The following is a 51,505-nucleotide window of genomic DNA, read 5'->3' on the forward strand; positions in this document are numbered from 1 at the left end:
TTTATTATTCAAAAAATGTTTTTTTAACGTTTTTTCATTTTTTGAGAGAAAGAGAGAGAGTGCGAGTGGGGGAGGAGCAGAGAGAGAGAGGGAGACACAGAATCCAAAGCAGACTCTAGGCTCTGAGCTGTCAGCACAGAGCCTGATGCGGGGCTCGAACTCACGAGCTGCAAGATCATGACTTGGGCCGAAGTCAGACGCCCAACCGACCGAGCCACTCAGGCGCCCCTAAGCTCCCCTCTTTTTAAAGGATACCAGTCATGTCGGATCAGTGCCCACCTTGATGAACTATTTTAACTCATTACATCTTCAATGACTGTATTTCATAGGAAGGTCATGTATGGAGGTATTTGGGGTTAGGACTTCAACATATGAATCTGGGGGGATCACAGTATATCCCATAACAGATTGTCATTAGATGGTATTGTATCAATATGAAAACTCTTGAGACGGTAACAGTGGCTTCTGGTGGTTCCTTATTTTTAAGAGATGTCCCTGAAGTATTTAGGTTCAAGACGTCTGTAACTCACTTTCAAATGGTAGCAGAATACGTTATGTACGTGTATATATGTAGATATTGTTAGATATGGAGGTAAAGCAGAGGCAGCAAAATGCTAACAATTGGTGAGTATAGGCGAAGAGTACAAGGGGCTCATATTCTTTTTGTTTTGTAATGTTTTTATTTATTTTTGAGACAGAGAGAGACAGAGCACAAGCAGGGGAGGGGCAGAGAAAGGGGGAGACACAGAATCCGAAGCAGGCTCCAGGCTCCGAGCTGTCAGCACAGAGCCCGACTGGGGCTTGAACTCACAGACTGTGAGATCATGACCTGAGCCGAAGTCGGACACTCAACTGCCTGAGCCACCCAGGTGCCCCAAGGGGCTCATATTCTTTTGATCTTCTTGTAGGTTTGAAATTTGTCAACATAAAACATGGGAAGAAAATTAATTTTTATTATTTATTTTTTGTTCATGATTATTTTAATTTTATTTTAGAGAGAGGGAGAGAGAGAGCGTGAGCAGGGGAAAGGGACAGAGGGAGAGATATAGAGAATCTCAAGCAGGCTCCAATGCTCGGTACAGAGCCCGACGCGGGGCTCCATCCCACGACCCTGGGATCATGACCTGAGCCAAAATTGAGACGCTCAACTGACTGAGCCTATTTTTTTTTTTAAGATTTTCTTGGGGCACCTGGGTGGCTCAGTCGGTTAAGCGGCCGACTTCGGCTCAGGTCATGATCTCACACTCCGTGAGTTCGAGTCCCGCGTCGGGCTCTGTGCTGACCGCTCAGAGCCTGGAGCCTGTTTCAGATACTGTGTCTCCCTGCCTCTCTGCCCCTCCCCTGTTCATGCTCTGTCTCTCTCTGTCTCAAAAATAAATAAATGTTAAAAAAAAAAAATTAAAAAAAAAAAAAAAGATTTTCTTTTTAAGTAACCTCTATGCCCACGTGGGTCTCAAACTCCCAACCCCGAGATCAAGAGTCACATGCTCTACCTCCTGAGCCAGTCAGGCACCCTGGGAGAAAGCTAATTTTTCAAAAATGTGACAATCTTTTGGCTAAATCATTGCTGAGGGTCTGGGAGGCCGTCATTTCCCCAATTTGGAGAAGATGGCTGGGAGCCTTAGTTTGCAAGGGCCCTCAGCGTCCCTGCCCTGGGCCCTCTCTTTGGGGTTCTGCATCGCAACAGGCAGAAGCAAACATTTCCTGAGGGGGCTGAAGGCATTTTACACTCATTGCGCCAGAATCTTGCCAGGACCTCCCATGAAGTGGGCTTTATGAGCCCCATTTACAGATGGGAATATTGAAGCTGAGGGAGGTCAGGTAACTTGTCCATGAATGCACAGCTAGACTAGCACTCGGGCTGTCTGACTCTCAAGGTTGGAATTCCCTCCGACCCCTGTCTCCAACTAGATGTGAGGCTGGGTCCCCTTCTTGGGCCTTTCCCCAGTCTAGGGTTGGCCATGAGTCTCAGGGCATAGCCAACAGTTGCCCAGGCCTGCCCTGATCCCAGGGCCCAGGCCATACCTTCCTTCCTCATCCGGCTCAGCCTCAAGGCCTGGCTCCTGCTCAGCGAGGGACACTTGAGCTTAAGACCAAATGAGGCACCTCCCAGGCCCCCTCTTGCCTCCCAAGCCTCCCAGCCTGGGTGGGGCAACAGGGTGCTGGGGACCCTTAGTGTGCCCTCCAGATCTCCTTCCGCCCAGCTCTGTGCCCCCAAGGTTGCCCTCCACTGGCTGCAGTGACTGAGCTCTAGGGTCCTCTGGTTGCTGCTGGTGTTTGGATGAAGGGAGGCAGGAGACTGAGGGAGGGAGCAGAGCGAGGTCCGAGGAGTTTATTCCCTGGGCTTGCTGCCTTTCTGCTCAACCATAGCCGAGTTCTACTGAGGGCAACAGCTCTTCTCAGGTGACACCACTGCCCCTTCCTGCCAGGTGGCCCGCTGGTGGTAACAGCTTCCCACCGCTGCTAGGGCTCGGGGGCCCTGCCACTCCTCTGTGGTTTCCATTATCATGGCCACACTTTTGTAAGCTGCCCCTTTGCTACTAAACTCTGTTTGCATGTGTCATAGGATTCCTGAATATCTGGGGAAGACAACTCAGTCTTTGACTGCCCCCGACATCCCCATGGCTCCCTCCGTCTCTGATTCCCCCCCATTTTCTGCACCCCAGCAGAACAGATCCAGGCATGGAGGCCAGCAGCTTAAAAAGTTGTCTTTATTGGTTTCGTACTGACTCACAGAGCATTAGGGTCAATCCCTCCCGGGAATATGGCGTTTGAGGAGATAAATACTTATTTTGCCCCCCACTTGTCAGCAGAGGGACGTTTAATAAAAATAGTAATATAATAACAATAATAGTGACTGTGATCAATAATAAAATGCCCCCTGTGATCCCCTAATACACAGGTGGTGGAGGCTTTGGGGAAAAGGACCACCCCCCTTTCCGGGAAGGGCCAGAGTGTGCCTGGAGACCCTCCAGTGGCCCCCATCAGGTGCCATCACCCACCAAGTAGCCTTTATAAATACCCTCCCTGTCCTGTCCCTGTCTAGGAATGATCTCCCCGCCCACCCCCCCCCAACCCCAGGCGGATTAGATGCAACGACATTTGGCTCACAGGGCCCCTCTCTGTTCCCAACCCCACCGAGCTCCTCCCCAGAGAGAAAGGCCCCTCAGTCTATCAGCAGTGTTCTTCTCCCAGCTCCCATCCGCTCTCTGCTCCTCTTCACTGCTCCTCCCCTGCCCGCTCCTCCCCCTCCTCCTCCTCCTCCTCCTGCCAGCCACTAGCACTGTCTTTTCTACTTCCTTCTCTCACTTTCTTCACCTACAGCCTCCTTCACCTACATCTTCCCTGCTCCTTGTCTATCCTTCTTTCCTTTGAAAAAAAAAAAAAAGTTGTTTTTTTTTTTAAATTTTTAAGTAATCTCTACACCCAACATGGGGTTCGAACTCACACCCCCTAGATCAGATGTCGCAGGCTCTACTCGGCCAGGCACCCCACCCTCCTTTCCTTTGGATCAGAGTCCGTCTTTCCTACCACAACCTTGAGCAGAGGCTGTGATATGCCCCACCTCGGCCTCACCTGGGGGCTGGACAGTGCCTTGCCAAGACCCCAGATTGCCGCCAGAGACCCACCCCCACCCCGACTCTTGCTTAAGGCTTCCTGAGGCTTGACACTGGGAAGGAGAACTTTGGCACAATTACCCCTGGACTCCAGGGGCAGAGGGGCCCCCAGGGCAGAAAAGGGGGCCATTCTATTCCCAGTGGCTAGCAAAGGTAGGGGCCGGGAGCAGAGGGGAAAGGCAGGATGATGGCTCAGAGTCAGGTCTCCTGGGTCCTGGGAACCCAGGCCAGCCTCTGAGTCGCTGTCCAGCCCAGGCCCTTCCTGAGTCCGAATTTCCACACATCCCGGGCCAGCCGGAGCATGGCATTCCTCAAGCTCTTTGCTCACTCATGTGTCTCAGTCCTGGGATTGGGGTGGGCCCTGCCAGAGGGTGTCAGGGGGAACCCTCTGATTCAGGGGCTGGGGGCAGGCTCCGGGGCCGTTCTGAGACCTGGAGGGGAAACAGAAGGAAGGACCCTTTCCTCACCAGACCAGTGCCTCCCAGAGGTCTTCCCCCGACCCATCACCTGCTGCAGGGAGGCCCTTGGAGGAGGTATGAGATCGGGGTAGAGCTACATGAGAAGAACTCGGGGAGCTCCAACTTAATATCCCTTAAGCCCAAATCGAAGTCCCTTTGCTCATTTACTTTACTCCATTCTTCATCAACCAACAAACATGCTTTATGTTAGGCGAAGACAAACTTGACCTCAGTCTCAAGGAGCCCGTGGTTGGGGGAGGAGGGCTAGTGTGCAGAAGAAAGTCACAGCACAGAAGGACTGACACGGAGAGGTGGAGGGAGCAGGGCACAGGCCCTAGGGAGGCCCTAGGACAGTATTAGCACAGAGCGTTGAGGGTGGCCTGAATGTTAACAGAAGGACATTCAAAGCAGGGGGGACGGCAGGGGCAAGAGCCTGAGGGTGTGGAAGAATATGGCAAGTCCCTGGGGATCGGAGTGGTTTGGTGTGGCTAAAGCCAGGGTGACGGTGGAGATGTGGCTGGAGGGTGCATGGGAGCCTTCCCAGCTCCTCTTACGTCTTCCTTCCCCTGTCCCCTGTTCCCCTTCCCCCCTCCTCTGATCCCTCCACCTCAGGCTGGGCCTCTAAAGAGCTCCCCTTCGGTGGCACTCCCCCCATGTGCCAGGCACCCCGCTGAAGTAATCATCACCTCATACAGCCATCACTTACGTAATAATCTGAAATAATAACCTCATTTTATAGGTGAAATAAGCTCAGGGAGGCTGGACAGCTCGCCCAGGGCCACACGTGTGCCTGGGACATCAGAGCCAAAATTTCCACCTAGGCCAACCTGCCTCTAGGCCTCTGTTGGGGCCCCACTGTGGGGCGAGTCTGCTTCCCTTAGGATCCAGGGGGGGGATGGGCTCAGCCTGTTCTCTGGCTTCAGGTCCCAGAGGTGGGCCTAGCACAGAACAGGACTACCTGTCCTTTAACAGAGGAGGGAAAAGCCCCCACCGGCTCACCTGAATCAGGGAGTCTGCGGGGCTCAGAGATCCCTGGGAGCAGGACACGGACTCACTGGACAGAGAGGTCCAAGGCTTCCTCTTCACTGCTCCAGGAGCAGGATGAGGAAGGGGACAAAAATCCAAGGTCAGATTTGAGGAGTCCAAAGGGGGTGTAAACTTTGGGGAGGGAAATCGAGGCAATGGAAGCAGCGGGGCTGTCCTTACCGGCGTCCGCGTCTCCAGGGAGCCCGTCGCTGCCCACGGAGGCTGGCCGCCTCGAGGCCTCCGAGAAGCTGTGGGGACGCTGCGGGCCGGAGCCGCGGGTACCTCGGCCCTTCCCTCCTGGAGCCTGCTGGGGGACAGTACCGAAGGGCTGCGACCGCAGGGGACCCCCCAGGCTAGACGCGCGGAGGGCCCGGGTCCCAGGGAGGCAGGGGGCTGCGACTGGGGCAGGCGTGTCGGAAAGGTCGGTGATTGGCTGAGCCTCACCAGGGACGCTTGTGATTGGTCCCGGAGAACTCACCGGGGGCAGATCCCTGGCGCCGGGCTTCCCGTCCGTGGGGCCCACGTGCACCAAGTGGTTGAAGTTGGAGGGCGGCGAGATGAGCTTGGAGCGCACAAAGGGGTCCTTCAGCAACTCCCTGCGGGCGGAGGGAGAGTAGGGGCGGCGGCGAAGGGGACGCCTCCCCCGCCCTCTCCCGACACGGACACGCCCCCGTGCCTCGCCCCGTCCCCAGCTCGCGAGCCCCCGCGCCGCCGGCGCGCCGCGCACGCGCACCTGCGCCGCTGCTGCCGCTGCTCCTCCGACACGCGGAAGAAGAAGTGGCGCTTGCTCTTGGTGCGGAACAGCTGGCGCCGGCTGTTGTCAGTGAGGTCGGGGATGTCGAACTCGTCCTTCTCTGTGGGAGCAGCCGAGAGCCGGACGGTGCTCACAAGGCCCCAGGGTCCCCGTCAGCTGGAGCTCAGGGTCACACATGCACCCGCGAACGCGCGCACACTCCGTACTCTCGTGCCCACGCACTTCCTACCTGCCAGCCGGTTCCTGAGGTAGGTCAGGCGGACCTTCTCCGTGCCAAAGAGGAACAGGGAGCCCTCTGGGTTTAGGGGTCGCACCTGAGGCGGCAGGCACGGAGGTCAGCCGCGCTGCTCGACTGCACCCCCGGTCCAGGGCCGGGGGATCGGGGCAGGCCCTCACCTTCTTGAGTGGCACCGTCTGGACCCATTCTGCTTTCCTTACGTCAAACACGTCGATGGAATTCTCGCTGAACACTGTCAGGTAGGGGGCTGCATAACCTGCAGGGCAGGACACTGTGCTGTGCAGCCCCTGGCAAGTCAGGCACCTCCGCGGGCTTGTTTCCTCCTCCGTGTCACGGAAACACCCTGTGCCCGGCCACAGCACAGTAACTTCCACGCCCACCCAGAGGACCTTCTTCTGAAGACTCCAGGTTGCCCCACCCAACCTCCGCAACAAATCAGAGATCACAGTCCCGGAGCACTCGCATGCCGGGCATAGTTGTAGCCACTTGGCGTATTTTTTCCCCTTTATTTCTCAAACAACTCTGGGCGGGTAGGACCATCATCCCTAACTTACAGATGATGGAATGTAACCCCAGAGCTAAGTAATGGGCAAGGTCACCCAGTGATGAGCGAGAGCTGGGAACTGGCCCCGGGCAGTCTGATTCCCACTCCCACAGACTGCGTCTGCGCTACGCCCAATCCACAGGCCCAACGCCAGAAGAGCCGCCGGTCACGAAGGGAGCCCGGTCCCCGTCTGCCAGCACGCCACCACACCAGTTACCTGTGAATGTGTTGGTTGCCCTCACTGCCCTGTTCGTTCGTTCGTTCATTTACTCATTCATTCCCCCAAACATTCGTAGCCCCTAGGGTGTGCTTCCCCGGGCTGGGTGCAGGATGTGATGAAGAAACCAGGCCCAGCCCATTCTGCAGTCTCCCCCCGCCCCGGTACCAAGCCAGTCATTATAGGAAGGTGCTAAGAGCAGCAGGGCTGAGGTCTGAACACAGAGGTGGGGGAGCAAAGAGGAACAAAGGGCCAGGGATGGGGGGGAAGGCGGGGTAAGGAGCATGAAAGCAGTAATGACGATGACAGAAATCGTGGTGGTCATTTATGGAGAGCCTTCCAACTCCAGGCCTTGAGGCGGCATTGGGGCTGGACGTGATTAAGAGTTTGCCAGGTATAAAAAGGACAGTTTAGGCTGGGGGAGGAGCATGAGCAGGGACATGGGAGAGGAAGATCCGGCTCAATCCACTGAGGGCAGAGCAGGGTGTGGTCAGGCGGGAGGACCCTGTCTTCCTCTGACACGTGTGACACACCGTAGGTGCCAGGCCCCGCCCAAGCTGGCCCCCCACAGGCCTTACCCCAGCCCGTGGGCACCGCCGGCCACAGCAACTCAGGGACACGGGACTTGCGGCCGGCGCTGTCCACGTAGACCCCGGCCGTGGCGAACAGCAGCAGGAACTCGCTAAGGCTGAGCTCCACGGCGCCCAGCGCCTCGCCCAGGCCCCCGCGGGATGGTGGCAGCTCCTCGGGCACCAGACTGGCCCCTAGGGCCAAGGGAGCGGCCTCGTTGAGCAGCGGGTAGAGTGCGAAGGTCCCGGCTGCTCCCACGCACAGCCGGTCGCCCAGCAGCCCCAGGCTCTGCACGGGTGCCGGTGCCTGAAGCTCACGGATGCGGCGCTGCCAGGGCCCCGGGCCCGGGCCCAGCTGGTAGCAGAGCACCTGGCGCTTGACGGCTACGCAGAGCACGGGCGTGCGGGCCTGCAGGATGCACCCGGCTGCCAGCACCTGGCAGCCTCGAGACTCGGGGATCTTGGCACCCGCCACCTCCGCGCTCTCCAGCTTGGCCAGGGCGAAGAGGCGCACGCTGGGGCCACGGCCGCACAGCACAACCAGAAGGCCCGCGGTGGGGCTCACGGCCAGCCGCTGCACCCGCCGGCACTCGCCCACCTGGAAGATGTCTTCGGGGTCGGCGAGGGAGGGCGTCACCAGCAGGGTCAACAACAGCCCCGTGCCCATCCTCCTCTCTCCCCCCCCGGGGCTGACCCCCACCCGGGTCCACCCTGGCCCGTACCGTTGCTGTGCAGGTGGATCACAAACAGCCCCTCCTCGGTGCCCAGAGCAAGCCGTTCCTGGTCTAGTAGAGGGAGGGAGAGAATCAGGGGTCGGGGAGGTCATCTGGCAGCCAGAGACCAGGCAGTCCGCCTGTCCTTGCCGAGCCTCAGTTTCTCCTGAGGACACAGGGATGGCCATCCCGCTGTCCCTGCATCCCTGGCCGCTTCTCTCTCAAAGTCTGGGCTGGCTCTAATGGGGAAGGCCCACAGGTGAGAGGCCCCCACCCTGAGTTGTGGGCTTCGGGGTAAGTCGTGTCACCGCTCAGAGGCTTGGCTTCTCCTCGCGTAACGTGGGGACAGTAATGGTTCCTTTCTCCCAGAGCTGCTCTGAGGCTGAAGCAACGCAGGGTGAGTGTTCGGCTCACGGCGGTCCCTGCTCAATAAATGCCCTCGTCCCCCCCAGCTCCCGACTGACACAGAGGACCTGAGGAGCCACACGGTCTCTCCTGGGGCTCCCACTCTGAGTGCAGGGGGAGGCCCCAGCTCTCCAGGGCAGGCGCTGGCTCGGGGCTCCGGCCACTGCCAGGGGAAGCCAGGAGGCACTGCTCCCTCACTTCTCCGGCTGTCACCACGGAGGTCTCCCCAGAGGAGACCGCGTGAGGCTCGGCTGCTTCCAGGCTCCCTGTGGCCACCCCGCTGCCGGTAAGAGCACCAGGACTGGAACCCTCCTCTGTCTCTTGCTAGAGCCTTTGCTCTTTTCAACTCACTCAAGACTTATTTAGAAAAAGCAGGATCTGAGGCACAGAGAAATGGAGTGGCAGAAGCCAAGCCCCCCGCCCCCTAGCTAAGGCTGCCCACAGAACCACGCCCAGGGCGATGCCCCCCTCGGCATGTGGCTCACCGATGATGGCGGCGCAGAGCGTGTGGGGCAGCAGGGGCAGCCCGTTGTCATAGGCTTCCTTGAGCGTGTACACAGGCCGAGGCCTTGGCCGCGTGTCCAGAAGCAGCCGCTGCAGCTCGCCCAGCACCTGCAGCCAGCGCTCCCGCTCAGCCTCGCTCTCTGCCAGCAGCAACACGTTGCACATGGCAGGGGGCACCGTCAGCTGGGAGGCCGTCACCTGTGGGCAGGGACTCAGGCTGGAGGGCTGTGGGCCGAGAGCCAGACATCCCCCTCCTGCTCTCCACCGGATGATGCTTGTTCGCACCAACGTGAGCTGCTGGGCACAGCGCTAGGAGCCATCTTACAGCGGGTGATAAGCCAAACGGAGCAGGGTGGTCAGACAGGCCCCGAACCAGTGCCGTGGCGGGAGAAGGATGGGGCATCCCCAACCCGGGCCAAGAGTAAAAGATGGCCCCCCCAGGGGAAGAGACGTTTCTGCCAGTGCCCCAGGGATGAGGGGAGTCACCAGGAATGATCCAGGTCGGGGAGAAGCTTGGGGGCTGGCCTGGGCTGCACAGCAGAAACAGGATGTGAGGGGCCGTGGTTACAGGGCACTTTGGGAACTGGAGAAAGCAAGGTGTGTCCAGAGCAGAAAGAGGCTCAGGGTCAGAAATGTGAGGCCTCAAGGCCACAGTCAGGAGCACCCTGAGGGTGATGGGAAGCCACGAAAGGGCCCTAGGCCAGCGGGATCGGGCAGCTTCGCGTGCAGAAAGTGCACCGCGCTGTGGGATGGAGGCAACCACGGCCGCCCCTGCGGAGGTGACGGAGGTGGCATATGTGTGTGTGTGAAGAGGGCAGCCACAGAGAAGGAGACAGAAAGAAGGGGCTGCAGTAGGGCCACACAGAGGCGGACTCACCCTAAAGATGCGTGGCAGGTCCCGGGACTGGGCATGAATAACATCAGAGGCCAGGACGGGGGTGGCTGAGAACTGAGGGTCCCTGGGAGGTCCATGGAGCTGGTCAGAGGTCACATTTCCCCTGGCTGCCTCCCTCCCCCAGACCCGCATCCCTCGTCCCCGGCCACTGCCTGGCACCCACCTCAGATCCAGCGCCTGTAGGAGGGCCCCGCTGGCCGGGCTGAGCCGTGGATCAGGGGCGTCAAACAGCAGCAGGCGGGAGTCACTGAGGGCGGCGAACACCCGCTGCCAGCCCCGCCGGACCCCCGAGGGCCGTGGCACCTGTGGGAAAGGCAGGCATGGGGGGGGCCTGCCGGGCTCTCGGCCCGCCCACGCCAGCCTCCCCCTCCCCAGCCCCAGCTCACCGACAGGAAGCCCTCGTAGGCCGTGCCTGTGCCCGTTTCGGGGTGCACTCCCAGGGCCGTGCGGAGGAGGTCAGGGGGCACGGGGCAGGGCGGGGCCTGGGGGGCACAGGCCGAGTGACAGAAGTAACCACAGGCTGCGGAGAAAGCAGGAAAGGCAGATGGTGTGAGGCTGGGTGGGGACAGCCTGGAACCAGGACTCGGGTTCCCGCCTCCCTGAGGCTGTGGTGACTCCTGGACTGTCACCAATTCCCCGTCAAGTGAGAAAAAAACCACAAAAATTGAGCAACGGGAGATGAGGCCCAGACCAAGAGGAAGGCTTGCATGTGCCAGGATCCGGGCCATTCATTCCGTCCTCCAGGGGACTGGGCGCTGGCACATGGGAGGCAGGCGTGCGGGTGGGGTGGGGGTGGGGGGTCTCACCGTCACAGCCCAGGCCCTGGCGGCCCAGGCCCAGCATCAGCGAGGTGCAGCGGAGACACTTGGTGGGGGATGGGAAGCTCCGGGGCCGCAGCGAGTGTGAGCCGGGCTGGGGACAGGGGGACACGCTCGTTACCCACGCCTGACCACGGCCTCCCAGGGCCCTGCATCCAACCCCCGAGGCCACCCTGAAGTGTCAGGTGGGACCAGAGAATGAGCCAGTGGCAGTGTGAACCCAGCCCCAGTGAGTCTGTCACAGCACTCAGACTCATTGCCACTGCCGCTGTCCCCAGGGTGGTCTGCCAGCCATGACTAATGCACGTAGAGGGACTCAAGCAGGTCCTTGGAGACCCGGCAGAATGGCTGGGTACCCCCACCCCGCCCCACCCCTCTGGGTGCGGACCTTTGCGGGAGGAACTTCTGTAGGGGTGGTGACAGCAGCGGGCGCTCTGGGGAACACAGCCTGCGGGGGGGGAGGGGCAAGCAAGCGGGTGAGGGGGGCACAGGCAGAAGGCGGGGCCCGGCCCCCCAAATGCGGGACTCCCGCCCGTCCTCACCCCCAGACGCAGGCTGCGGCGGCCCTCTGGCTTCAGCTCGGGCTCCATACCGGGCCTCAGGGCCTCTCCTGAGATGCCAGGATCCTTGGTGGAATCCTTCTGGGGATTGAGGATAAGGGTGGAAATCGAGGCCCCTGGCTTCTGTCCGGGACTCCTCCCAACCAGCCCCTGCAGGCCCTCTTACCTCTGAGCTCCGGAGGGACAGGAAGGGAATCAGGGAATTTGAGGGCTTAGTGTCTGCAAACAGAGAGCACGGGTCACCGGGGTTGGGGGTCCCTGGCCCAGCCCTAACGCTTGTTCCTGGGGAACTGGGGGCCGGCAGGAGCGTCCGTTTCCACCTCAGTAAAATGGAGAAATGACAGCAGGCCCCGGTGGGTACGCATGCAGCGGGTGCTCAGTAAGCGCTGGGCGACAGAGAGCCAGGTGAGCGGCAGAGTCCAGAACTCTCATCTCCACGGTCCCGTGAGGCTGGCGGGGGACCCCCTGGGGAACCCTGAGGCTCGAGTGGGGGACTTGCGCCAGGACGGGCATGCAGATGGCCACTCACCCGCCGGCCCACGGGCCTGCAGCTCCTCCCGCAGCGCGGCCAGCTCCTGCCGCAGGCCCCGGCTCTGCTGCTCGGCCTCCTGCAGACGGCTGCGGGGCGGGGACGGGACCGGTCGAGGGCTTGGCACGGGCCGCCTCGCGGGTCCCACGCCCCTTCGTGCAGCGCCTGGCCCGGGCCTCACCTGTCGGCCTGCCGCTGGGCCTCCTGCACCTGCGTCAGCTGCTCCTGCAGGCTCTGCTTGGCCCGGATCTCGGCCTCCAGCGCCGACTGCAGCTCCAGCCTGGCCGAGGCCTCCATCTTCTGTAGCCGCCGTGCCTTCCACTGGTGGTCCTGGCGGCCAGGGGGCGCCCGCGTGAGATGCCCCCGGGTCCGGGGGGGGGGGGGGGGGGATGGGGCGCCGGGCAGCCTCAGAGGCCTCTCCCGCCAGACTGTCCACACCACCCGGCCAGACTCAAGATCCTAGACTGGCCCCTGACCCCGCTGTGAGCTCAGGCGAGTCACTGATCTTCCGTGGACTCAGCGTCCCCACCTGCCACGTGAGGCTGCTGCCAGCCCCTCCCCCGGGGCTCTTCCGGGGCTCACCAGCGGCCGGGTGGGGGGCGTCTGGGTGCCCACGTTCCGCAGGGACTCCAGCTCCTCGGCCATCTTGGTGGCCAGGGCCTGCAGGTAGCCTCTTGAGACCTTCTCATCGTTCACCCTGGTTGGGAAGGGGGCTCCGGGTCACGGCCTGAGCCCTCGGCCCCGCCTGGGCCCAGCCCCTCCCCGCCAGCCCCCGGGCACCCACCAGCTGAGGATGTCGGCAATCTGGGCCTCCCAGTTGCTCTCCGTCTGCCTCCGTTCACCCTCCAGCTGCTGCTTGCTCTGCTGCTCCCTCTCCAGCTCCTCTACCAGCTGGGGCCCGGGAGCAAGATGGGTCAGCCCCCGGGGGCCCGGCACCCCCGAGCCCCGCCCGCGTCCGCCCCCGTTCACCCGCCATGGCTCGCCGGCCACCTGCGGGTGCCGCGGGGCTGGGGACACAGCCTGCTCGGAGACCCTGGCGGCTCCCCACGTCCGTCCCACTGCCCGTCGGTCCGTCTGCCCTCCGTCTGCCGTGCTCACCCGCTCCTGCTCCAGGCTCAGCCGCTGGTTCTCTTCTTGGAGCCGGCACAGGGCCTCCTCCTTCCCACTCAGCCTGGGGAAGAGCGAGTGACGGGACGGCCCCCGGCTCAGGCCCCCGTCCCGCGCCCCGCCCGGGGCCGCCCGGCTCACCCGTGGCCACGGGCCTGCTCCAGCTGCACACGCAGGGCGGCCACCTCCTTCCTCAGCTGCGCTTCCTGAGGCCCGCCCTCGGGCAGCCCCGTGCCGTTGGTCTCAGAGGCGGCGTGGATGGTCTTGAGGGACACGGAGAGGGGTCAGGGCAGGGGCCTGAGAAGCCGTGGCCCACTCTACCCCCGGGACAAAGGCCTGGCCCTGAGAGCCCGGAGGAGGTCAGGCCAAGGGAAGCGCCACTCGGAAGGGGGTGAGACCTCACTACCTTGACCCGCAAAGATTCCTTCTCAATGCTTCGCTCCCGCTGTCTCTGGAGCTGTGTCACCTCCCGGCACAGGGTGGCCACCTGGGCCTGCAGCTGTGACGAGGTGCAGAGGGGGCCGCTGCTGACTTTGTCCATCCCACCCCTCTGCCCGCCTCGCTACAGACTCTCGGGCCCTACCAGGCACAGCGGGAACGCAGGCAGGGGAGCTCCGGCCCGGCCCACCCTACCGTCATCCGCTCGCGCAGGCCTCAGCCAGCCCCAGTGGGGGCGCAGAGGCACGTGGTGTGGCCAGCATTGAGCACTGGGCTCCCTGGGCCCCCAACGGCCACACTGGAGTTCACAGGGGGCAGTGCTCTCCTGCTGTCCCCGCCCATCCCCATCACTCACACTCCTGCTGGTATCCTGGGCTTCCTCCAGCCGGGAGCTCAGAGCCTGGGTCTGGCTGGCCGTGGCTGCCTCTCTCTCCTGGGCCTCCCGCAGCCTCTGGAGCAGCTCCTCCTGCCGCTCCTGGGCTCTGCATAGTTCCCCCGCCTGGGCCTGCAGCCCTGCCTGAGCCTCGGCCAGCTCCTGGGGGGGTCGGAGGGCAAGGCCTGGCGTCAGGGCACGGACCTCCTCACCGTGGAGCCCTGGGCCGCTCAGCCACCCCACCAGGCCCTCACCCGGAGGAGCCGGTCTCTCTCCCGCCGTAGGTCCGAGTCCCGGCCTGGGCTACCACCGTCCGTCTGGGATAAGGAGGCCTTGCTGCCCCTCGGCGTCTCTGCCAGGAATTGTCACTGAGGCCCACGTGCACTGACGGCCTCAGCCAGGCGCTCCGCGTGCGGCATCTCCCAGAGCCCTCACCACAGCCCGGGGAGCGGGTCTCCTTGGCTCACTTTCTACGTGCAGGCTCGGAGAGTTTAAGGTGCTTCCCTAAGATCACACCTCATCCACGGAGTAGGGCCAGGACTGGAACCCGGGTTGGATACAGGTGTGCTGGGAAAGCAGCTCAGCCTCTGGGGGGAGGGGCCGGGGGGAGGGGGGGGGGAGACGGGGTGGCGTGGGGGGCCGGGTACCTGACAGCCTGTGCCGCAGAGTCTGCACTTCCTTCTGTAGCCGCTCCAGCTCCCGATGGTCTGAGGACACCTGCAGGGCCTCTGCGGGCGGGGTGGGGGGGCACCCATAGGTGAGTAGCTAGTCCTGGGTCAGACCCACCCCACCCTGCTCCAGCTGGTTCCCCGGTACCTTGGAGCTTCCGGCTCAGCTCCGTCTTCTCCTGCTCCAGACAACGGAGCTTCCGCTCTAGGGCAGGCAGCTGCTCAGAGCTGCTCTCAGGGCCCGGACTGGGGAGAGCAGGGCCACACATGTTGGCGGAAACCCCACCCCCCACCCCCCGAAGGCTCCTCCGTCCTCCTGCGTCGGTCATTCATTCATCCAAGAAACACCCACCGTGCCCCAGCTCTGTACCCAGCCCTGGGCTCTGTGGTGGAAGAAACGAACCGGACCAGGCCCTGCCCCCGGAATACCTGTGGGCAGCGCCCCAAGGCCCCCCCAGACCTAGGTTCAAGCCCTGGCCCTTCTAAGCTGTGTGAACCTGACATATCTGAGCCTCAGTTTCCTCACAGGAAATCGGAGGTGATAACAGGCCCTCTTCCAAGGACAGTGAAGAGAACTTAGCGATTTGGGCCAGCTGCCCCCGTGCCTGGCACACGGTGGGTGCTCAGAGTGCAGGTCAAGACACATTTGCTTCCACCTCAGAACACCTCCTCACCTAAGACCTCGCTGCGGTCTCAGGCCAGCCCCTCAAATGGAACTAGATCATCCCATCCATTTTACAGAGGCATAGAGTGTGGCTGGGGGGCTGGGAGGGGCCCTTTCAACTCCAGGCCTCTGGTTCCAAGTTCATGATGCTCTCAGCCTGCTGTAGAGGGTACTCTAAGGGCCAGATGCAGGACAGGTCCCACAGGGGGCATAGGCATGGCTTCGCCACAATTTCAGGACACAGGGGCTGTCTTCCTGAGGACTCAGAGCACATTTCCTGAGCACCTGTCACATCCAGGCAACAGGCAGGCCATTCAGCCCCTTTCCCAGGGTCCCAGTGGGCTACCCGCCCAAGGTTCCAGGCCAGGCAGCCCCCAGCCTCCTACTAGGTATGCGAGGACTAGACTCACCTGCCCGAAGTGTAGGTGAAACCCACAAATGGCAGGTGGTGGCCCGAGAAGGCCCCGTGGGAGGGTGGGGGCAGGGTCCCCTGCAGAAGGAGGGGAAGGAGCGTCAGACTCAACAGGCATAGCTCCTGGCTGAGGCTCAAGACCCAGGAGACTCCCCGGGACTGGGGGTGCCAACCTCTTCCTGCTAAGAATGGAACCGAGGTGGGTGACGCGGCCCCCACCTAAACAGACTACGACTCCCATGAGCCCTTGCAGCCATGGCCTCCCAGGTGCTTCCAGGAGTCTCCTTGGAAGACTTCTGGCTCACAGAATGACACTCGAGGTCAAACGACCTTCACCTGTCACAACCCACCTCCGAAGAGGTGAACTGGCCCAGGTGAACCACAATTCCCATGAGCCTCTGGGGTGTGAAGGCGTCATCCTAGGCCCAGCAACCGCTCTGGAGAACCTCTGGGGGTTTCCCACAGCCAGCAAGGGGCAGGCAGTTTTCCTCCTGCAGCGGGGCCCAAACTCACTGGATGGTTGAGAGTGTCATCGTCCACATCGAAGTTGGAGGTGTCCACAGGCCCGCGAAGCTCAGGGATGTAGGGGGCAGTGCTGGTTGCCAGCCGCTCCCAGTCCACGCCTTCAAAGAAGGGGTGGTTCCGGAAGTCATCCAGCCCCCCGCGGCCCAGGCGCTCCTCCTGGCGGCACAGCAATTGGCGGATCAGGTCTTGGGCGCTGGCCGGCACGTCAGGTGCATCCGCGGGAAACTGCAGGTGGTCCTGTAGGTGGGGGGTGGGGGTGGGGTGGAGGGGTGCAGGTGGGTGTACAGGATCCCACCCCCACCTGCGGGCATACCAACCGCGCGGACTCAGGACTCTGCTGCCCTCCCAGAACCCCGGAGCCTGGCGGCCAGACCTCATGGTTCATGATCTTGCCGTAGGTTTCCACCAGGGATTCAGCATAGAAGGGCGTCTCCCCGAAGAGCAGCTCGTAGGCACAGACTCCCAGTGACCACCAGTCGCACTGTGGGCCATAGTGGCCCTTGCCCTCCTCCATGGCTTGCAGGATCTCGGGGGAGATGTAGTCTGGTGTCCCTACTGCCACTGACGAATCCACCTAGGAGTGGGGGGGCCAAGAGAACAACCTTGGGCTTGGCTAGAGCTGACGGCCCCTCACCACAGGCCCAAGCCTGGGCCTGACACCCTAACTCTCTAAGGCTTAGCTGGCCCAGTGACCCCACTTGGGGCCTAGACCCAGGCCTTCTTCCTTCCAGCCCTGGGAACTCTCCAGGCCGGGTGTCCCCAGCCCTTGCTCTGGGGTCTTACCATGCCATTGTTGTTGAGACGTAGACAGGAGCCGAAGTCAGCCAAGCGGATGTGCCCGTTCATGTCCAGCAGGACATTGTCCGGCTTGACATCCCTGAGGGAGCACAGGGAGAGAGCGGGGCTTGACCTGTGTGTGTAGATGTGTGTTCTGGCACATTCCGGGGTATGAGTGCATGGGCACGTGCACACACCAGCGTGTATATTGTCACACGGGTTCCTGCGAGTCCACAAGACCAGTGTGTGTGCATGTACATGGGAGGGGGAAGGCTGGTGGCCAGGCCTCCTGGGTGCCAAGAGGGAAAAAGGTGGTTAGTGGAGAAAAGGGACCCATAAGAATGAGCCACGGAGGCAGCAGCGTATGTCGTGGGGGACACAGGAGTCAGACTTGCCTGGTGCAAACCACGACCCGGGTGCCCACCGGCTGGGTCACCTCAAGCCAGGTGCTTACCTGTGCTAACCCTGACTTTCTCATCTGTAAAGTGGGGACAAGAGCAGTGCCCATCACGTGAGGTTTTTGGCCTGAGGATTCAAAGGCATCGTGCACATGAAGCACCCAGCATAGGGCTTGGTGAGTGTGCTCAACAACTCTCAGCTGTCTCTAGAGCTTTCCCCAGGGGCTGGTCGGGGCAGCAGGGGCTTCGGGAGCCCCACCTGTGCACGTAGCCCAGCTGGTGCAGAGAGTGGATGGCCAGCACCATCTCAGCCAGGTAGAACTGGGCCAGCTCGGGCGGAAGGCGGTCCTCAAAGCGGCTCAAAAGAGTGAGGAGGTCCCCACCGGCATAGTAGTCCATCACCAGGTACTGGATGGGATTGGGGGGGGAGTGGGGGGGCAAGAATCAGACAGGGAGGAGGGTGGGGGGCATCTGCCCCAGGGCCCTGCCTCCCACCCACCTCCTCGTGGTCCCGAGGGGTTCTGGGAAGGCAAGACCATCTCCCAGCAAGCAGCTCTAGGGCAGCTGGCTCCCAGCAGAGCTCAGGCAGGGGCTCCGGGCCCAGCAAGGGGTGGCCAGTGGAAGCCTCTTGGTCCCTGTAGGAAGGGTCTCTCTCTCCTTGGACCCAGCTCCCCTGGCACCCAAGGCCCTCCTCCTTTGTCCCCGGGCAACAGCCCCCACCCTCGCTGAGTATCCTCACCAGGTATTCCTCGTCTTGGAAGGCGTAATGCAGAGTGGTCACCCAGCGGCTGTCCCCCTTCACCAGAACGTCCCGCTCTTCCCGGAAACAGGCAGTCTGCAGCAGGTTTGGGGAGCGGGGGTGGGATCAGAGCCCAGGAAGCCCTCCTCACCAGCTCAGGGGGTGGAGGAAGAGTAGGTAAGTCTAGGAGCTTGGATAGAAGTTGCCCGGGTGAGCCACGGCCTGTGCTTTATGGCTCCGGGCCTCAGTGTTACGGTAAGGAAAATGGGAACTACAGTAGCTTCTAAGAAAGGCTTGTTGTGGGGAAGCAACAGGGGAGGCTGGTGGTTGGATCCTCTCCCGTCCCGGGGGCCAGGCCGGCCCCTTCCCCAGCATGCCCTGCACGCCCCAATGGCAGCACACCCTCCCCCCCCCACCCACTCGTAGGGTGCGCAAGTCCCATCGGACCCCACACTGACCTCAGCCCTCTTCAGCATCTCCCACTTGTGCAGCATCTTCATGGCAAAAATCTGCCCACTGTCCCTCTGCCTCACCACGGCGACCTGAGGCCACAGGGGGCACCGGGGTCAGCTCTGCCTGGGTGCGAACCCCCTCCTCCCACCTACCCCGTGCCTTTTGCTCACCTCCCCGAAGGCCCCTCGGCCGATCACCTTCAAGATCTCAAAGTCATCTCTCTGTAGCCTCAGCTCTTTCACCTTCGTTACGAAGGGGCCGGCTGAGGGGACACAGAGTGGGGCTCAGGGAACCTACAGGGAGGCCCCAGTTCCCTCTCTTACCTGGGGAAAAGCGGGAGCCGCAACCCCCACCGGGGCAGGGGCGGCCTCTGGCCAAGGGGCTGAGAGGGGCTGCAGCCCACTCGGTCATGAGTAGGAAGTGTGGAAGGTGGGGGTCCGGGCTTTGCTGACCACCTGGCCCCCAGGCCTCCCCAAATCAACGGTTCCCTGAACCCCCGTCCCCAGACTCTAGGCGGCCTCATCCCAGGGGCCCATGGAACTGGTAATCCCTCCCTGCCTGCAGGTGGATACTGGCTGACCAGGTCACCCTGGGGAGGAAGGGGATACCATTCCCACCCTCGGCTCCCAGTTCCTGGCGCCTATCAGGACCAGGCCTGGGCCTGTCTTGGGAAACTGGACGGGCAACATTCCTTGTCCCCAGAGAGGCTTCTCTGCCACTGGGGAGCTGTGAGCCCTGGTCTTGGGACCCTGTAGGCACAGAGGTACCTGGCTGGGAGTGAGGCCTGGGGCAGCCCCAGAGGACAGGTCAGATATGGTGCTGCAGGGCCCTGGCAGGACACACTTTGGGCTCCCTGTGTGGGGCTTTCTCAGTCTGGAGGCATAAATAGGTCTGCCTAGCTTCTCACAAGACTCAAGAACAGAGCCAAAAAAACCTTTCCCTGGCGCCTGACGCTGGCACCTGAAGGGGTAAACACTCGAGATCTCCTCCAGGCCTGACCAGCCCAACAACTCTAGGCCCTGCCTCCCTCTCTGGACTTGGCCTTCACCTGGCCAAGAAGCTCTTCTCACCGTCCTTGATACTCCCTTTAGAGGCATCTCTAGCCAGTCCCAGGCCTTTTCCAGGCCTGGAGAAGCCGCAGGCCTGGGGGAGGGAACTGGAGTCTGGAAACTTAGGGAGGCAAGAGTGACCGGTAGGGGGGGCGGGGGTAGCCGCAGACTGGCTCTCCGCCTCAGTTTCCCCCTGCCAGCAGGTAAACTCCCTGCCAGCTGGGCGGGTCTGTGGGTGGGACAGAGAGCTGCTCCACAGGTTTATCAGGCAGAACCCCCGCAGCAGGGGTGGTGTGGAAACCTCGTGACAAATTAATTGTCTCTTTCCCAGGTCTGTGTGTGCAGCTGGGGAGCAGCAACCGCGGGCTCCAGGGGGGAACTGAGGCCAGGGTGGCTCCCAATCCGCCAGACGGGAACCAAAACCTAGGGCCTAGAGTCAGGAGGACCCAGGCTCCCGGGACAGGCTGCCCAGTCCCCTCGCCTTGCCGCAGGGAATGGGGGCTCTGGGCAGGAGCAGGGACAAGTTGGAGCAGGGGCAGAGTGAGTCACCGCCCTGCCAGTTACCTCGGGAGATGTCAACAGACAGGCCCCCATGCTGGGGTCCCAGGCAGGGATGCCAGAGGCAGGCAGGGAGGAGCACATGTGTGTGCAAACATACACACACACACATACACACACGCACGCGCGCGTAGGCGTCACAGCGGGTGATGACAACACTGTCAGATACACATGAATAAGGTGCAGAAGTCCCCGGGGACAGTGGCAGGCACCAGAGGCAGGGGCTTCCTGGCTGCCCTCACCCCGGAGGAGAGGGCTGGGCTGGGGGCCAGCTCACCGGCATGTCTCACGGGCCCCCGACCATGCCGAGGCCAGGCCTTGCACCTGCCCAGAGCTAAGGAGTTCTGGGGATGCTCGTCACCCACTGGGCAAACACCTGCCTCACCCCGCTCTCCAGGCCAGGCCCGTCAGCCCTCCTCCACGGGCTTGGCCAGGCATAACCAGGGAGGCCTGGGGCTGGTGAGGGTGCCCACATTGGGTTGAGGTTTACTCCAGGTCACCCACTTCCGGCGACTCGGATGAGTCAACCCGGAAGGGGTGCAGACCCACCCCCAGCCGGCGCCCCCCCCCCCCCCCCCCCCCGGCTTTGGGAAATAGACCTCAGGAAGCCTGGCCAGCGACTCGCACCGACAAAGGGGCTGAGGTTGGTGCCGGTGCCCAGTTTGGGGTGGTCTTGCATGCGGAGACATAGAAGTGTGTGTTTGTGGGAACGTCTGCCACGCGGGCAGTGCCTACGGATCTGTGAGTGGAGGCAGGCAAGTGTATAATGCAATGGCCAGTGTGGCTCCGGTGGTCTTCCGGGTGAAGTGGGGGCTCCCTGGATCTCTCCTTGAGCTGTATGTATCTGCGTGTGTCTGTGTGGTACGTGGGAGACTGAGGAAGCATGCGTGTCGGTGGGTGACACACACAAGGCTCTGCGTGTGTGACTGTTTGTTCTCAAGGGTCATGAGGTATATGACATGTGAGCCAGGAGTCCCTGACGCGACTCTGCAGCACATGTCTGGGGTCTATACTTGGGACCAAGTTTGTGTGTGTCCGTGTAAGTTGTGTGTTGTGCACACACGCCAGGCTCTGTCAGTGGGAAGGAGTGTGCGTGAATCTGAGCGAGGGGAAGGTGCGCAGCTAGCTGGGAGGGCCCAAAGGGGCCGGTGGCACGTGTCGGGGCCGGTGCGGGCTCTGCGCGGGGAACCCGTGGGGGTGAAGCTCCCTGCGGGAGGGTCTGGGGGCGAAGGGCGCGGGGGGCGGGGGTGGGAGAGGGTCCCGGCGCGGTGTCCCCCGGACCACCCCACCTCGGTCCAGCCCGGGCCACTCACCCCAGCTCAGGAACTGCGCCACGTTGCGCTCCCGCCGGAGGGGGGCGCTGCTGAGCTCGTGGTGCAGCCCCAGCAGCAGATCCAGGAGGCCGTCGAGCCCGGGGCCACCGCCGGCCTCACCCCGCGCCAGCTGCTCCAGCGCGCGCAGCCGCCGCTCCATAGCTGCAGCCGGAGCCCCGCACCCGGGCTAGAGCCGGGCCGCCCGCATGTCGGCCCGTCGGTCCGTCCGTCCGTCCGTCCGTCCGTCCGCGGGTCGTTAGCGCGGCCTCCCCCCACCCCTCCCGCCCTCCCCGCTGTCACCTTCCTTCGCGGCCTCCTGCGCGCCCACACCTGGGCGTCGCGCCCCGCCCTCTGCCCCGCCCCCCGACGGACGGGCAGGTGAGCGCCGGCCAATGGGAGACGCGACTGGAAGTGAAGGTGGGAGGGCGGAGGCGCGCGGGGGCGGGCCAAACCCTCGGCCAGGAAGTGGGGGGGCGGGTCCCGAAGAGTAAACTCCTGACTGGGCCGGGCCAAGGGGGGTGGTCTCCCCCCGGGGCCGGGAAGGCTACCTAGGTCTCCGCGTGGCCCCAGAGCCAGCCCTACCGGGCTTTCGCCGGCCCCTAACCTAGGTGGGGGATGCCCGGGGCAGTGCAACTTCCCTCAACCCCCTGGGAAAGGGGGCTGGAGACGCCCGCGACCCCGGAGCCGGATGGGAGTTGTAGTCCCCTCTCTCCCTGGGATGCCGGCCGCGCTTGGCACACACCCTCCCCCAATCCCCTCCGCAAGAGGTAGGGGGGGAACCTCGCTAGTTTCTGATCTCATTTTATTTGTGTCGTTACAGCGGACTAGGGAGGCAAGTAGGCGAGGCAGGGATGGTTACACCCATTTGGCAGATGGACATACTGAGGCTTGGGAAGGACGAAGGTGAATGGAGAAGCCCTGGAGTGGGGCTGGGCTGGCAACTCCACCACAGGCTTTTTAAGCATAGGCGAGAGCGAGGCCTGCGGCCGGCCTGGAACACGGAGGCCAAGGAGAGGTGGAAGCTGGGCTGGAGGAGGTGGTTGAGGGGAGGGCCTGATTCTATCCAGTGGCATTTCTGATTTCTGCCCAGCTGTCTCCAGCTGGGCTGGACCAGACGCCATGGGACTGTGGGCCCGTCCAAGAGGAGGGATCAAAGGGTGGGGCATTTTAGTGGCTTTAGACAACAAGTTCTTCCATTAAAAGAGCTCTTTGGGGATTTGCCTCCCCCCTCAGACTGAGACCTCCTGGAGTCCAGACGGTCAGGTTGAGGGAGGAGGCGCCCCGTGAATGTCTCTGGAGCCGAAATGAGCCTCCCTGGCGGTACACAGGGGACTTTCTGACTCGTCTCCCCTTTGGTCTCCTGGGAGACCTGCCTGTGGCTTCCCTGTGCCCTGCGTCTGTGAAATGGAGTAGGCTGTCTCACCCAAGTCAGTCAGGTGACAGAAGGGAGGCAGGATTCAAACCCAGATCTGGGGATCTCTTCACTGCCTCTGTCCCCTGGGAGGGAGCAGGGGCTGGTGGTGTTCTGTCACCTGAAGCATTCTGGGCCCTCCTCAGGGGGCAGGGCAGGGCAGGGCAGGGCAGGGCAGGGGTGGGGCCTGCCCCGCTACAGGCCACAGGGGGGCGCCAGAGACCAGAGGAGGGCCAGCTGCCCAGGACAGGACCGAGTGCCCATCTCCTAGAAGACTAGGGGGGAGGGAAAGTGTCCTGGGTGGGAAGATGGGCTACTTCCCGCTGCCGCCCTTGGACACCCTGACTCCCTGCCCCCAGGCCGCCACAGCCCCCAGGGGCCAGCAGTCACGGGCCCACTGGGTGAGGCCTCTGGGTCCCGGATCACTCCGCTGCGTGTGACCTCTGGCCAAGTCCCTAAGCCTCTGGGAATGCTGAATTCTTAGGCTATGGTCACGCCCTTGAGATTCCATCCCCACAGGGGGGCCTGGCTGGCTCAGCCCACCTTATGGTGACCCGAATGCCGGGAACTCCTACCATTAACTGGGGGGTCCCTGTAAAAACCATCACCATAGGGGCACCCGGCTGTGATGAGCATGCGACTGTTGATCTTGGGGTTGTAAGTTCAAGCCCCACATTGGGTGTAGGGATTGCTTTAAAAAAATAAAAATCTTAGGGTGCCTGGGGGGGCTCAGTTAAGTGAACTCTTGACTCTTGACTCAGGTCACAATCTCACAGTTTGTGAGTTAGAGCCCCGCATCCAGCTCTGTGCTGACAGCATGCAGCCTGCTTGGGATTCTCCCTGTTCCTTTCTCCCCGCCCCTCCCCTGCTCGCGTTCTCTTTCTAAAAAATAAATAAACTTAAAAAAAAAAAAAAAAGAAAAGAAAGAAGAATTCTTTAAAAAAATAAAAATCTTTAAAAAAAAAAAAGACTCCGTCCCCACATAGCACAGGCAGAGGGGAAACTGAGTCCCACGCAGCAAAAACTGAGTCCTGCCGAGGCCTGCATGGGGCAGAGCTGGGACTGGCACTCGGCACTCCCAGCCCATCTGGTACCTGATTCTATCTGGTCCTGTATTTGCTTTTGTCACATCCTTGTTCTCAGCCTCAGTTTCCTTGTCTGTAAAAGGGGGTGGGTTGCCCTGCCCACTCCCCTGCAGCTCCAAGGTCAGAAAGCCCCTCAAGGCTCTGTCTGTGCCCCGAGCTCCCGCTCCAGCCTCCACAAGCATCCTGTCCTCCAGCCCTGACAGTCGCAAGTTCTTGCACGAGGCGCTGCTTTGCCCCAGTAGATCCGGGTCTGTGAGCTTCTGTGAGCCGGACCACCAGGGCCACGGAGACCTTGTCCCAGGGAGCCCTGTGTGGGGGCCGGGATCCTGACCCAGCTCAGCGGATGAGTCTGAAGAGGAGACCCCCCCCCCCCCACTTCCCCGCTTCCCACTGCCTTCGGGGCAGGGGGGTGGTGCCAGATTTCCCTCCTTATCCAGGTTCCAGGCCGGTGCCCGGCTGGGGAAGGGCAGGGCGAAGCACCCAGATCCCGGGGACAGGGGCGAGGAAAACCGAACTGCAGTGAACTTGACATAGTCTTCTGTGAAGGGCCTTGGATGGTGAGACCCAGGCCTAGCAGGGAAAAGAGGCCGCCAGGGTAAGGAGGCCCCAGGTGAGCGGGAGGGAACCCAGCTTCTTCCACCCCCAGAGCACAGCCCTCTGGGTCTGGGAGGGGACCGGAAGCGAGAGACAGGCTCCAGGGTCTCTGGCATTCACAGCCACATCATGGGCGTCCCAAGCCTGGTCCGTGGCTCCCCTTTCCCCAAGGTCGAGTGAGATTCAGAGGACGACCCGCTCAGGAGGCCGCTCTCGGCAGACGGTCCTGAAGGGCTCGCTAGAGTGGCAGACTGCCCTTGCCCTTGGCCCCGGCAGAAGCAGTGACCCACTCCTTCCCCAGATGAGAGGCTGGCTGCTAGAGTGGCAGACTGCCCTTGCCCTTGGCCCCGGCAGAAGCAGCGACCCACTCCTTCCCCAGATGAGAGGCTGGCTGCGGGGTCACACAGCCATGCCTACTGTTGACTGACATGTGGCCTTGGGCAAGTCCCTCTCCGGGCCCACCGTCTGTGCCCAAGGGAGAACCGCCCAGCTCGGGTGTGAGGGGCAAATGGTACACAGAATGGCCACCGATGTCGCTGGAGCGCGTCTGATGGGAAGAGAGTGTGGTTGGGGTTGGGGGGGGGGGGGGGGGGGGGGGGGGGTTGGGGAGGGGCAGAGCTCACAGAAAGCCGTGCCGCGCGGCTCGGGCACTCGGGTTCTATTTCACCGTGTGTCTATTGGGGTGGCTTTGGGGGAAGGCCTGACAGAGATGGTCGGGTCGAGGGTCCCCACTCCCCGAGCTAGTCTTGGCAGCCCCACATGCCCGCTCCCCCGCCCTCCCCAGCACCCCAGGGGTGTGTCCTTTGAAAAGTCCAAAGCTCCAAATGGGTGGACATATGGTGATTTCATCATCCTGGTTTTTCCTTCCAAAAACCTTGTCGGTGCTGCTCCAACACGCTATAGGGGCTCCCACGCTCCACGGCGGCTGCAGCCCCACGTGGTTTTATAATTATCAATCCCTCTGGGCGCACAGGAAGCCAGGCCCCGAGCCCCCTTGGCCACCGTCCCTCTGGCCCCTGGGCGCCACCCCGTCTGCGAGCTGCTTCAGGGAAGGGTGGGTCCTGCCTGCTTTGTTCTGGGAGTTGGGTGGGGTGCTAGGCTCCCTGCACCCACTCTTACCACACCCCCCCACCCCGATCAACCACGGTGGGTCAAGGGAGCTGGTACCCCAGGGGCCCCCACCTCTGTGAAGCTGGGGTCATCGCATTTGGCGCAGGAAGAAATAGTCTCAAGAGAGGAGAGGCAGAGTTCCAGAAAGTGGCAGAGTGGATTCTAACTGGGACTGTCTGACCCGAGGCCTGACTTCTGTGTGCTTTCTCAGCTGGTGTGTGTTTGTGTCTTATTTATTTATAATTTTTATGTTTATTTTTTGAGAGAGAGCACGCGTGTGTGTGAGCGAGCAGGGAAGGGGCAGAGAGAGAGAGAGAGAGGGAGACACAGAATCGGAAGCAGGCTCCAGGCTCGGAGCTGTCAGCACAGAGCCCGACGCGGGGCTCGAACTCACGAGCCGTGAGATCCTGATCTGAGCCGAAGTCGGACGCTTAACCGACTGAGCCACCCAGGCGCCCTTTATGTTTTATTTTTGAGAGAGAGAGAGGGAGGGAGGGGCAGAGAGAGGGAGAAAGAATCCCAAGCAGGTTCCGCACTGTCAGCACAGAGCCTGACCCGGGGCTGGAACCCACGAACTGTGAGATCATGACCTGAGCAGAGATCAAGAGTCGGACGCTTAACTGAGCCTTCAAGGCCCTGGGCTGGAGTGACAGCATTTAACCTCCAGTGTGGGTTTCTCAGATGTGAGTCTATAGCTCATATTTGGGGGCACAGCGAGCTGTGAGCTTTTCCTTTTTCAAGGCTACTTTTGGGGGTACCTGGGTGGCTCAGTCGGTTAAGCGTCCGATTCTTGGTTTCAGCTCAGGTCATGATCTGAGATCGTGAGGTTCATGAGATCGAGCCCCGAGTCGGGCTCTGCACTGACAGTGCGGAGCCTGCTTGGGATTCTCGCTCACCTCTCTGCCTCTCCCCTGGGCTCTGTCTCAAAATAAATATTTTTTTATTAATTTTTTAATGTGTATTTATGAGACAGACAGACAGACATAACACGTGGGGGAGGGGCAGAGAGAGAGAGAGAGAGAGAGGGAGACACAGAATCCGAAGCAGGCTCCAGGCTTTGAGCTGTCAGCACAGAGCCCGATGCGGGGCTCGAACTCACGAATTGCAAGATCAAGACCTGAGTCGAAGTCGGATACTTAACCAACTGAGCCCCCCAGGCACCCCAAAATAAACATTTAAAGGCTACTTTCGAGAGCTCGTGCTCTGGAGTTGGGCAGCCTGCATTTGAGTCCCACACCTCTATGCTTGCTTTCCCAGTCCTCCTGAGTCTCAGGTTCCTGGCTGTGAAATGGGGAATAGTAACCTCTTGGGTCATGAAGGTCAAGGCAAACCTGAGCGATTAACAGGGGGGCTGGCGAGCCCCTGCTCCCTCAGCTACCGGCCATCAGACAGGACGTCCGCCACACGAGCTGCAGCATACAACCTGGCCCTCAAAACCCACGGGCACCTGTTTGTGTCCTGCCTTTGTCACAGATGCGCCGGCCCGGAGCTGTCTCCACCCTGACTGCGCCTAAAACGTCCCAGCTTCCGTGGCGCATCAGCTCCCGATTTGTCGCCCTTCCCTCTGCCGCTACCATCAGTCCCCCGGTCTGACGCTGGCCGGCCCCACCCTTCATAATTGTGCTTTTGTCGCCAGTGTGTCTGCTGGGTCTGTCTTCAGAGCGCGGGCTTCACTGTCTCTGAACCACCCCGGGGCTTAGCGTGGGGCGCAGTAAGCCCTTGTCTCCTTGACCCCTCCCAGTGCCTAGAGTCCAAGGCCAGGGAGGGGCCCCGGTTGGAGAAGCGGAGAAGGTCGTAGAAAGCAGGCACCTTCACCCCAGCCCCTTGGGGGCCGGCCTCGTCCTCAGTCACCAGAACTTTCCCTGACTTCTTCCCCCCCATCCTCCCCCCACAAATCAACTCTGCCCGCGCAGCCCCCACCTGGCACAAGGAAAGGGGGGTCGTCAGCCCCATTACAGGCCTCGCTCTATGGGGCAAGGACCACCTCTGCACCCTGTCAGGCTTGCCGATCTGTCCCCGCTGGCACCTCGGCCCTCCAGATGCCCTGCCGGTGTCCCAGCCGCCGCTGTGGGGTGCAGGCCCCTGGAAGAGACGACGAAGCACCAAAAGCCACCTTCGGCACGATTAAATGTTTTTTAATGCAAGAAAAGAAGTTACCTTCGGTTGCTTTTTCTTCCCACAAGTAAGTGTGGATGGGCCATGGCACCTTGACAGTGACTTCCCGACCGGGAGGCTGCCCCCACCCCCACTGGATACTGCATAGAACGGTGCGCTGGAGCCAGCGGCAGGTGACAAGGTCAGTGCCAGTGACTCAGACCCAGCGGAGGCCCAGAGAGAGCAGTACTGGAGGCATGGGGCGGGGGGGGGTGGGGGGGGGTGGGGTTGAAGAGGTCAGATGGAGGAGTCCCTGAGACCTACCTGGGGAGTGCCTGGTGGGAAGCCTGCCCGCCCCCCCCCCCCCCCCGCCAGTGACGGGGACGCCCGTGAGTGCGGCCAGGCCCCCCGAGGCTGTGCTGGCAAAGCTGATGGGGCCACCTGATCTGGTGGCTCGCTGCCTCGGGTCCCTCACTGCTCAGCCTGGAGGGAGGTTACTCTAAGGGCATCCAAGACAACACGCTGCCCTCCTCTGCTCGATGGGAGGACGACGGAAGGAGGGTAGGAGAGGGCCTCCTCGAATGGGGGTATGAGGAGGGGAGGGGCTGGGTCGTCCCTGGTCTCCGTCTGGACGCAAGGCCCAGGCCAGAACGCTAAGCCATGCTGGCTTCGTCGGGGTCCCCCACCCATCCGAGGTGGGGGAGGAGGCACACCAGAATGTTCCAGGCAAGTGGAAGGGAGAAGCAAGAAATGCCGGCTCTTGGGCCCCCGACGGGGTTTACTCTGTACATCCAACGGCTCTTGGGTGGGACCGCCCCTACTTGGAGTGTGGGAAAGGGGACAAAATCACAGCTTCTGAACAAGTGGTTAGGAAGTTACTGAAAAACTCGGTCAAGTATGAGAGGCGTCACTTTACAGAACAAAGCTAGCTTCTATGTTTTTCTGGGAAACGTTCTCGCATACCTACTCATCCCCCGGACCCCACGAGAAAGGTAGTTGGGCTTATTTCTGTGCCTGGCCAAGCCGGGGGAGCGGGGTGGGACAGGAGAGCACAGAGCAGGGCCCGTGCATAGGGGGCCACCACGGAGGGCAAAGAAGGCACCAGAACCAACCTAATCCAGGAGCACGGGGAAGGGGCGGAGCCGCACAGGGAAGGAAGCCACCGGCCCAGCGAAGCCGCGCGCTCAGTTCAGCGACAAGCTGGGATCCTGGGGCGCCCGTCTGCACACGGCCCCGGGGCCCCCCCGCAGCTGCCGGGTGGGGGGCGAGCCAGGGTGGGCGCGGGCCGTACGGCGGGACAGGAGAGGACAGAGGCCCGTTGTGTGCGGGGCTGTCAGATGGAGGAGGCAAGAACGCACGCTGCCTCTGACGTTATATATTAAAAATATCCATAGTTCTTGTGCACAAAATTCCATCATTCACATGCGAGTATCACCCGCCTCCCTGCTGGGCCCAGGAACAGCCTTAAAAGAAAGATGATGGTTTTCCTTTTCAAGAGCTGAGGACACATCGCTCAGTCTTTATGGACCTCGAGAGCTGGTGACCCTTCCCCTCCCCCCAGTCTCCGCCCGGCCAGGCGGGCGCGGCGGTCGGTCACGGTCACTCGTGCCTCCGCTTGGAGGGCGGGATCAGGTGCGGGGGCAGGTCGGCAGGCAGCTCGTGGCCCTCCAGCTTGACTTTGATGAGGTGGTTGGCCAGGGCAAACTCCTCGTCATCCAGCAGCCCGTCCTTGTCCACATCGGCCAGCTTCCAGATCTTCCCCAGCACCGTATTGGGCAGCTTGGACTTCACCATCTCCTTCTTGGCGTTGGCGCCCGTGATCTTGCCGTTGACGGGCGACAGCGTGTAGAAGATCTCGTCGTAGGTGGGCTTGTCCTTGCCCACCACCCACTCCACGTCGTCGATGCCCTCGCCGGCCCCCTCACCGTAGCCGTGCCCAAAGGGCCCGTTCATGGTGCCTTCGAAGGCGCCGCCCTTCACGGCCTGGGAGGGCATCAGGGACTCCTCCTGGCGCACCATCACCATCAGCCGGGCGATGTCGTTGGCCAGCATGTCGTCCACCGTGTCCAGCAGCTTGGGCTTCAAGGCCTGGAACTTGCTGAAGTCCTGAGTCTGCAGGAGCTCCTGTGGTAGGCGGGGGGGGGGGCGGGGGCTGGCTCAGGTCCCTTGCAGACTCCAGGCGGAGTGGGGGGAGCAAGGGATCCCAAGCCAAAGAGCTGGTTCCAGGTCTCGGCCCCGACCGCTTGGCAGCCCCTCGGCCTCGGCTCCCCGGGCTGCGGGGCAGAGGTACCTTCCCTGAGGGGCCGTGGGGAGGACGGTGCTGGAGTGCCTGGCCCGCCGCCCTCCCCCCGCCGTGCAGGGTGAGTCACCGCATTCCCCTTCGTGGTGTCACGGCCGGGTCGACTTCTGATTCGGGTGGGGCGCTGCTGACTGACTCAGCTGCTTCCATTTGGGGAGGCCCTGCCCCAAGAAGCTGCATTCCCTCCAGAACCACTGCCCCGGCGCCCCCCCCCCCCGCCTCCCCCCGCCACCGTCTCACTCCCTGACACCCCAGCGCCCGCAGAGGGTACATGCGGGGTGGCCACACCTGCATCTTGCGGAGGCTTGGGAAGTCGCCGGGGGAGATCTGGTGCTCCCGCTCGATCTTTTGGTAGATTTCTCCCAGGTTGTTCACCAGCTCTTTCTTCTTGCTCTCTTTACCGAACACATTGGGCATCTCCTTCTTGAGGGAGCTGATGATGTAAGCGTGGACCTGGAAAGACAGGAAGGGGCGGACGTCAGGCGCATCCCGGACACCCTGTCAGGGGGGACCTGCGCGGGGGCCGCCCCAGAAGGCTGGGACCGTAACTGGGGACGCTGCCCAAAGCAGACCAGAGCCCGTGTTCTCTGTGGCACCGGGCACCCCCCCAGCCACCCCTCCACGCAGCAGAGATGAGGGGCACGGCGTACAAGCCGAGCAGAGCCCTGCCATGCCATCCCGCATGTGCAAACGTGTGGCTGATGATGTCAAGTTCACAAAACTTCAACATGGCTGGAGTTATGCTCAGTTGACCACCCTGAAGGCTCAGAATGACTAAGGATTAGGAAAATCACCTAAGGCTTTTCCCAGATGTCTTGAAGTTTATCTAAGCTCCATACCTTACTTAGACCTTCGCCAGTTAGGGGCACACCCTTCATTTCCCCACGGCTGGTGACGCCCGCAACCCTCCCAGGGCCCTGGCCCTCAGATCCCTCTGCCTTGCCAGGTACTGTCCAGCCGCGAAGGGCTGTAGCCAGCCGGCCTCACCCTCCTTCTCCCGACTGCCAGCTCTGCTCCATCAAAACCCCTCCAGTGGCCTGGCCTTGCCCTGCCCCAGGCTGAGAGCCTGGCTGAGAACCGCCTGAGGGCAGCAGGCCTGTCAAAGAGAGTGGCAGTCACTGCTCCGCCTATCACAGGCCTGGCGCAGAGAGCCACTCACTCCAGGAAAAGGAAACGGTCTAGAAACGCAGGTGCGGGACAAGATGGGAGGCCCCGGGGTTTTCCGGGCACGGTGACTCAATGTGCCCGTCGGCCGGGTGATTACAACACCATTTCTGTGGATGAGCAAAGAGTCTGCCCTTTGTTGTATCCTAGAAGGAGGCTGCGCGAGAACACAGGCGGCCCTGCCAACAGGAGGCCGGACGAGGAGAGACCAGAGCTGCCCTTCCCCGCAGCCTGGAAACGGGAGAGACCGGGGGCCAGTGAAGCGGGTTTTCTCATGGGTCCTTTTCTCAGAACCGACTCCACTCACTGGGAAAGGTCACGAAGTGAGAGATCTAGAAAACTGTGCAGCCTGTATCCCCCAGAGCAGGCTCTTGCACGTTACTGTGCATACGGACCACCAGGGGATGGCGTTCAAGTGCAGACGGTTCGGTCGTGCCAGGTAGGGCCTGAGGACTGCACTTCTAGCACGCTCCAGAAGGGCCCGTGAGCACTGTGGGTAACCAGGGTGGACACAGGGACCCGCGGTAAAAGATGAAGGGTCAGTTCTCATTACTTACGACAGCGAGCACCCACATGCTACCTGACCTCGGACCTCCAGATGGGATACCGTGAGCCACCGTGTCGGGAGCCCAGGGCGACGTTTTCACAGGCCACGGGACCGCCTCCACCGAAGCCCTAACACCCACAGAACACCCTCCTATTCCTCCATGAGCCAGGGGCGGGTGTAAACCCCCCTGCCCTCCGCGGCCACTGCTCCAGGGTGATGCACAGGGTCCCTGCTCGGCAGCCATCACCGACAGGCTCGAGCCGAAGCCGAGCGCTGAGCCCCAAGGATCCGTGACCCTCACGCGGGCACTGACGCGGCCTGAGGACGTATCCAGGCAGGCTCGCGACGTGCTGCTATGCCACATCAGGGGACACGCTCTGCCCCTCTGTGTCCCAAGGGTCCACTGGTGGCACTGACCTTTGCTTCCCAGCCCCACCCACGCCGGGGTCTCAGGGAGGCGCTCGGCCAGGCGCTGAGATCCCAGGCTCGTGAGCAGTTCCGCCGCCGCCGGCAGGTGTCGGCAGGCCCTGCGTTTCCACAGAGCACTGGGGACGGTTCACAAGGCCTCTGGGGGCTGAGGCCACCCGGGTTCTCCCTGGGCCCGCAGGCTTGCGCCCCATCTCTCCACCAGCTCTCACCTGTCCCGGCTCATGCATCAGCTCCCACCTGAGGCCTCGCGGTCGCCTGCTGCTGCAACGCCCCATGGCCACACAAATAAACTGGGCTTTATTTGTCTTTGCGTGTTCTGCTTTCGCAGTACGACTGGTGAGTGCCGGAAGGGCAGGGACCGTGCGTGGCAGTCCCCACTGTGTCCCCGGCGCCCAGCGTGTGCTAAGCGCTCCACAGGCCCGGGAGGGAAGCCGACGGACGAGGACTGCGCCCCCACCTGCTCTCCAGTTCCCAGGCTGCCCTCTGGCACAGTGCTATCTTCCCACCTGGTGTCCACACGCATCAAGACTCCGTTGAGAACAGGTTGCACCCAGGGGCGTAGAGGGGACTCGTTCAGACACGGCGCAACGTAGGCGCGTGGCTGTGGGTCTGCCCGGATGGGACTCCGGCGTCCCGAAAGCCACGGCAGCCCAATCCTGGGGCCCTGAGTGGCAGTCCCAGGCCCCCTCGGGCCCCCTCCAGCAGCGGACCACCTCCCCCCCCGCCCACGCCCCCGCCCCATTTACCTTGGCCAGCCGTGCCCGCTTGATCAGGTCATTGAGCTTCCTGAGGGCGGCGTTTCGGGGCAGAGACTGGATGTCTTTGAAGAGGTCCTGCTCCTCGGCCTCAAAGAGCTTGCGATTGTCGGGGATGAGGAGCGGGTGGGACCAGAAGGAGCCGATGTAGACCCTGACCACCTCGGGGGTGTTGATGATCTTCCCCAGGGACCACATGAGAGCCCCGTAGACCCGCATCAGCTGCTGGGTCTCGATCTGGTCGGCCTTGTTCAGCACCACGCGGATCTTGTCCTCGTGGTTCTTGAGGGCCTTGATGACCTCCGAGAACTCGTCAGAGATGTCCAGCTTGTGGGCGTCGAAGAGCAGGATGATGCGGTCCACCCGCTCGGCGAACCACTCCAGGACGGCCGCGAAGTCGTACCCTGCGGGGGGGGAGGCGGGAAGAGCAGGGTGAGGCGGGGGCACCGAGGCCCAGGCTGCTCGGATGGCTCTCCTCCCGACTCGGCCCGGGGTCAGCTACATTTCCGTGTACTCACGGGGCCAGCACGGCACCCTGAGGGCAGGGGCGTCAGGCCCCCACTGTGTGGCACCCCACCCCTGTGGCACCCTCGCCCACGCAGCACCTGGCCCGGAGCACAAATAAGTCCTGCAAAAGAAGGCAGAGCCTGAGCTCTGGAGCGGCTCAGATCGGGGCGAGAGTGAGGGGGAGAGCCCGGCATAGCGAGAGCGGAGACTTGGGTCGGGGGGTAGCGGGGGGGGCCTGCCACCTGCCAGCTGGATGCCCTGGGACGACAGAGACAGTAACAGCCACCACACCTGCAGCCGCTACTCGTGCGGTGCTCGCGCCAGGCCCCCCATTCTGCGGGAGTCTCATTTATTCTCCGCAACAGGGGTTGGCAGACCACAGCTCGCCCGTCGCCTGTTCCGCAAATACAAATTTTATGGCGGGGGGGGGGGGGGGGCGCGCCTGCGTGGCTCAGTCGGTTAAGCGTCTGCCTCCTGATTTGGGCTCAGGGCATGATCTCACAGTTTGTGAGATCGAGCCCTGTGTCGGACTCAGTGTCGACAGTGAGGAGCCTGCTTGGGATTCTCTCTCTCTCTGCCCCTCCCCTGCTCTCTCTCTCTCTTTCTCAAAATAGTTTTATTGGAATGCAGCCACGCTCCTCGGTACAGTCTATGGTGGCTTTTGTCTACAATAGCAAAGTTCAGCTGTCAGGCCACAGACCACAGGCCTGCAAAGCCAAAAATACTAATTCTGACCCTTCAGAAAAACTTTGCTGGCTCCTGCTCTACGGCAGCCTATGACGTGTCACACACCGCCTCCCCTCGCTTAGGTCTTCCATGCTTCCCTAAAATGAAGTAGCTCTTCCCTCTGTTCTCTGCTGTTTTCCACCATCCAGTTAAAGCCCTTTGGTGAACATGGACATCTAGCAAAGACTGCTAACTAGAACTCTTCCTTTAATAACAGAACTGTTTGGCTTTAGCTGATTTCAGGGCCCCACAGCTTGAGAGTGCACCCCCCCCCCCAGCCTCTCTTGAGGCAGAAATGACCATGAAGAGGTGTATGAGCCCTCTGTCCTTTTCTCCCTTCCTGAAGAATGGAATGCAGATGTGATGGAAGGAGCTGGAGCAACCACCTTGAGTTCAGAGGTGCAAACTGAACATTCAGGACGGCTTTGGACTACTGTTTTCCACGGAAACCGTCTGACGACTGGCTGACGCCAACGGATTTTTGCGCCTCTGTAACCGCAGTTTAATCTGCATCCTGTTTTACAATTCCCCCTCTTCAAAATCTTTCCACCTCTTCCACTGCCCCCAGAAGGTGTGAAAGTTCTCGTTCTCATGTTTTAGGAATCAAGAGGAGAGGAGAGGTAGGAAGACGACCACGTGAAAACAATCGCCTAAGAATCTTTAGGAAGCTTCGGTCCGAGCCCCGGAACTATCACTTCCTCTCTGGGGGATTCTGGGCAGGCCTCCTTGTCCCCGGGCTCCTTCTCCTCGTTCTTCAGCCAGCTGCTACCCACAGGCCACCTCCCACCTGAAATGTGGGCCGGTCCTCCTAAGAAGCACCAAATACATCCCAGAGTATAGTCAGGCTCCTGAGGGTACACGGCTCCTACAGGGAAGAGCCAGCCGGGACACTGCTCTCAGAAACTGGCCCAAACCAACCTCCTTGTCCTCACAGCCTGACTCTAGCATCCCCTGCACAACACACTCACTACCCTCTGACCAAACTGGGATTTAGACATGCATTCTCTAGAGTGGGGAGAAGGAAAGGACAGAGTGTCAAGAAAAGGCCCAGAGTGACCACCAGTGCCATGAGGTGGGAGGCCAGCCCTCCCCAGCCTTATGGTTAAGGAACCTTCAGGGCGGTTCATCAGAGGGGTATCTGGCCGTTCCCATCCTACCAAGCCTCACGGACCAAATGCAAGTCTATATGGCCGAGCTCCCCAAGAGGCTCCCTCCACTCAGGCCAGAACCGGGCCCTCATCGCAAGGGCTTTAAGATTAACAGTTAACACTGTGGGCGCGCCTAGGGGTGAAGTTGCTCGGCTGGATAAACATTCTGGCCGCCAGGCATCCCCCCTCCCAACCTCACCCTGGTTCAAGTGTACCTCAGAGTTGTCTGCGTGCCCGAAGCCACCGCGTTCCAGGCCTCTCCCCACTCCGGTGCTCAGAAAGAACACAGGCCCTTAAATAAGACAGCTCTGGGTGGCTCAGTCGGTTAAGCCTCCGACTTTGGCTCAGGTCCTGATCTCAGGATTTGTGAGTTCGAGCCCCACATCGGGCTCTGTGCTGACAGCTCAGAGCCTGGAGCCTGCTTCGGATTCTGTGGCTCCCTCTCTCTCTACCCCTAACCCACTCATGCTCTGTCTCTCTCAATAATAAATAAACATTAAAAAAAAAAAAAAAAAAAAGACAGCTCTGTGTTCGACTCCCCTCGCCCGCCCCCTTCTGTGACCTGAAGTTATTTTTTTTTAATTTTTTTTAAAAAACATTTATTTATTTTTGAGACAGAGAGAGACAGAGCATGAACGGGGGAGGGTCAGAGAGAGAGGGAGACACAGAATCCGAAACAGGCTCCAGGCTCTGAGCTGTCAGCACAGAGCCCGATGTGGGGCTCGAACCCACGGACCGTGAGATCATGACCTGAGCCGCAGTCGGATGCTCAACCGACTGAGCCACCCAGGTGCCCCATTTTTTTTTAATTTGTAAAAAATCTTTATTTTTGAGAGAGAGAGAGAGAGAGAGAGAGAGCGGGGAAGAACAGAGAGAGAGGGAGACACAGAACCCGAAGCAGGGGTTGTCAGCGTGGAGACTGATGCGGGACTCGAACTCATGGACTGAGAGATCATGACCTGAGCTGAAATCAGACGCTTAACCCTCTGAGCCACCTAGGCGCCCCTGTGACCCGAAGCTCTTAACTTTTCTGTTACAACTGTTTCCTCTGTGAAATTCAGAAAACAATTCCTCCTCCTATGGTCATAGGGAGGACCAGAAGGGATAACACGCGGGGCTCCTGGCACAGGCCCCACTGGCTGGAGGGGCCGAGTGGCCTAGGACGGCATCATGAGTCAGGAACGGAGACGAACCTGGCTCTGAGGCCAGAAGCCAGCTTTCGCCCTTGGGGTAAGACATCGAAACTTAAGGAAAACCCCACATTCTGTCGACTCAGCATGGCAGCAACATGCATCTGTTCCTGCCCCAGCACACCAGGGAGACAGGACGCTCTGATCAGAAGCAGCCTCTGGACCGGCTGGAGTTTCTACTATCATGGGGGTAAGGTGAAGCCGGTGGGGGGAGGGGGACAGTAAAGCCCCTGGGAGTCTGAACTTGAGCCTGGGCACGGCGGTCATCAGCCCTCCCGAGGCCAGTGCAGATGGTGGCAAAGCGCCAGACCCCCAGATTCTCTGTGCTCAGAGCAGGAGAGGCGTGGAGAGGGTGCCGGGTCACTCCCGTGCCGGCTGCCAGCCAGCATCCCAGGCTGCTGGTTCCAGAGGACGGGGCCCCCTGCCGCCGCGCGGCTGGCTCCGGGAGCCACGGGACGGGACACCCAGAGAGAAAACTCATCAGCAGAAAACTAGAACAGGAAGGCTGAGGAGCAGGCCAGGGAAGCGGCAGGGAGGCCGCGGCGCCCGCCTGGGCCGCAAAGCCACCGCCTTTTATGGCCCACTCTGGGAACAGCAGGCCAGCGCTGGGAAAGCAATGACTCAGGACGGAATGGTGGCTCCCTCCCAGCAGAAACGAGGCCCCACTTCTCCCCTCGTCAAACCGCCCGTCCTCAGGCCATCACAGATTGGATGACTGCAGATTCACACAGCTGGGGAGGCAGCAGTGCCAGAAGCGAGGTACTGGGAACAGGGGCGCCCCGATGGGCTGGGCTCCAGCCCAAGTTAGCTTTGGCCCGGGAGTCAGGACGGCGCACAGGGAGCTGGGCTCACCCCCAGACTCCACCCAATGTGGCCCCACGCGCCCCTCCCCCGATGGTGGGGGGCCCAAGACAACCAGGAAAGACGGAGAGGAGGAGCCCCTTCTGAATTGTGGCCGGAGTCACTGCCGCCGGTCCGAGAGCCCCAAGTGCCCCCCACCGCACCCCCCCCCCCCCCCAGAAACCCAGTTACTCGCCAACACCTCGAGCTGGAGCCAGCAGAGCTAAGTCCTTTTTTTTTTTTTTTTTTTTTTGCAGGTGAACGAAATTTCCTGTTTATTATGAAAAATGCTCACACTTTTGGTGAGGGAGACACAGTGGCTGGCCAAGTACATCCACAGGTCATGAAAAGGGTCACTCAGGCTCGTGTGAGGTCATCGCAGGTGTATGACCGTGCGCGACGACGTGGCTGCAGCCACCGCCGGGCCTGCCCGGCACCCACTTGTCCACCAAACCCTCACTCAGCCTGAGAGATGCTGTCGCAAAAGGCACCAAGGGCTACACCCACAGCAGCAGCACCAAAGCATCACTCAAGTCCATGCACCCAGCAAGGTGGCCAGGGCCACCACTTGGCCTAGAGCTAGGCCCCAGGCGACAAGCACAGGGACGAGCGTGCCCACGCCCCCACCCTCGCCCAAGGCAGTGAGCCTTCGGGTTTTGGGACACATTAGAGATCAGTCTCAGTGACAGGATAAGTGACGAGATCAGTGACAAGATGGCTGTCAGCCATCAGACAGCCCAATGCACAGCATTTCCTCAAGGAAAGTGGGAGTTCAAGGCGTGCTTGGTGCCAGAGACAAGGACACCCCCACCCAAGGAGATAGGGACACTTCGTCTGCCTCAGGTGGGGCTAGGACTGAGCGTGCGGACACCAGTGTCCCTACGAAGGACAGACAACGTGGTCCAAGGTGGTGAGCTGGAAAGGAAAGGCTGACCCCACAGCGTGAGGAAAAGCCAGTGCCGTCTCTGATAGGGGACAAGCTCCAGTGCAGAAAGTTCTGGAACTCTGGAGACATTATAGAACAAGCCAGGCACAAAAGGGCCAATACTGTATGTCTCTACCTTTAAGAAGTACCTGTAGTCAAATCCATAGGGACAGTAGGTAGAACAGGGGGGAGGGGCGACGGAGAATTAGTGGTTAATGGGGATACAGCTTCTGTCTGGAAGATGAAGAGGTTCTGAAAGGTGGTGAAGGTCACACAACAACACAGATCTGCTTGGGGCCACTGAACTGTGCACCGAAGACGGTTAGTGTTGGTGAAGCTTAGCACACGTGTGCACACAGTCGCGGGGGTGGAGGCAGGGGGGAGGCAGAAGAGTCGTGTGTTCGCTTAGGGTGACCAGGCTGAGGGCTGGGCCGGGTCTCGGGGAAGCAACGGCGCAGGCCAGTGGACAGGAGGCCCAAACGTGCCTCCCGTCCCAGCTCTGTTCCCACCAGGCCTCCTCACCAGGTCTGACCTCCCGAGGAGAGTCTCGCTCCCCGCCATGGGCACCGAGGCGGAGGAGGGAAAACCGTGACAGGTCCTCGCCCTCTCCTGGCACCCTCCAAACACAGGTAGTTCCAGCAGCTGGGGGAAAAGCTACTTCATACATTCCAAGTTTCTAGAACATCAACAATAGAGGGTTTGTCTGCAATCGACGTCTGTTTCCTGCCATTCAAGCCGCGTGGGCCTCGGTATTTCTTGCCATAGCTCCCACCACGCACGCTTCCAGCTGGTGCTGGGCCCAGAAGAGGGGCACAGAGGGGCAAGATGGAGGGTAAGGCGCTTGGAGGGTAAGGCGCTGAGAGAGGACTGGGTGGCGCACTTCTGCAAGCGGGCACTCTTCAGGGAAGGGCTTTCCCGGGGTTGCTCAGCGACCATTTGCTGTGTGCAAATGTCTGCAGCAACTTTGTTCAAAACTGCCCCAAACTGGAGACCTGTAGGCCCCTCAGCAGGTGAACGGGTAAGAAAGGAGGGCACACACATGCGACAGGGTAGGAGCGGCAATGACAAAAGGGAACAGTCAGTCGATGCTCTCAAATACGTAACGAATCCCCAAAGCACCTGCTCAGTAAAGGAAGACAGACACAGAAGACTTTTACGTGACATTCTAGAAAAGGCAAGACTTTAGGGACGAGTGTCACGCCAGTGGGTTGTGAGGGCGGGGAGCGACTGCAGGGAGCTTTCCAGGTGGACGGAAAGACCAGATCTTGGTCGTGGCGGTTGCATAACAGCTTCACGCAGCTGTACGTCTAACCAGGGTGAAGACCTCCATAGATCTGACGGGGACACAAGCAAACAAACGAGCAAAGGGTGGGGAAGGGGAAGGGGAAGGACAGATGGACTCTGGAATCAGGCCCGCGTTGGAATCCGGAGTCCTTGTGACCCCATCAGGCCACGGACCCTCTGCGAGCCTCAGTTTCTTCTTCTGTGACGTGAAGATGGAAGTTTCTAACTCACAGGGCTGCTGTGGGCAGCAGGGGAGCGCCCGGCACACTGTAAGCACTTGGTAAACGTTTGCTATCGTTTACTCACAGGAATCGTATTTTGGGCTCCAGAAGCTCAGGTTCCGACGGGTGCGTAGGCAACGACCACTTCTAACGCGCAAAGAATGCCTTATGCCACCAAATATAAGCGGAACATCTGCAGGCGCTCGGGCCAGCTGCTACAAAGCCGGGTGCCGGCTCGCAGCCTTGGAACGAGCAGGTGCCGGGCGCCAGCACGGGCTGGTACCACTCCTCCGGGCACAGCGGCCCACGCCCCTCGGCAGAGCGGTGGCATTCCGGGAAAAGGCTCGGCCCAAAGCTGTCCAGGGGACCACAGGTGGGGGAACAGTGGGGGGGACAGTGGTGAGAGGGAGGCTTGGAGGAGGCCAGGGGCCCCGAGAAGGTCCTGGAAGCTGAAGGGAAACTCCAGCTGAGTCAGTACTTCCCCATCCTCTGGCCTCCTCGGGAGGTTATTCAGGAAAAGGTCTAAGCAAAGTCTGGGAATCCCTGGATTTTTTGGTGTCTGTTTTTAATTAGCTGACATTTGCTGAACACGTAACTGTGCACCAGGGACTAGGGCAAGAGGTTAACACGTATAGATTCCTGTATTTATCAACAAGGAGGCTGATGTCGCTATTCCTGTTTTATTGACTTGGCTCCCAGGGGTCGCTGCAATTCCCTAGGGCCCCCAGCTCCTAGAGTACTGAGCTGGGGCCTGCACGTTCGGTCATTATCTGAACCGTGGGTGCTGGGAAGCCAGGAGGGGTGCAGCACTTGGCCTTGCTCAAGGCTTTCAGGCAACCTCACGGAACATGCTCTGGGCTGCAGAAAACCCCGACCCGGAGGGCTTTTAGGTGGGGCACCTCAGGAGGCAGTCGGCACAAGGGTCAGGGGGAAGGGAGGGCCACAGCGCGGCCCCACCTCTGAGTCAGAGGACTCTGGGTCTGGGCCTGGGAGGCCCTACCTGCCTACTGGGATGGCCTCCAGGCTTGGATGGAGCCTGGGAACCAGGGGCAGTCAGCAGGAGGGCAAGTGAGAAGCCAGGGCACCAGCCAGCCTTGGCCAGGCGTCCTAGTCCTCACCCACAGATGCTCTGGGGTACCGTCTCTGGCTGGAGGCAGAGAACAGGGAAAAGAAGATCCCAGCATTGTCGGTCCAAGCCCTGGACCTCAGGTCCACTTCTGGACTCAGAGTCTGGTTTCAGGCCGGGAGAGAAACGAAGGTGGCCCCTGCGTGTGTCAGGAGAGCTCAGAAGCCCTTGCACGGTCACGACCCAACAGGGTCAAAGACTTGCCCGATCTGAGCTGTGGGCGTTCCTTGGCAGCAAAGCGTCTGCTCTCAGCCCCGGCTGGTGTGGCCACGGCTTCTGCGGGACCCGTGGGCACAGGCCAGCCCGTGTCGCCTCGCACCAACGACGTAACCTTCCCGAGCCTCTGTCTCCTCATCTGCAGAGCAGCAGTGTCCTCCCCGATGTAGCTGTGCGATAACTCAGGGGAGCGGGTCCGTGTGGCAACGGTCTGCAGAAAGCCAGGCACGAGGCCGGCCAGGCGGCGTTCTCCTAACCCAAGTTCAAGGAACACTTCCCTGCTGACGCGACTCACAGGCACAAAAGTTGCGGCCAGCTCTCAGCCACGTGGCGACAAGGGCAGGGGGTGCCCTGGCCGGGCCCCTGACTCCCAGGCCGGGGCCTCCACCTGAGCGTGCTTCCCACCGCGGCCCACCAGGGGCCTGCCGTGGGAAAACCCTGCTCCAGCTCGTGGCAGCAGCCCGGGAGCCAAGGGCGCCAGCCCCACCGGGCCCCGGGTGCCCTTTGGAATGCCCTTTATCAGTCACACAGCACTAAAGACCAAATGCTGTCCCCACAGGCCGCTTTCCCTGCTGACACAGGAGAACGTAATCTTTAAAGGCGGTCAGATTAGCACAGCGAGGGAGCGTAGCCCGAGGCCCCCACGGGGCCCCTTCTCCTTCCTGTGGTAATTCTCAGGGGGCTCTTGCAGAGCCTGGCCTGTACCCTGTTCTGGGCCTGCACGGGCCCTACGTTATCTTTCCAGGCAGTACTTCCCGCACACGTTAGGCACCACGGGGAAAGGGGGAAGACGTCCAGAGGGGCCTGGCAGATAGGGTGGGAAATGGAAGTAAACATAAGTAGCAACTCTAATGCACGTGCAACGTCCAGAAGAACCTTCTGTTTCCAGGGAACCAGGTCGGCGGGACACAGGAACGCGTGCTGCTTGCCCAGGACCCATGTTTTCTGGTGGCCCGATCTTTCTGGGAGGGAAACACCTGCTTTCCGTGCCGTCAGCAAAGGGAACAGACAGGCCACCGGCCGGGGAACTGCACTCCCCTACTCTGACTTCCTCTGCTGGACAGGGCAACACGGGCCCTTTGCAGTGACTGATGGGTGGGGCCTCCGAGAAGAAGGCCGCTCCTTCCCCGTCTAGCGAGTGGTCACCTCCCGTGAAGACCACGGCCAGCACATCTGAGAGGTACTGCCCGCTGGTCTCTCTCCGGCTAATAAGACACTGACACCAAACATGTTGCAGAGCAAATGCCAACTTGGTAACTTTCAGTAAAACACTTTAAACCAAGATATCTGGGAGGCGCCTGGGTGGCTCAGTCGGTTAAGCGTCCGACTTCAGCTCAGGTCGTGATCTCACAGTCTGTGAGTTCGAGCCCCGTGTCGGGCTCTGGGCTGACAGCTCAGAGCCTGGAGCCTGCTTCAGATTCTGTGTCTCCCTCTCGCTCTGCCCCTCCCCTGCTCGTGCTCTGTCTCTCTGTGTCTCAAAATTAAATAAAAACATTTAAAAAAAAAACCAAAAAAACAAGATATCTAAGGGCACGGAGGGAAAGAAACTTTCACAAGAAGCCCTCCTCCAATCAGAGCACTTCTTTTTTTTTTTTTAAGTTTTTTGCGACTTTTATTTATCTTTGAGAGAGAGGGAGGGAAAGAGAGCGCGTGTGCACACGCACTGGCAGGGAGGGGGACAGAGAGAGGGAGACAGAGAATCTGAGGCGGGCTCCACACTATCAGCACAAAGCCTGATGTGGGGCTTGAACTGAGGAACTGTGAGATCATGACCTGAGCCGAAGTCGGACGGTCAACCGACTAAGCCACCCAGGCGCCCCAGCAACGCGCTTCTCTTTAAGGCCCACTCCTCCTTCCTGGGCGTGGTGGGTTGGGGGGGGAGGCCCTCTGTGGCTGCCCCGGGACAGAAAGGGGCCACATCTCCCACCTGGAGGGGCAGCAGACAAGCAGGGGCGAGCCCTGGTGTCTCTTGCCGGCCTCCTCCCCCTCCAAGCACCCGCCACCTGCACGGGCAACTTGAGGGCGGGGACTGCCTCGCACCCCGCGTCCTCCCCTGGCCCCCAGAGTGTACCCTATGCCTGCCGATCCGCGAACTGGAGAGCACGCGGAGGCACAGCGGCGCCTGTCCCAGAGAGGGCACGTCTGGACACCGCTGCCCCCCCTTTTTGCTGACAGAGAAAGGAGGCAGGGGAGGGAAACATCCCAGCAGACGGGGGCAGGGCGCCCAATGCTGCAAGACATATCCTCCCAACCTGTCGCCCGCCGAGCTCTAAGGACGCAGGCTGACGTGTCAAAGACACTCTTCCCAAGCAGGGGAACCTCACGGCACTGCTGGAAAACAGTGATGTCTGTCAGGGCGCCCGGGTGGCTCAGTTAGTTAAGCGCCCGACTGGGTTTCAGCTCAGGTCATGATCTCGTGGTTCGTAGGATCGAGCCCCAAGTTCTCTCTCGCCTCTCTCTGCCCCTCCCCCCACGCACTCTCGCGTGCAGGTACGTTCTCTCTCTCCCTCTCAAAATAAATAAATACACATTAAAAAAAAGAAAGCAAGCAAGCAAGCAGTGGTATCTGGGATCCCTTTTACAAGACAACGAGGGTCACGAGCCCTTTCCCTCGAATACCTTAACTCCGAGCTCTGAAGGCCGTAAGTGAGCACAGACTGCCGAGAAGGTAAGCCGGTGTTTGTCAGCTACTGTCCCCATCCGAAGATGTGTACGCATCAGCTGACCTCTGCGGCGGGGAGGTGGCCGCCCAGAGGTGCCTTAGTTCTCTATCCGATGGCCCCCAGTCTACCTACTCTTCAAGGTCATTAAAAAGGTAACCCGACAGGAGCGCCTGGGTGGCTCGGTCAGTTAGGTGTCTGACTTCGGCTCAGGTCGTGATCTCACGGTTTGTGAGTTCGAGCCCCACGTTGGGCTCTGTGCTGACATCCTGGAGCCTGCTTCTGATTCTGTGTCTCTCTCTCTCTCTCTCTGCCCCTCACCTGCTCACACTCTCTCTCTCTGTCTCTCAAAAATAAATAAACATTAAAAAAATTAAAAAAAAAAAAAGATAACACGACAGAGCCTCAAAGAAAAGTCCCTCCAGGAGAACTCAGGCCTGGAAGTGAACAGAGAATAAATTCCCCCTTGTCTGGTCTTTCTCTTGCATGCTTATCAGGTATTTTCTCACAACCAGGTTGAAACAACAGCAGTAAGAGAGGGAAAACTAGCCCTCGTCTTTTTGTTTGTTTTAAATATTTATTTTATCTCTACACCCAACGTGGGGCTCGAACTCCGAACCCTGAGATGAAGAGTCGCACGTTCCTCTGAGCCAGCCAGGTACCCCTAGCCCTCTCCTTTTTAGAAGGGGTCCCAAAGCGGCCCCCTTCACCTCCTAGGAGTGTCTTTGTCATCAGGGTGCAGAACTTGAAAGCTGAAACCAGACCGAGAGATAGAATTAGGGCAGTTTCAAGATGCTCTGATGTAAAAGCCCTTTTCGGCCGGGGCCCACAGCCTGGAAAAAAAGAGAAGCAAGGTTTCTCAGGACCAAGAACAGGGCCCCCACCTCCTCAGAGCCACAGCAGCCACAAAAATCCCCCGAATGTCAGGCTGCTGGCTTCAAAGGCAAAGCTCGCCAAGGCTGGGCCGCCCAGAGGGAAAGGGGTACAGGAAAGATTTGCAAGTTAATGGTAAACAAATCTGGTCACTTGTCTTCAACCCCTGAGTTTGATCTTACTTCATTCGCACATTTGTAGCTGTAGGCCCCACTCCTAGCCTGCCCTCACGCTCCGGGCAGACAGCAGCCCCCTTCCCATTCGAAAAAAGGAACAGCAGCAGAAACATAACGCGGTTCAGGCTCATCCTGAACCGAATCTTCAGAAGAGCCCGGCAAGATCGAGTCAGGAGTCTGCACGACTAGGGGCCCGACACGCTAACACTACCACTACCCGGCACGGAAACCGCCCACTGCGCACGGCACGCAGGGAGGCTGCTGATTTAACACTGAAGCAAACTTAAACACGTTGCCACTAACCCCTGAAACAAATATTTAACAAACTCCTGCAGCTTCTCCTTTGGGCTCACTTGTTCATGTCAACTGTTCTCTCACAGACCTGCCGGGCTTGCCAGGAATTCCTATGGTGTTGGAAGCAAAGCTTTTAAACATAAACTAAAGTGAGTGAGCCCCAGGGGGACCAGGGGCCCGTTCCGAACGGCTGTGCTGGCCGAGGTACCTGGAGCCCGGACCCGGAGTGACTTCCTGTGACCTCGCAGCCAGCCCGAGGTGCCTTCTCGTAAACCTGCCCTCTTTTCCAGATGCCCCAGGGGTTGGGAAGCATGAAAGCCACGCGAGATTGGCTGTGCTCTGCCCCAGACAGCTCTTAGTGATCTGGGCAGAGGCAGCCAGGGGAGAGAGCAGCTCCTGACCACTCTGGGCTCAGCGCACTGTGAGGACACGAGGCTGATATAGAAGGGTCCCCGCCTGGGCCGGGAGAGACCCGAGGGCAGCATCTGGTCCACGCGGCGGACATCAGACGGAAGGTGCCCCGGGCCGTGTCGGAGGCTGTTTACCTCTGCTGATGCGCTGTTTCTCTCCAGACAGGATCCCGGGAGTGTCGATGATGCTTATACTGTCCAGGACTGGGTTGGGCAGCTGCGCGCACATGAACCTGCACGAGAGCAAGAGCCCAGAAGAGAGACGTCAAGACTCGGTTATTGGTGCTCTAGATGTGACAGTGGGGCATTCCGTACCCCTTCCTCTCCACCTCTCCCCTCCTTTCCAGAAGCAAAGAATGTCAAGGTTTTCTACACTCGTGGTTTCCAGGGGTGGCCATGGAACAGCTCATTCTCTTAGCTGGGAATCCAACCAGAGGCTCAGACTGGCCTACATCAGCACTTTCCCCACGCGAGCTTTGTCCCCAGGGTTTAGGAGTTCAGCTTTCAAGTTGCTGATATGGTATGAAAAGTGCACGAGCCTGGGTCACCATTCAACTCCAGAAGGGAAACAGAAGGGGACCCCGGGACCCTGGAATTCTGTATTAAAATGTTCAACCACTTGGCTGAATTTCCATATATACCGAAGGCAGCGAGAGGCTTTCTTACTGCTGCTGGGCCCAGCTGCCTGGGTGAAGGGATAGCCGCGGAAGGCGGGTAACAGCTGGGGGACACGTGGGCTGGAGCCGGGGGGCCGGTGGGGGCGGGGGTAGGGCAGGGAAGCACAGACACGGTTCACGGTTCTCTGAAAGCCACAGCAGGCCAAGGAAGAATGAACGAAGCCACAGACAGGATGACAGCTCCTGAGCCAGGGCTTAGCTGTGTGTGTGTGCCTGAATTCCCACTGAGCTTAGAACAGCCCAGAACAGCAAGGGGCTGTCCCAACTGATCACAGAGATTCTTTGCTGGACACAGCCGCTTCTCTGAAAAAGATACTGTGAGCAAAGAAAATACGGACCCTTTGTCTGTAGGACGCAGGCTTAAAAAGCTGCCTTGCCCACAGTGAGGAGGAATCTGAGCTGATAAGGTTCTCCTATCGGCCCCAACCCCTCCCCCCACACACACACACAAAGTGACCAGTGGCCGGGCTAAGGGCAGCTGGCCAAGGGGAGAGGTGCCGCCTGCAAGCACAACGGAGCCACATCAGCTGACCCGCAGACCTTGGACCTCGTCCTCACCAGTGCCGGCAACGGAGCCGGGGTGCCGGAAGTAACTGCAGGCCAGACCCGGACCCTGCTAGGGAAGGGCGTCACTGAGAGGAGCCCAGATTAAAAGAATCTGAAGCAGAACCGGCTCCGAGAAGTTACAGACCTAAAAACGCCCCGTAAAGGAGACTGTGGAGCAAGCTCACGTGTGACAGACGCAGGAATAAGACGCCCTGCAGGGCCCGGGGAGCAGGCGGTGCACGGGGCACACGCAACATGCATTTTTCACCAACAAGGACGCACCGATTTCATCTCACACTCTACGTGGGTGGTACCGGTTACACAACTGAGTCCTCCCAGGATGCTCTTAGGACATCCTGACGACACCCTGACTTGGTCGGCTCCATCGGAGTCTACTCTTGGAGCGGCCACTTACGGTAAAAGGCCAGAAAGTCAAGTTCATGACTCAACGGGGTCTCTCTCCCTCTCTCTCTCTCTTTTAATTTAGAGAGAGAAAGAGAGCAGGGGAGAGGGGCAGAGACAGAGAGAATCTCAAGCGGTCTCCATCCACAGCCAGCGCAGAGCCCAACACGGGGCTCGATCCCACGACCCCAGGATCAAGAGTCGGATGCTTAACTGAGTCCCAAGAGCTCCTCAAGGCATCTGTCGAAGTGTGCCAGGAGAGGCCGTGTCAGGCGGGCAGAGAAGAGCCCCCTTTGTGCGCTCTGGCCAGCCGGGTAGCACCTGGTGTGCTCCATGGGCTGATACAGCTTGGGGCCCCAGCTCAAGGGCAAACCCATGCCACTTGACCCTTGGCTGATAAGGCTCCTTTGGGCAGTGATCGAGAACCCTCCGGAGAGTGGCAAGAAGGAACTGAGGGGTGCCTGGCTGGCTCAGTCGGCAGAGCATAGGACTCTTGATCTCAGGGTTGTGAGTTCAAGCCCCATGTTGGGCGTGGAGCCTACTTAAAAAAAATACACACACACACACACACGCGGCACCAACATCATCAGAGCGCCTGCCTTGGACCCGGCACCCCCGAACTGCTCTTTTTTTTCAGGCAGAAGCAGCGGTAGGTGGTAACTGGCTGCATGAAGGCCCGTCAGCGCTGCTCTGGTCAAGTCTGACAAGTCAGCAGAACCCTCTGAGCCAGGCTTTCCTGAACCACCGAGGTGCGGGGTGCCCAGATGATGTCTATGATCCCTTCCAACTCTGAAACTTTAGGTCTCCAGATTCAGAACACAGGTCATATCCTTTCAAAAAACGGTCTGCTCTCACAGTCGGAAGTGGAGACGCAAAGACAGAAGTAGGTGTAGCTACCCTCCGTTCTAGCTTCCCAAAGTTCAGCGTGAAAGTCAAGACCTAATAATGCTCGAAATTTCCAGCACAGCAGCCAAACTTTCCACGAGACCCTATGGCACCCACCGGCTAACAGTCTGGGCTAATTGCCTATCTACAGGCACAGTAATTCCAAAACACTGGTGTAATACCAGAGGAGGGCTCACGGCTAAGAGGGCCACGCCTCTCACATGAAGGGCTTTACTTAGCCCTGGCCCTTGACACACGAACGCCATCAACCACCAAACAGGACAGGCTTAAAACACCTGAAAGGGACAAAATAATACAACAGAAGCCTGCCTGTCTTTTCTATTAAAGGTCAGCTCTGTGCACAGAAGTAGGCTGGCCACTGGCTCGGATCAGGAGCAAGCTGGTTCACCCTGTGTGGCTGGACAGTGTCTGGAAAGGAATGTGATCATACAGGGCGGAGACCTGGAAGGCACGAGTCAAGGATTCTTTCCTAGGCTCTTCCCAGGACCCAGACTTTGAAAGGCATGTGGAGTCACTCCTTGAATGTGGGGGGGGGGGGGGGTGGCAGAAAAGGCAAATCTGTCAAGTCCTCTGGTATGTCTCTGGGGGTAGGGGTGGGGAGAGGAAATTTAGTATATGTACTGCCGAAGCGAGCACGGGGAGAGGGACTTTAGAATCACGGACTAGCGCCTTTGAATTCCTTTACAGAAATGTGAGCCTGGCTGTTGCACTCCTTAGAACAAGGGCCAATGGGTTTCGTTCCCAGCATCGTGAGGGCTAGTCTCTTGGAGGATAACCCTGATCACGAGGAGGCAGATTTCACCCATTTAACCGGGGAAACTGAGGCTCAAGAAGGTTAAGGAACGTCCTAGGGAGGGATTCAGAGCCCTGATCTCCTTCCAGGACTCCCAGTGCCACAGCCTGAGGCTGCTTCCTGAAACTCCTAAAGCAGCACAGTTTAGAGCTGCGCCTGCCCCCTACCTGAAGAGAAGTGTTCACACCCCATCTGTCCGCTACCTCGTGGGCTGCCCCAAACTCAGCAGGCCACAGGAGATCCTCCTTGTCCCTCCCACATGAAACCATTGGTCCCAGGGGAGGCACAGCACACCAGCAAAGGGAATGACTAAAAGTTTCACATATTTTTCCAGGACACTTAAGAAACAGACATTTGGAGAAAGGGAGGGAGCAAGGGGCCGGTATGAATGAATTACACGCACCCACTCTGGGGAAAGGACTACTTTGTGGAGAGGTGGAGACAGAATCTCTCACTTTCTCAACGCGGATCGCGGTTCTGAGGGAAGCAGGGCTAGGATCGGCAGGAAGGTTTGGGGGTTAAACTGATAATCTGGAAAATTATGGGGGGGGGGGTGTGACACAAGCGAGGGGGGGGGGGCGGTGGCGGCGACACCCCCTCCCAGACCTCTGGGTGAGTTTTTGGTGCGAAGAGGCAGGGGCCCTTGTCCCAGGGAGTGGTCGCCGAGGGGCTCGCTGGGGCCTCGGAGACAAAGGACAACGGGGGGTGGGGGTGGGCAGCGGCCGCGATAGGGTCAGGACCCGAGTGCGGCATGGGGGGGTCCCCCCTACGCGCCCCGGGGGCAAGGGGCGGCTACCTGTTGAGGAAGGCGTTGCCGAAGGCGTTGAGCTTGCGGAAGGGGCGCCGCGGGTCGACGACGAGCGCGTTGCCCGGCACCACGCCCTCGGTGGGACCGTGCATGACTGCGATGAAAGAGTCGGTGGTGGGCTCGGGCCCGATGCGCATTCCCGGAAAGTCCTGCTCGATCAGGTGCCGGATGAAGGTGGTCTTGCCCGTGCTGTACTGGCCCACAAGGAGCACCATGGGCTTGTTGTCGAAGTCAGCGTCCTCCAGCGCGGGCGAGTGGAACTCGTGGAAGCGGTAGTGCTCCTCCAGGGGCAGCAGCTTCTGCGCGTACAGCTGCCGCAGCCCCTCGGACACCGTCTGGAAGAGCTCCGGCTCCTTCTTGCGGCGGGCATCCTTGCTGACCCAGCTGAACATGCTGCCGGGGACGGGGCTGGCTGCTGCGGGGCAGAGCGGCGGCTGAGAGCGGGGCGAGGGCGCAGAGCCGAGGCGGGGCCCGGCCGGCCGGCGGAGGGGCGGCGGGGCAGGGGGCGGGGAACGTCCTGTACTGCGCAGGCGCACAGCTCGGCCCGCTGAGCGCCCTCTGCGCAGTGGCGCGCGCTCCTAGCCGTGCGGCCTTTATAGGGCCGGGCCCGGCGTTCGGGTGCGCGCCGCCGCCGCCGCCGCCGCCGCCGCGACAGGCCGCGGGGAACTGGGCGGGGGAGGAAGAAGCTCCGCCCGCGAACCCCGCGCCACGTCCTCCCCTCCCCCGGCTCCCATTGGCCGAATCCAAATATCGCGAGCGCCGCTCGCTCCGCTCCCCGCCCCTGGCCCGGGTGCCGTGGCAACCGCACCTGTTTCTCACCCACCGCCCGCCCTCCTTGGGGCCGCTCGCGGACGTGCTGCGGTTGGGAAGCCGGGGAGCCGGGGTCGCGCGCGAAGAGGTCGGGGAATCTGCGCCTTCCAGCACCCGCGAGACGCCCAGTTAGACACCCGGCTCCCTGGCTGCGCGCCGCACCCGCGCTCCCCCCACGAACGGTCCTCCCGCCCCCACTGGCTCAGAGTCCCCGGAAGTACCGGCGGACCCCGGGGGCCTCGCTCCAGTCTGAACACGCCTTCCTTGCCTCCTCCTCGCCCCTGCTTCCCTGATGCTACTTCCTACCCCTCTTCGCCGTCTGCTTTGGGGAGAGGTGGAGAGAGGAAAGAGGGAGTAGACGAGGCTGAGGGAGTAGAACGTCCAAGGCGGGTGGTGACTGGGGAAAGAAAACTGGGGAGGGAGCAAGACGCCCCTGGGGAAAAAAAGCGACCAGCAGCAGGAGGCCTGAACTGCCCTCAGGCCAGTGGGGCGGGGAATTGTAAGATGGACACAGCAGCGGAGGACACAGGACCTACTCGGGGAGAAGAGATGGCCTCTCGGAAGGGGCTGCATCTGTGGGAGGTTGGGAAGGGGTACAAAGGAAGTTGAGGCCCTTTGGCCGCTTGAGTTTTGAGGAAGTGAAATCGGAAATTCCCTATGTGGGGTGGAGGGGAAATGTGGGGCAACAATGAAATCTTGTGGGAACCTAGGGGGAATTAAAAAACCCAAATACTTCTGCTTTCCTCTTAGGGTCACCACCAGTTAACCGGCTTTTACTCTGATCTGTGCCCCATCCCCTTACCAGTTCCTGGCTGTTCCATTAGGCTCATTCCCCCGCCATCATTCCCTGCCACGTATAGGCCCCTGGCCCTGGCTGTCCAGGCCGGTGAGAATGTTCAGTGGGTGATGTCAGAACTTGGGGGGCTGATTGTTACATAACCAGAATGAGGCTACCAAGGTGTAGGAGGGGGTCGGGGGTGAGGTGGTGGTGAGAAGTTCCTAGATGGACCTGAAATGCACCTGAGAACTTGAAAGCCTCATGTCCAACTTTCCGGCTTCTGGGAGATGTGGGAGCCTGGAGGGCCAGGTGCCTGTATCCGGGAAGAAAGCAGGCTGGCAGTATAAAAGGATGGAGGCAGGAACTCAGATCTGAGAAGA

General features: G+C 60.5%; 2 protein-coding genes across 4 annotated transcripts; both read right to left on the reverse strand.

The window, feature by feature from the left end:
- Positions 1 to 3,246: 3,246 nt before the first annotated feature.
- Positions 3,247 to 21,559, reverse strand: CDC42BPG (CDC42 binding protein kinase gamma). 3 transcript variants are annotated; one of them, XM_042905313.1, is made up of 37 exons: positions 21,322 to 21,559; positions 18,572 to 18,663; positions 18,407 to 18,490; positions 17,949 to 18,044; positions 17,469 to 17,617; positions 16,818 to 16,911; positions 16,408 to 16,608; positions 16,023 to 16,271; positions 15,508 to 15,587; positions 14,582 to 14,679; positions 14,413 to 14,493; positions 14,020 to 14,117; positions 13,748 to 13,927; positions 13,361 to 13,453; positions 13,096 to 13,217; positions 12,946 to 13,018; positions 12,632 to 12,738; positions 12,430 to 12,544; positions 12,029 to 12,177; positions 11,848 to 11,936; positions 11,485 to 11,537; positions 11,301 to 11,399; positions 11,147 to 11,206; positions 10,747 to 10,852; positions 10,327 to 10,460; positions 10,104 to 10,243; positions 9,923 to 10,004; positions 9,027 to 9,243; positions 8,146 to 8,208; positions 7,433 to 8,032; positions 6,252 to 6,349; positions 6,085 to 6,169; positions 5,835 to 5,955; positions 5,580 to 5,697; positions 5,282 to 5,405; positions 5,075 to 5,160; positions 3,247 to 4,048 (listed from the first exon to the last, which is right to left on the reverse strand). In XM_042905313.1, exons 1-37 carry the CDS (start codon positions 21,479 to 21,481, stop codon positions 3,992 to 3,994), a joined length of 4,653 nt encoding a protein of 1,550 aa, XP_042761247.1. In that variant the 5' UTR covers positions 21,482 to 21,559; the 3' UTR covers positions 3,247 to 3,991. The 3 variants fall into 3 exon arrangements, with proteins under 3 accessions (XP_042761247.1, XP_042761245.1, XP_042761248.1); XM_042905311.1 differs by having other exon boundaries at positions 5,282 to 5,408; XM_042905314.1 differs by lacking the exon at positions 18,572 to 18,663 and having other exon boundaries at positions 21,322 to 21,396.
- A 6,081-nt stretch (positions 21,560 to 27,640) lies between these two features.
- On the reverse strand, positions 27,641 to 51,232 carry EHD1 (EH domain containing 1). Its single transcript, XM_042904209.1, has 6 exons — positions 51,150 to 51,232; positions 49,526 to 49,952; positions 45,541 to 45,638; positions 32,801 to 33,213; positions 30,203 to 30,367; positions 27,641 to 29,739 (listed from the first exon to the last, which is right to left on the reverse strand). Exons 1-6 carry the CDS (start codon positions 51,175 to 51,177, stop codon positions 29,215 to 29,217), a joined length of 1,656 nt encoding a protein of 551 aa, XP_042760143.1. The 5' UTR covers positions 51,178 to 51,232; the 3' UTR covers positions 27,641 to 29,214.
- Between the last annotated feature and the right edge of the window lie 273 nt (positions 51,233 to 51,505).

This window comes from Panthera leo, chromosome D1, assembly GCF_018350215.1.
Source record: "Panthera leo isolate Ple1 chromosome D1, P.leo_Ple1_pat1.1, whole genome shotgun sequence".
NCBI classification, from domain to species: Eukaryota; Metazoa; Chordata; class Mammalia; order Carnivora; family Felidae; genus Panthera; species Panthera leo.

Coding starts and splice junctions, on each gene's coding strand:
- CDC42BPG (XM_042905311.1), bottom strand. CDS start 21,481: ATGGAGCGGCGGCTGCGCGCGCTGGAGCAGCTGGCGCGGGGTGAGGCC. Junction 13,218..13,360: donor AGGAATCTTTGCGGGTCAAG/GTAGTGAGGTCT, acceptor GTGTCCCTCAAG/ACCATCCACGCCGCCTCTGA. Junction 11,400..11,484: donor TGTCCCTCCGGAGCTCAGAG/GTAAGAGGGCCT, acceptor CTCAATCCCCAG/AAGGATTCCACCAAGGATCC.
- EHD1 (XM_042904209.1), bottom strand. CDS start 51,177: ATGAGCCTAATGGAACAGCCAGGAACTG. Junction 49,953..51,149: donor AATGGAACAGCCAGGAACTG/GTAAGGGGATGG, acceptor TCTGCCCCGCAG/CAGCCAGCCCCGTCCCCGGC. Junction 45,639..49,525: donor GGCAACGCCTTCCTCAACAG/GTAGCCGCCCCT, acceptor GCTCTCGTGCAG/GTTCATGTGCGCGCAGCTGC.